Consider the following 72,089-nt stretch of genomic DNA (forward strand, 5'->3'; position numbering starts at 1 on the left):
TTTCTTCTTGATTTTTCTTTTTTCTCTTCTTTTTTCCTTTTCTTTCTTTTCTTTCCTTCTTTCATGAATATAGAAGAGGCTTACATAAACCAGAAATAATATTGTAAAAGAAAAATCAGGGAGGACCTACACTATCAAAAATTAAAACCCAATACAAAGCTATGGTAATTAAACAGGGTGTTATTGACAGAATGATGCACAAAAGGCAGCACCAATAAACAGAGTATGGAAAGAGACACACATATTAAATACTCGACATGATAAAATGCTGCTATAGATCACTAGGGAAATGAATTTCTTTTCAGTACATTGTGATGAATAAATATCTGTATAGAAAATACTAACCTTCATACTTACATCACTGGCTCAAAAATTAACTTGTGAGAGAAAACATTTCTAGAATAGAAATCATAAATATCTTACTGAGTTTGAGATAAACATTTATTTGATAAATAGGAAAAAATTTCCTATAAGCGATTGATTAACTGGACTTCATTACAATGTAGAACTTCTGCTCAATAAAGTGTATCATTCATAAAATAAAAAGTCAAACCAGATACTCTGATTAAATATTTGCTCATATAAATCTCCTAAAGGCCTTACAGATAGAAGAAATAAAGAACAGATTCAGATCAATAACTTCACACTATAGTATATCCAAATATTAAAATGTGCTTAACATCATTAGCATAAAATAAGTTCAAATTAAACCCACAAGGAGATTCTACCACATCAGCCCCCACCCTAAGGACTGATCAAGAACAACAACAACTAAATACACAAGTTAGGGAGATTATAGAGCAACTAGTAATCTGATAGATAATTGCCCAGAGTATAATTCCTGCATTCACTTCAGAGAACTATCCAACAATATCTAAATATCTAATGCTAATATAGAGTGACTGTAGTTTTAGATTTATAGTCAAGAGAACAGAATGCATATTTGCACAAAAGATACATAAAAGTATACATGGCAATTTTATTCATAAAAGTCAAATTCTATATACGACCCAAATATTCATCTAGTGAAAAACCAATAAATAAATTGTGGTATAGTCATAAAATGGGACCCAGCATGGTAATCAAAGTATATCAGTGGTACACACAACATGAATGATTTTTTAAAAATTTTATTTTGAGCAGAAGATTCTAGACACACATTAGGGTATGTTTTTACTTTCAAGAAGTGCAAGAAAAAACAAAACTAATCTATAAAGGTCAGAATAGTGGTTACTGACAAAGGGCACAAGGGACCCTTCTGGGAATGATGACAATGCTCAGTGTGTTGGTCTCTAAGGTGGTTATATGCATGTATGCCTGAGTAAAACACATAGCTATACATATTGAATTTTGTGATCTTACTGGATGTAAATATTATATCAATAAATGAAGAAATACAATTTACTCTTGTAAAATGCAGGGGTTTAAGGGCAATCACCCCCAAAACAGTTGAAAATAATGTATTAACTTTTGACTCCTCCCAAATTTAACTACTAATAGCCCATTGCTGGCCAGGACCCTTACTACTAACATAGTCAATTAACACATTTTATATGTTATATGTATTGGAGACTGCATTTGTACAATAAACTAGAGAAAAGAAAGTGTTATTAGAAAGTCATAAGAGAAAACACATTTACAGTACTCTACTGTATTAAAAAAAATTGTGTATAAGGGACCAGTATAGTTCAAACTCCTGTTGTTTAAGGATCAACTGTACTCCAAAATATATAGATTATAAATGCTTTTATGAAAATAAATTTACAAATTAAATTGACTCATATTAGAAAATATAATACTTTGAAAGAAACACCTAAAGCAATGGGAAATTTAATTAGTTCTATAAGTGTTAAGTAATTGAAATATTATTTTAAAATCTCCCCCCATGGGTACCTGGGTGGCTCATTCAGTTAAGCGTTCAACTCTTGATTTCAGCTCAAGTCATGATCTCAGGCTGGTGAGATCAAGCCCCATGTGAGGCTCTGTGCTCAGTGGGGATTCTGCTTGAGATTCTCTCTTTCCTTCTCCCTCTGCCCCTCAACCCTGCATGTGTATGTGTGTGTTCTGTCTCCCTCTAAAAATACATAAATAAATCTTTAAAAAAAAAAAAAGTCTCCTCCCCAGTGAAACTTTGAGAATTATGTAGTTCACCAGTGAATTATGCAATTTTAAAGAAGTTCATAGAAGCAAAGGGAACATAATCTGAATCATTTTATGAGACCCATCTTATCTTTATATAATAGACATTAAAGGGTGATCACAGCATGGGCTATTATATGACACACACTTAATCAAAACAGAGATTTCTTAGGCAACAAATCAGAACAAAAATATTTGAAATATGCAATATGAAGATTTGGGGGGTGGGGAGCAGACAAACAATCAGATGCTACTTAGCTGTGCCACACAGCTATTCTCTGCCAAGTCTGGACACCAGTCCCCAGCCTTTACACAGCAAGGGGGTAAGGGTAGTTATGTAAAGTAGCGCCATCTGTGTCCTAGAGGATCTCTACTAAGATCTCTATTAGTTATCTAAAGTGGAGCCTTCCGTGTGCCACTTTAGGTAAGATCTGAACATTCTTCCTACATTCTAATCAGGGCATGCCTTACCCTCCTCAGGGTCTAGAAAATGTAGACCCAAGGGAGGTCATTGCACAGGCTTGAACAAGATGGAAGGCCAAAGACAGAGTCAGTGCTGTAAGCACTCCTACGAAGTTCTAGCTTAATAAATTTAAAAATGACTTGGAAGTTGAATATTGACTTATGAATTGTTGCTGAGCACAAAAGGGAGGGAGGTAGAGAGACTTTGGGTTTGTCCTTTTCTTCACTCAGTGGTTTAACCATGAAAATATCCAGTTCATGTCTATATTTTAACTACACACACAGACACACACACACACTGCACATACAATATTGTTTACTAGGTATTTTTCAATTTTTATCAATTTCTACAAATATAATAATGAGTTATGATATTTGAGTTTTTCACCCAATATTAAATTCCCTAGATACTAATGAGGATACATATAGATCTGTTTAAACAGGGTTATAACTGCTAAACATAAATATGGAAATATACCAAAATGTATTTGCTCATTCTTCTAATTATGAGCACCTCACTTATATCCAGTATTTCTTCATTACAAATAATTCTGCTTTGAACATTTGTGCACATGACTGCTTATATGTTCTCTGATACATATAGCTAAATATGGAGTTTCTTGGCTATAGCATAGATCCATTGAAAACTTGATTTGATATTGCAAAAATGGTCTCCAGAAGGATTTTACCAATTGTCTCTATAACTGACAATGATTGAAAGTTCCTATTCTCTTATATGTGAACAAGAGGTATTTTTAAAATTAACATATAATGTATTATTAGCTCCAGGGGTACAAGTCTGTGAATCTTCAGGCTTACACACTTCACAGCACTCACCATAGCACATACCCTCCCCAACATCCATAATCCAACCACCCTCTCCCTACCCACCTCACCCCTGGCAGCCCTCAGTTTGTTTTGTGAGATTAAGAGTAACAAGAGATATTTTAATAGAGTAGAGGGCCAGAATGCAGATCTAAATTTGAAAAAGTGGGAGATGAAATCTAGAAATATTGGACACAAGCATTTACTTTGTGACATGCCATAGAAAAGAAGAGAGAGTTATTTTATATTATCAATTATTCCCTAAGTATTGAGATAATAGCAGTGTTTCTGCCTTTGGGGGACTTACTTTGTTGTCAGGGTCACAGAACATAATCAAATATCTCTTTCTTTCTTATTAATGTCATGAATAAATGTTATAAAGAGGAATAATATATATAGGACAGAGATAATAGATAAGAGTTGATTTACAGAAGAGACACAGTATGTCTCTTACTGTTACTGGTCCAGTGAGACATAAATAGGGAGGTGATAGGTGAAGGAATATACCTAAATGGTGAGAGTATACCAGGCTATAACCAGGTGACTATACAGAGGATATTCTAGGGAAAAGTAATGGTATATGCAAAGGCTTTAAGGCAGAAACATGTTTGATGTATTCAAGGCATGACAAAAAGAGCAGTGTGATTGGATTGGTGAGCAGGGGAGAGGACCTTAGGAAATGAAGTTAAAGACTTTGACAAAGGTCTGCTCACATAGGGTGTTTTGGCTATGCTACAAACTTCAAATGTTATTCCAAGTGTGACCTAACATTCTGAGAGTTGAAAGCAACTCATGATCTCTTTTCTTTTAAGTACCTTACATTCAAGGTGATAGAGAATACATTATAGGAAGACAGAACAGAGTAGAAATGAGAGTCTAGGGTAGTTTCCATTACTATAGTTGAGGGAAAAAAAATCATTGTGGCTTATAAAACAAATCAGAAATGGAAGAACTAAACTTGATAGAATTAACAGTACAGTTTTGTAATATTTGCTGAAGGATTGGTTGAAAGGTAGCACATAAAAAGTGGAATAGCTTTTTGCCATGAGCATCTGGGATAAAGGCAATGACATACCTTTGGTGGGAAGGCCTGGTGCAGGGAATAGGAGGCAAAGGAAGAGGTTAAGAGTTGTAATTTACATATTAAATGTGAGATGTTTCTTAAGCATCAAAGGGTGGATGCCAAGTAGAAGTTTAGATGTTAGTTTGGAACTCAAAGAGGAGCTCAGGGATGGAGATGATAATCTGGAAGACCATCAGCTTATTTGAATCCATTGGAAAGTATGAGAGCATCAAGGAAGGAGTGGGTGTAGATGAAAAAAAGCTCACGATGGATCCCTGGACTCTCCAAATTGCTGGAAGACAAGAAGCAATAGCACAAGCTCTGAGAAACTGTTACCAGGGAATTAGCAATAAAACCAAGAGGGCATGGCACCCTGTGGGCTAGGTAAAAATATGGTGTTTGTATTATTCTTGGATATCTCCTGTTTCTTATTTGTCTTTGTTTCTATGTAGACAATAGCCTATGAGCTTTTTAAAGGAGCTTTGGTTCCTAGAACGTGGCGTCAGTGACTTGCACCCAGTGTCTACTCAATTTATGTTGAATAAATGAAAAAATCAGACATCAAGTTATAAATAATTCTGGAATTATTTATAACTTAATTTTGAGTAAAGAATTTGAGCACATAATTTTGAGTAAAGAATGAAAATAGTATGCAAAGTGCCTTAAAAACTTAGCCTAGGAAACATGATAGAGCTGAATGAAGATGTGCTACTCTGGGAGAAGAGTATAAAAGAGGAAGGCTGAAAATTGTACAGGCAAATTTCAAACACCTCACGGCTTTGCCTTTGGCTAAACCTGGGGCTGAGACTGTTAGATTTAGCAAAGAATGGTAGCAAGTATTGGAAATTTGGAATATAAATTACTAGGAGCCTAGATAGTTATAGATTATTGTAGTTTTTTTATGTATAGTTTATCTGTCATGTTGGTTATGTGCCAATTTCATAAAGAGATAATAAAAGCCTTCATTTTCCACTTTGACACTTCGAAAATGTATCATAGATTCATGAAGGTTAGTAGGTGATGCCTTCCAATAATATATGCATAGTAGATAACCCCAAATCTTATAAGTAAGATTTTTTTCAGGCAAAAATATGATTAAACTAGATTCAGCCTAAAGCAAAATTTCATTTATGATTTATTGATATTTTTGGTTGGTTAAATCACTGCAGGGGAATTATGTTAGAAAAGCAGTTTGTGTCATCCTAGTAAAACCTAACCCTGTATCCAATAAATGACGAGCAGCACTTATATTTCACTTTGCTGGGATCTATAAACTGTCCTGAATATAAATGCTTCTTTTACCTTGGAGCAATACTAAAGAACATAAAGGCATTAATATACCAGATATAATAAATTGAAGGTTCTACTTTAATTAGTTATCTGGCATCACTTAATATTTCCTTATGTAAGGAATAACTGCATATTATAGGATAAATAATCAAAATTATTCTTTTGGAATGTCTCTAGAAGGGCTAAAATAATAAACAAGGCAATTTTGTTCTTTAGTGTTCTTCATAATAAAATTGAATGAATCATTATCAGTGAAATATAAAGCATATATAGTATTTTTCAGGACTCACTAATAAAAAATTTTTTAATGTTAAATTAATCAGTATATTTTAGTTTTAGATAATATCTCGAAGTGCAGATGTGCATGCATAAAATGAGGGACATGGTGAATAATTACAACATTTAGATAAAGGTGGGTAGCCATATATAAACATTTAAAAGCATAAAAAGTATGTAAGGGAAGCATATAAGATATAAAATAAGACAGATCAACATTTAATTGTAGTATCAGCAACTATAAGGCCTTGAGGAATTATCTGAGTTTCAGTTTCTTCATCACTATTTAATGAGGGGAAAAGTACTAGTATCATTCAGTTAAATAAAGATGAAGAGATTATGATGTAAAATTGACTAGAATTGACTAAATTATATAATTAACTAAGAAAGTATGTCTTGTAAAGTGCCAAATTTCATTTGGTATTGCAAGGCATTAAATGATCTTTGAATTGAAAATGATTTTATATAATATTTTCTTAAAGGGAACTGTGCAGATAAAATCTTGGTCTGTAGGATTTCACAAACTTTCTTATGTGTCTTGAAATCAATAAATGGAAGTCAGTGTGTGTTATTAAAGAACAATCTTGAATAATTATTGAGTTTCTAAAATCTATCCAGTTACTTATCAACTCTATATTAGAACACATACTGTGTATAGGATTGCCAGGTAATAAACATAATGATCAAATATATTTGGATCTCAGAATATAATACATGTTTTTCAGTATAATTTTGTCCCATGAAATAGTACACAATTATACTAAAAACTTATTTCTCATTTATCTGAAATTCAGATTTAACTGGGTCTCATATATGTATATTAGCTAAATGTGGCAGCCCTAACTATAAAGTTTCCAAATTTTAGAAACAATGCAGGATAGTATTAGAAGAGCCATAATATTGCCAAGAGTAAATGAATCCTCCTTCTATTAGTGGAGCGATCTAAATTATATGGGTCATGTTCACCTTGTTTACTGAAAAAAGTATAGTAATTCAAAAAATTGTTTGTAAATGAGTATTTTTTAAAGATTTTATTTATTTATTTGACAGAGAGAGAGATCACAAGTAGGCAGAGAGACAGGCAGAGAGAGAGGGGGAAGCAGGCTCCTCGCTGAGCAGAGAGCCCGATGGGGGGCTCGATCCCAGGACCCTGAGATCATGACCTGAGCCAAAAGCAGAGACTTAACCCGCTGAGCCACCAGATGAGTATGTCTTGATTGAGTGTGGGGATTTAAAATTCTACAAAATATAATTAAAATACTCATTTAAAATATCAGGCATATAATTTCCTGCCATATAGTCCTCTTTTTAAATGCACTATAAAGTTAATCTTAAATATTAGTTATAATAGCTTTCTAAGTAGTAATATATCAGTTTGGAGGTTTTCTCATCAAGAGTTCTGAACCAAGAACACTGAACTATGAAAAAAATTTGAATTTTTATATATTTCTGTTGTTAATAAAGAGAAATGATTTAAAAATGGTCTTCCTAATTAGATTCTTAAAATTACATAATATTCCAAAAGGTAATATCCCATGAGGAAGATCACTAGTATGATGCCAAAGCCTTTAAACAAAATTTTACATTAAAGAAGTCAATATAGAAAAGTATTTGAATTTCTACAATTTTTACCATTGTGAAAAAAAATTACAGAAGACCTAAAAATGGAAAGATCTATTTTTTTTTTTCATGGACTGGAAAACTTGATATTATGAAGATGGCAATACTCCCCAAATTAATCTATAGAGTCAACACTATCTCTATCCAAATCCCAGCTATATATATATTTTTTACAGAAATTTTCTAGTCTTTATATAAAAATTCAAGGAACTCCAAATAGTGAAAATGATTTTGAAAAGGAAGAATGAAGTTGAGTACTCACCCTGCGGGATTTCAAACTCTCTGTCAGGTACATGACTAAGGGTAGACAATACAGAGTAATAAAAATGGGTGGAAATTTCAGAAATAAATCTTTATATTTATGCACAGTTGATTTTAGACAGGGAGACAAGACAATGTAATAAGGGAAAGTAAAGTATTATTTTCAACAAATAGTGCTGGGACAACTGAATATCCACATGCGAAAGAATGAAACCAAATTCCCAGCACATGTATGCAAAATATCACTCAAAATTAATCATGGACCATATTTAATATATAAAACTATAAACATCTTAAAAGAAACCATAGGAATAAATCTTTGAAACATTAGATTAGGCAGTGGTTTCTTAGATATGATACCAAAAACAAAAGCAACAGAAGCAAAAAAAAAAAAAATTAATTAAAACTTCATCAAAGTTAAAAATCTTTGTGCTTTAAAAGATACTACCAATAAACTGAAAAGACAGTCCACTGATTCAGAGGCAATATTTTCAAGTCATATATATGATGAGTAACTTGTTTCTGGAATATATAAAAAAGTCTACAGTTGAACATTAAAAATTGGGCAAAGATTTGAACAGATATTTCTCCAAAGAAGATATACAAATTGTCAATGAGTGCATGAACAGATGCTCAACATCATTAGCCATTCATTAGGGTCATGCAAAACAAAACCATAATGAGATATAATTCAAACCCACTAGGATTGTTATAATAATAAAAAACTGGACAATAACAAGTGTTAGCAAGATTAAGGAAACATTTTTACTTTCATAAATAATTGGTGAGAATGTAAAGTGATGCAGCCACTTTGGAAATCAGTTTGGTAGTTTCTCAGAAAGTTACCATAAAATCCAATAGTTGCACTCCAAGGATTGTAAACAAGAGATCTAAAGACATGAACATACCAAAACTGGTATACAGGTATTCACAACATCATTATTAATAGTAGTCATAAAGTGTAAAAATCCCAAATTTCCATGAACTGATGAATAGATTAAAAAATGAAGTATATCCATACAATAAAATATTATTCAGCAAAAAGGGAATATACTAGCAAAATTTGCTATAACATAAACGAGCCCTGAAAACATTATGTTAAAAGTGAAAAAAGCCAAATTAAAAAAAAAAAAAAACCCACATTTTGTATGATTCCATTGATATCATAACTAAAGTAGGCAAATCAGTAAAGGCAAAATAGATTGTTAATACACAAAAAAGCAAATAGTCAAGTTCTGGGAGAGGGGATTTGCTATAACATAAACGAGCCCTGAAAACATTATGTTAAAAGTGAAAAAAGCCAAATTAAAAAAAAAAAAACAACAACCCACATTTTGTATGATTCCATTGATATCATAACTAAAGTAGGCAAATCAGTAAAGGCAAAATAGATTGTTAATACACGAAAAAGCAAATAGTCAAGTTCTGCAAATGAGTATGGAGTTCCATTTTGGGGTGCTGAAAATGTTCTAAAAGTAGACAGTGGTAATGGCTATACATCTCTGTGAGTATACTATAAGCCACCGAACTGTATACTTTAAATGGATATATTTTATGGATTAGTATTTTATCTCAAATAAACTGTTATAAAAATAGAAAAGAGTGATTTTGAAATGAAAGTTTCAGTTCATTGACGAACTTAAATCTTTAAGAGATGCTGATTTACTTTATAGTTAGCATAGGTGTATAGAAGTCTACCTGAGAAGTTGGAAATCAGTACATCTGTGAAATTCTTGTGCAACAGGAGACTGGGTAAAACTAAATTATGCTGCATAAACAGGCTTTTGGGATGGAGTTGTCTCCGGATCATCTTCTCACTGTTGACTACCCTTGTGTTTTGTTTGTTTTTCTCGTAGTACTTTGCATTTGTACTTTAACTATTGATCTCCTACGAGCACTTTAGAAGAGCATCATATAATAAAAAACAGAAAGATAAAGTTGGACAATCTATTTGTATATGTTTAATTAAAATTGAAAAATTAAGCTTAACTTATATTTAATATGTAGGTGGTATGGACTGATTAGTGTCATTGATACGTTGAAGATCTAACCCCCAATGCAATAGTATTTGGAAATGGAACCTTTGGGAGCTAATTAGGTCATGGGATTGGAGTCCTCATAAGTGGGATTATTGCCCTTTAAAGAAAACACAAGAGAGAGAGGATCTCTTTTCCCACCATCTAAGGCAAGGAGTTGATCTCCACTAGAAAGAGGACCAATGCTGGGAACTAAGTTGGCCAGTACCTTGATCTTGGGACTTACCAGTCTCTAAAACTAAGAACAAGTATCTGTTGTCTAAGCTACCCAATCTGTGGTATCTTATTATAGCAAACTGAACTAGGACAGGGGGCAACAACCACACCCTTCTTCTCCTATCTATGAGAAACCCTCTGATTCCTAAATACCTAAAGTTCTGCAATCATACAATCATGCAATATACATGTAAGATATGAAATATATGTATATTATATACTCTATGTAGAGTCATGAATTATATTATGTAGTTTTTAACTTAACATTACCAAAAAGAAAAGTAACATAAAAATATTTCTGCATAAAAACATTGATTAGAGAAAATATGAACAGTGCAATCAAAAGGAAACAGTGACAGAAAGTAAGCTGAACACTACTATCCCTAGAAAGAGCTCTTGGTTAGCAAAGATTATAAAGTATAAACAGTGAGAGTGCAACATAATATTTAAAAAATATGAAACTTAAAACTGCTCTGCAGTTTAAGTGTGATAACAAAAGAGATTATAAGTCTGTTTTCAAAGAATAACCCTTATATATCAGAGAGGGCATTTTAGGAACATTTTTATATGTTAGTATGCCCCAAGGAAATATAAGGATACCACCATTTTATGAAATCTACAATTGAACATTTGAAAGACACAGAAAATATTTTTTGATCTTCTAAAAAATCTTCTAACCAAGGAATTCTACCAGTTTTGTGTATTTTTTTTTTTTTTTTTTTTTTTTTTTGCAAACGACATATCAGTTTTGTGTATTTTTAAGCATAAAACTCCAATACTCTACAATCAGTTTTTAAAAACCACTGATTTGCATTGATACTCACTAGTTGATATTCACTAGTCAAGTTGCAATAACAAAAACTGGGAATTGGTTGGCATGACTGAATAAGTGTATATCCTAAGTACTCACAGATTACAATGTCTTTACCATTTAGCACATCTTTGAGAAAGCATTGTTTTCATTTGTGATGAACTCAATTCTAAAACAATGAATTTAGACTCAGACCTTTTAATCACTTTTGAATGAAGTTAAGAAAGGAGACAAAAATCAGTGATTTACTGTCATTGTAAGTGTTCATAGGATGAATATTATCTTCTTTTGCAGAGGGAAAGCTAAACTTCAGATACTTTGAATAACTGCCAAATTAACACAGTAATTGATCAAGGGTTCAAATCCATGCTGCCTGACTCCCAGCCAGCCTTGCTGAGCTTCAGGAATTATTGTTCCTTTGAATAGAAAAGATTCCACTCTGTTATGTACAAGTTAGGTAAAAGTTAGGTAGAAGTGTGTTTTCCCTACCTATAATTCATCTTATAGGTTTGTGAGTTCCTGTTTCATTGACTTTAGGCTTGGTCAGATGACATGCTTTGGCCAACAAGATGGTCGGTCATAGAACAGCATTGCCCCATCAGAGTGGATGCTGTAAGTATGATTGTGTGATTCCCCTCTGGCTCTCTTGTGCTCCTCCTCTTTACCACGAGGCTAGTAAGCCTGGGGAGTAGTCACTGTTTTAGTCTAGGTCTAGGTGCGGAGACCCATGGATCTTGGTAGAGTCCCGTGGAAATACAGTCAATACAATGAGACCTATTATACTTAATCAATGAGACTCTATTACACTTAATCAGAACCGATCTTGCCTTTACAAGTGAAGAATATTATCTTGCAATTCTACTATTTGTAACAGAGGAATTTAGAAAATAGATGAGTAAATGTTTAATGGAATATTTGTGCTTTAGATCACTGGAGAGAATTTTTTGTTTCTCTCCAAAGTTTCTGTTATCTCTTTTAGGGTGTGTAGCAAGATTTGTTGCCAGGAATATTTATTCTTCCCTGCAAACCCGAGGAATAGAGTGAACAAGTATGCAAACAAAACTTTTATATGCACCAGTTGTACTTGATATGACAAAAACAATAGCTATATTCAAACAATATTTAGAGAAAGTAATTTCCATAAAGCATTCTATAGTTGAAATTTAGTTACTCATTGGTTGCAGTCAGATCAGCAAAATCCGGTTATTCAGATCTCACTGGCCTACTAACAGAACTGTTTACCCAAAATGTAATTCTACATGATATTGCCAATTGATATTAAGTGCCATTATAAGAAAAAAACACAGTCTCATGAAACTCATTCTACCTGTGCCTCTGTTAAGAATAATTTGAAGATGTTGTTTATTACACAGCAGAGAAATTTGTCTGCAATTTTACAAAGAATAATATACTTCTCATTAGTAAATGGCTTGTCTTGATCTTATCTTTGTAGTGAATTCATCTAACTAACCAGGTTCCTTTGTTTCTTTGAAACTAAAACTCTTATACCTAAATATGGCATCTGTTTTTCTTAGCTATATATTTTTTGTATGTCCAGGCATTACATTCTTTTTTCTTGTTTCTTTTATTTTAATTTTATATATGATGTTATAGTTTGTGTATCATTGTAAATTCTTTAAAACCTTTCGGGACAAATTATAGCATCATTATAGAAATATGTTTTTTTACAATTCTGACATGAATCCATATACATTGGTATCTGTAAGTAAGCATTATGCTATCTCAAAATACCAATGACAGTACCAGTAAGTGAAAAAATAATATATCTTTAGTTTTCTCATGTAAAAATAGGATTACTGATTATCTGATATCTATGGTCTTTTTTAAACCCAAATAATATGACTCTATGAGCTCTTCTTCTTAAGCAAAAGCAACAATTACCCAGTCCTTTCCATCCCCACCTAGTAGCAGTAAGAGCTAATACAGGAATGAACCACTCTTGTATGATATCTCCTCCATCACCTTGTTCTCAGTAAATCATGCCTCTCTCACTTTCATGTGTGTGTTAGTTACCTTAGGATCTTCAGTTTCTGATTCTGTAATTATGGAGGGGTCTGAGATTCTGCATTTCTTAGGGTGACACTGCTTGTCAGCAAACCAGACGTGAAAGGGAATAGACGCAACTAAATGTTGTGGGAAATAATTCGATGTTAGCAACTCAAGCAGGAAAAATTTTACAGGTGCTCTCAAAATTGAAAAATATATCAGGGACGTGTCACCACACCATAGGTCTGATACTCAAAAAAGGGTAAAAATGCCACATTTAACTAGCTGTTGACCTGAAATTACCTTATTTTCAATAAAGTGGATATTTGCATCATGTAATTTATAAAGCCAAAACAATATGCAGCACAACAACCTAAAGAAAATGAGTAAGCATTCTTTACCTTGAGAAAAAAGGAATATAAAAGGAAGTTGCTAGGAACAGAATCAGAATTTTAATTACTAAATTTCAGTATATTATAGAAATAAGTTCTAGAATTTAGGTTGTATATAGTTAGCTTAAAGAAGACATGATTGTTTATGCATTTTGTTTTGGTTCAAACAAATCTGTTGGCATTCTGCAAAGAGAAACAGAGACAAATGGTTTAAACAGAGCTTCACTCTGTGTTTCAGCACACTGCCATAAAACAAGTTAGATGAAATTAAGCATGCAGTAAGATGGAAAAATTTTGCTGGCGTTATCACAAGTGCTTACCATAAATATATTATAGTGCATGCAAAAAGACTGCAGGGAAAGCTAGTGCTATCAAACTGTGAATTGATTTCATCCGTACTTTTCATACTGGCTGCTTTTGTTTATTTTGCTTTGCTTTGTTTTGTGTGATTATCATTCACAACTGAAATATGCAGAAAAACACACCATTAATTCTCTCCATTATTTGTGAAGCATTAATGAGGAATTATGTAAACATTGATATTTTTAATGAAGACAGCTTTCCTTTTAGTGAATTTATTGGGGCTAGGGGGATAAGAGTGTTTCATGTTATTAAAAATAAATCTGCAGAAAAAATATGCCTGCCTTGACATTAGACTGTGATCTTCTTAGGGGATTTTCATTTTATTCATCTTTGGACCCTCAGAGCCTAGCATAACTGTTGGTAAGTAATTATTTGCTACATCATTGCTTCTTCATGCTGTATCATATGATAATAAGAAAAATCTTATTAGGTCAAATTAATGCTGTATTAAACTCAGTTTTCTGTTATTTAGAGTATCATCTAAGCCAAATTACAGAAGACTATCACAGCGATGAAGGAAGTTAGGAAAGAAACACATTGCCATATGATTTATTATTATTATTATTATTATAGAAAGATTTCTGTGGTCAATGGAGAAGTCATATCCTTTACTCTCTTTTTAATTTCATGAACTATATAAGACCACTCTTGGCTTATAACAAATATATTATGATATTATTTTCATCATGCATAGGGTTCCTATTCTGTTCTTTATTATAACCACCATAAGGCTTACAGGTCAGGGGATTGAAGACCTTCCCTATAGTCATACACTCAAAAATTTTGTTTTTCAATTTTATTAATAATTTTTTTCCTCTCTTGATTATTAATGTTGGTCATGTAGATTAACATCTGCATATATTGTACAACTGATTTTTAAAAATTTATTGAATACCTATTTGTGCCAATTACTGTACCAATGATTAAGACCCAAGTCTGCCTTAATAGTAAATATCATCGTTTTCTGAACTTGCGGCGCACCATCTTGCTAAAAGCAAGTCTAATTTTGTGATTCACTTTTTTCTTTATTAAAATTTTATACTTCTTCATATTAGCACTTATAACAATCCCACTAATTTTACACTTTTAACTCACCTTAGACTTTAATATTTGCTACATACCTCAACATTAAGCACAAATTCAGCAAAAAAACTCTGTTGACTGGTGAGTATGTTTCTACCTGAACTATAAAATTAGATTCACAGAGAGCATTTAAAAATGTTTTTGCATGATAGACTTAACAAGTGTATCTAAAATATATATATAGAAAAACTATAAAGCACTCCGAAATGACATAAAACTGGAATTGAAAAGTGAAAAAAACCTATGCTGTGCTTGAATAATGATAGACATAACAGATATTAAAATATTTTATAAAGTCTCCTTAATGATAATTAATTTATTAGCATATAAAATGAGTAGCAATAGAATATTCAAAAGTAGATTGGAGTAAACACTTAACATATGAAAGGGCAGCAAATAAATCAGTGGGAAATAGGGACACCTGGCTCACTCAGTTGGTTAAGCATCGAACACTTGATTTTGGCTCAGGTCATGGTTGCAGGGTCATGAGATCAAGTTCTGTGTTGGGCTTTACGCTCAGCAGGATGTCTGCTTGGGATTCTCTACCTCTCCCTCTGTGCCTTTCACTTCTCACACATGTATGGTCTCTCTCTGAAATAAATAAATAGATCTTTAAAAATATTGGAGGGAAATGAAAGATGTTTTAAGAGATCTTATATAATTAGGTATTCATATGAAAAAATTAAAATGTGATCTGGTTCAGATACCACATATAAGAAAGTAGATAATTTACAAATGGATTAGAAATATGCAGATAAAAGTAACCATTTATGATTACTGGAAAAGTCTGGGCAATTTTTTAAAAAGATGGTTGTGGGGAAATGTGCTCAAATAAGGCTCCAATTCAGGAGTAATACTAGAAAGAATAACATACATGACTAAATAGATATGAACAAAAATTACATGTAAGAATACACCAAGATAAAATTTAAAAAAACAAATGGAATCCTGAGGGAAGACTGAAGTGATATCACAGAGTTCATATGATGAATATATTCAAAAAGTTCTAAAAATGATATAAAAAGACCATCACTTATAGAAAACGGGTAAGATATTGTCACAGAAACTGTTCTCATTTTTAATTAGGAGAAATGTACATTAAAATTACATGAAATACTACATTTCACCCATTAAGACATTTGTGATTTAATAACATCCTTGATGAGCTTATAGGGAACAAATATGATACACTATTGGTGGTAATACAAAATGTTACAATCTCCTGTGGCGGTGAATTTGGCTATCCCTAACAAAATTACAGCTGCATTCACCTTTTAACCCAATAATCCTATGTCTAGGAATTCATTCCAAAGAAACACTGCAAAAATTCAAACTGACTATAGGCTAAAGGCTATAATTACAGTGCTATTTAAAATAGAAAAAGATAAAAAAAAACCCAAATGATCATCCATAATGGAATGTATATGAGGTTATTATACATAGATACCATGGTACCACCTTTAAAAGGAACAATTGGTAGGTAATGCTTTGGATTGATCTTTAGGATATGCTGTTCCAAAAAATGTAAATAGTATAATATCTTTTAATAAGAAATTGATGGAATGAAAAAAAATAATTGTATTTGTTTATAAATCCAAGTAACTCAGTTGAAAGATGAACATCAATCACTTATCAATTTATCAATTTATCCAATTTATCAATTTATCAAAAGTAGTTAATTAAGGGAGTGGAGGGAATCAGTTGAAGGGGATATTTTGGAAGCTAGATCTTAATGTATCTTGTGTAATACTTACCTTAAGATCATGTAAAAGTTTTACATATTAAAAAATACTGAAACAAAATTAAAAAAATCCTGTGTTTTTAGATAGGAGTTTAACTACACAGAGAGTTATATTCTGTTTATTTAAAATATAAAATTTGATTGAATATACCTGGTGAGTTAAATCCTAGGGAAAATTAACAACTGCAAATAATCTTAGCCTGTATTCAGAATTCATTTTTTAATAATAATATTGATATTTATAATCTTCATTAATGTATGTGTGTGCATAACAGTAGATATCTACTGCACATGTATTATATATATAATTATAGATTAGTTTATTATATGTGGTTAATTTTATGTGTCAACTTGACTGGGTAAGGAATTAAAATAGCTTTCAAAACATTATTTCTGGATGTGTCTGTAATGGTGTTTCTGAAAAAAGTTAGGATTTGAATCAGTGAACTGAGTAAAGCTGTTGGTCTTCCCTAATGTAGTAGGCATCATCCAGTCTGTTCAGTGCCCCTGAATAGAACAAAAAGGCAAAGGATGGGCAATTTTACTATCTGTGCATGCGTTCAGACATGCAGTTTTTGCCATCTGATGTCAGTACTTCTGGTTTCTTGGGCTTTTGTACTCAAACTTAAATGATTGGGCCCATAAATCTCAGGCTTTTGGACTAGTACTGAATTATACTACTGGTTTTCCTGGTTCTACAGCTTACAGAGGGCAGATCATGAGATTTCTCAATCTTCATTACCATGTGAGTAAATTCCTGTCATCCTCTGAGATCTATCTATCTATCTATCATCATCATCTATCTTGTGTTGGTTTTGTTTCTCTGGAGAACCCTCATAAGATATATACAAGAAACACACACACACAAACACACACTGCTTGTACATAAAATGAATGATTATGCTGACATTGTCAAAACAAAGATTTTTAAGCATAAAATAAAAATTTGATACATTTTTAATCAGATTAAGTATAATACCATAACTTTGATTTGGATATATTAGTGTGCATTCATGCAATATTTTTCTCTTTCAAAAAATTTGTAATTCTTATCTCTGCCTCCTTTAAAAGTGTAGATGCAGTGACTAACCTTTTAGCAATAAACACCTTTAGTGCTTATCTTATGATCTCTAACTACTATTGCTTTATCCAAAAAAAAAGAAACAAGTCTTTTTAGAGAAATAATAAGGACATGTACAATACGAAACTAGAAATTTTTGTGAAACTAAAAACCAAGGAAGCTATTAAAATTCCAGTGTTGTGCCGTAAGGGGACAGATGCCCCTGTGAAGAGGCTTCCACTAGCTATATGATGCAATATGAAGACCATAAAAACATCTAGAGAGTATTTTTGCCAAAAAATAAAATATGATCTAGTTTCTAGATAAGTCAATTTACAGAAACCTGGTAGAAAAAAAATGTTAAGTGATACCGCAGGTATACAATCAGGAACATGCGAATATGGGTTATTCTATAAGACAAATGAGAAGAACAAAAAGGAAGCAAATCTCTTATGAAAGTTTTAAAACGCATACAGTGTTTGAAACATGTTTGATCTATGATTTGAAAAAAACTTACAAATTACATTTCTAAGAAAATCAAGGCTCTGTGAACTTAACACAATATTTGATGCTATTAAAAACATTATTGTTAAAAAATCTAGATGTGATACTGTTATAGTACTATTTCTAAAAGTGTCTTTGTTTAGCAATATGTAACGAGTTATTTGTGTATGATATCATTTCCAAGATTTGCTTTAAAACTATCCAGCAAGTGTGTATGTGTGCGGGTGGAGAGGAAGAAAGATATAAAAATGAAGTAAATACGGCCATATATTAATGTTGTTGGACAAGGGTCCTGAGGTTTATTGTAATATCCTTTCTACTCATGGGTGCATGTTTGAAAATTTTCATAATGAAAACTTGGAAAATAAATAAGCAAACTATTGAATGTTGCTAAACAAAATAAAACAACAGAACAACCAACTGAATCAGTATTCTTAGTAAAAGGGCCTAACAGACACATGAAAACATAATCGGTATCATCAGTCATCAGAGAAATGTAAATCAAAACCACAATGAGATATTACCTTCCACCTATCAGAATGGCTAGTATCAGAAAGATAAGAAATAACATACGTAGGCAAGGATATGGTGAAAAAAGAACCCTCGTGCTTTGTTGATGGAAATGTAAATTCCAAACAACCACTGTGGAAAATAGTGTGGACGTTCCTTAAAATACTTAAAAATAGAGACACTATATGATATAGTAATTCCACTACTGGGTATTTACCCAAAGAAAACAAAACAAAACAAAACAGATATATACACCCTTATGTTTATTACAGCATTCTTTACAATAGCCAAGATATAGAAGCAACCTAACTGTCCGTTGGTAGATGAATGGATAAAGAAAATATGACGGGGCGCCTGTGTGGCTCAGTGGGTTAAAGTCTCTGGCTGATCCCAGGACCCTGGGATCCAGCCTCTGCAGGATTTCTGCTTGGCAGGGAGCCTGCTTTCCCCTCTCTCTCTCTGCCTGCCTCTCTGCCTACTTGTAATCTCTGTCAAATAAATAAATAAAATCTTAAAAAATATATGACATATATATACACATTGGAATATTCAGCCATAAGAAAGAATGAGATCTTGCCATTTGTGACAACATGGATGGGCCTAAAAGAAATTATGCTAAATGAAATAGGTCAGACAGAGAACGTCAAGTCCCATATGATTTTGCTTATAAATGGAAAAACAAAAACAAACACAAAATGAGCAGAAACGGAATCACACATACAGAAAACAGACTGATGGTTGTTGGGGGTGGAGGGTAGGTGGGCAACAAAACGGATGAAGAAGAGTGAGAGGTTCAAGTTTTCAGTTATGGAATGAGTAAGTCACAAGGATGAAAGGTTCAGCATAGGGATGATAGACAATGGTATTATAATAATAGCATTCTATAGTGACAGATGGGAGCTACACTTGTCTGTGATACACCTAAAACTAACATAACATTAGCTATACTTTAATTTAAAAAAAGATAAGAAAATTTAAAAATAAAAAAAACAAAGTCAGGCTTGAATGTTAACATGTCTTAAGAGTTCCCAGATAATTTAATGTGCAAGGAGAGTTAAAGACCACCACTAAGATACAGGGCAGCCAAGGTTGAAGTGACCACGACCAACACTAACATATCTGTTGATGTGAGCTGGTTGGACACGTTATAGCTTTATTTGTGATACAAATATTAAGTAAGACATTTCCTGTCATGCGAGATTTTTCAAAGGCACTAAAAACTGATAACAAAGCAATAGCTTTCAAATAAAGTTCTTTTTTGGCATCTGTGAAATAACTAAGCCGAAATCAATTTTACAAACCTTAACTGAACTTTCTCCCCAGGGCTTTTTAAGCCAATTGAGAATTCTGTGGAGTGAGGAAAAATTAAAGAGTAAGAGCTTTGGAGTGAGCTAGCGGTATGTGTGGTGTTTTCCTTAGAAGTTGGGAGAAAAGAGGTATACTCTCCCTTATCAAATTAAGCAAAGTTATCTTCAAGGCAAAATTAGGAGATATTGGCCAGTGCTAGTTGAAGCTGATGGGACATATGAATTGTCTCCTGGCCCTGCAGGGACAAGTCTTAAACACAAAGGACTGTGTCTCTAATGTCTTGAGATGGCCAAAAAAGAAAAACGAAAGAAAGGCACTGCTAAAAGTCAACACTTCCCTTACTTAGACCTGCCCATTTGCAAAGGACTGGATGTGGATATTCCAGGAGACTTTAAAAGAATTGGTGAGTTCTGTGAAGTGTGTAAACCTGGTGATTCACAGACCTGTACCCCTGGGGATAAAAATATATGTTTATAAAAAATAAAAAATTAAAAAAAAAACAAAAAACAAACAAAAAAAAAAACTTATTTTAAAAGAAAAAAAAAAAAAAAAAAAGAATTCTATCCAGGAGGATGCCTGGAAGAGAAGGAGATATCAGTGAAATGGTGAACTACGAAAGCTCCAGGACTAAGAGTATTGTAAAGCAGTTAGCTAGAGCAAGTATGAAATTACTATAGTTGGAGGTCTTGGAGCTTCATCAAAAATCTACACACACACAAAATGCCAGAGAAAAAGAATCAGCAACTAAATATCTGGCACCTACAGGACACGAGCACCCAGACTGGAAGACCTTTCCCGCTCCTTTTGAAGTCGATCCAAGAGGGGCCGGGATACTTGGGTGGCGTGGAGTTTTGGAGTTAGGGCATAATAACCAGTATATAAAGCTCCTCTCTCCACTTTAGGCTTTGAGCCCAGGTTAGACATGAGCAGCAGAAGGGGAAAAGTTTGGAGTTTTCATGTGTTTTGAGCATTCATATGACATAAGACAGTACTTCTAATTTATTGAACTGAGGCAATTTTTGTGACTGAACAGTGATGTGGTTTGGAGTGGTGGTGTTGTGGTCTGGAGCCTACATGCAAAAAGAATTCTCGAGATATCTTTGGTGCAAAAACATAGTTATACTAAAGCACAGGAACAGGACCCATGGGCAGAAAGAGGTACTGCACCGGGGTTGTGTGGGGTGACTGATTATATACTTGGGGGTAGGAGGGAGGTAGGGTAAAAGGGTTGTTTCCAAAAGGACTTTCATATGCTTAAAGAAGACTCACAGGATCCTGGAGGCCTGGCTATAGTCAAGCTGAAGTGGTTTTCTTTTCCCCCTCTAAAAAGGCATTAACATTAAGATAGTTGCACATTTCCTGAAGGAATGATATGCTCTGGCTATTTCAAGTATTTGTCAATGGCCACCAGGCTATAAAGAAATTTGATTTTATGTACAGTCCCTTCTGCCTTTGTTTCCCGCATCTCTGTGGAGGGGGAAGGGTAATGTTAGAGCTCCAGAAAATTGAGTCTATGTGTCTCTAGAAGTTAGGCTATTGATAAGAATGCTTTTTTCATGTAAATTACTAAGACGTTTGTGAACTGAAGGGGACTCCTGTCCTGCAGGACTATGATCGTTATGAGTTAACCATTTGATTTTTGTTTTTTGTTTTTGTTTTAGATTTTTCCTTCTCTTAGCTTTAGGGCAGCCAGGAGTGCCTGAGGAATGTCACACAGATCTCACTTGGGGGGAGAGGGAGCTGCAGGGTGTTAGCTTGTGCTTTGCCCTCAGTTTACCTTCTGCTCCCTCGTCAAATAGTATCTAAAAAGCAGTAAGTCCTCCTCAAGATTTTATCCAAGTTTGGGAGACATGGAGATTAGAAATCAGATTTGTGGGCAAAAAAAAGGGAAAAATAAATAAAATGTATTGGACAATTTTTATAACAAGCTATAAATATGTAAGTAAAGGATACCATACTTGCTTATTTGCCTACTATTTGTGTGACAGATGAAAGAACTAGGGAGAATGAAAAATATTCAGTTTCAAAACTATTTTGGGGAATTAACATAAAAATGTAAATATCCATTAAATGTCTAAGAATTATTTTTTAATGTCAAAGAATTCTTAACAAAAGAATATTACGTACACCCCCTAGTCTGTGAGGCTGCGCGTGTGAGAGAGAGGGAGGGGAAAGAGAGAGAGCGAGAGAAACTGAGACTTCATTCAGACACTGAAGGAGAAAAATGTGGGAGAATATAAAGCACACCTGGATCCTAATGTCACAGAGTCACACAAATGTGCTTTGGGCTTCTCATCAAAAAAATTCACAAAGCGTTGATGGTGAGTCTGATCTCATATATATGAATCTCTGAACTACTGTTCCACAAAGACACAGAAAGGGATCAACCAAAGAACAGCAGAGGAGCCATGCTGGCATTCAATGAATGCACTAACCGCTTTTTTACAGTGTTCTTCAGTGTGTTACTTCTATCATGCTGGGACCTGCATAAAAATGAAATGTCATACTTCACTACCCTTCCAGCCAGTGGTATAGTTTATTTTCTTGTCCTCTGATAGAGTTCACAAATTTAATAACTGCCTTTTATCCTGGTCTCTATACTCCTTTCAGCTTCCTATTCAGTCTTCTCTCTCTGCAGGCTTGCAGGAAATGCCTCATTTTAGGTTTTCTATAAAGGACATAATAGACAAGAAAAGCAAAAAAGGAGAGGATATTATCTATCATTTAGAAATGGACAAGGGGCAATGAGACCATTTTAATAGAGACGGGGGGTGGGACTCTTTGCTTTGTAGTATATTCTTTTGGATAAGACAATTTGGACTGGAATAAATTGAGCAGTTTGTGTTGAAAAGTATATTATGATACTTCTGATCAGTGTCCATTTTGGGAAAAAAAGTAATTGATCCTTAATCAAAAAAATAATAGGGTTATTTTCGGGGAAATCTGACAAAATGGGACTGATTTTTCAGCTAATTAAGAAATACAGTGATGGATTTGAATGTTTCTGCTTTGATGCATGTGGTTATAATTAATAATGACTTTGCAGGTCTCCACATGTTTCCTAAATGACAATGACAATATCATTAATGAGGTGCATTATTGTACAGATTCTTTTTAGAAGTTGGGAAATAATAGAGTAAGGTTCAGACAGTATTTCTAAAGAAATATCATCTGCTGGTGAAACCAATAATCCTTCATTCACATTCTCATTAAGGTCTGACTAGGCAGCACACCACATTTGAGTTCCTTGTAAACATGCAGGCAAGCACATTACTATCAAATTGCAAGAGTGAGTTTGTAAGTAGACATCTTTGTTCCTGTCCCATGTTCTATACCTTTCACCTCTTTGATTAAAAACGCAGCATGTAGGAATGAATCATTGTTAATCTCAGAGAAAATGGTTTCTAACATTGAATTATTTAAATGCTAATTGCAGTGCACTGCCTACAAATAATCAACCAGAACTTTTAACTAGATGATGTTTAATTCTCTTTTGAAATACCAAGTGGCTCTCAATACTTCCAAAGTTCTTCTTGCATCCCAATAAGTAAACATCAAAGTGTGTACTTTAGACGAAGCATGAGATTAACAATTGCTGGAATTAATTTTCTATCATATCCTATCCTTATTCTATGGCATTAGAACTCAGGAACATAATGTCCTATGCACTCATAAAAATTCCAGTACTACATACATTTGATACGATTGTAGTCTTATTATAGTCTGCAAAATTTCATCAGAATGCATTTCATGCCATTTTATTTTTTCTCTTGCAATGCTAAAGACATACAGGCTTTGTATGAAAATTGTAAGGTAGCTCCTTGTTAAATCATTGTCAGAGAGAAATTTTCGGGGTTGATGAAAGGTGATATTTTAAAGTTAGAATATTAAGAAGCTCTTCTTAAATTTTGGTGTGCATTAGGCTTATTTGTGGTATCCATTAAAATTACATATTCCTGGGCCGTATCTCTAGAGATTTGGAATAAATACTTTGGCAGGAATCCCCAGACTTTGCATTTTAATTGTCAACTCTCTACGTGATTGTTACATTTACAAAAACACATTTTAATAATTTTTTTCATTACAGTAGCAACACTTTTAAATATATTTATCTTTAATACCATCATCACATTTCCAGTTCTTCTAAATTTGCTAGTTTACTTCATTTTATTCTTCCTTTCCCTAGTCGTCTTCTCTTCTTAAAATAACTTTTGTTTAATTTACTATCTGTTTTTTGTGCTTATATATATAGCACCTACCTGGTTGACTGTCCTATCCTATGCCATTTTTCTCTATGCCAGTACATGATAAATATTGTTATTCAAACAATTCTTAAATTTATTTAGTATCTGTTGAGCCACATTATTGTCAAAGCAATTAAGCATAGACTCTTTTTTTTAAGATTTTATTTATTTATTTGATAGAGAGAGAGATCACAAATAGGCAGAGAGGCAGGCAGAGAGAGAGGAGGAAGCAGGCTCCCTGCCGAGCAAAGAGCCCAACATGGGGCTCTATCCCGGGACCCTGAGATCATGACCTGAGCCGAAGGCAGAGGCTTAACCCACTGAGCCACCCAGGCACCCCAGTTATATGAAATTCTTAAAACCTAAATACAGGTGAAATTGTATACTTCAGTTCTTCTAAGCTGTTTTATTTCATCCTTTGTTTTTTTAAATATCGATAAAATTTACCTAAATTGACCCACAAATAGCTTTTGATTTCCATTTTGCCTATTGGCCATAGACATTAGTAACCACCTCCAAGAGTCACTTTCTATGTGGAGATCTTATTTTTCATTGCTACTTTTTGTTCAGAAAATCATTGCAGGGAAATGTAAATTTATTTGATGGTGAAACAGAAGGCTTGATTTTGTCCTGGTTTTCTGAGTATTGGAACTCTGCAAGTGTATTTTAGTTTATATTCCCTGAGACTATATTCTGTAAATATTATAGTATGTTATCCATAAATAATCAGATTTATATTCTTGAAGGGATTATGTTTTTATTATTCACCAGTAGCCTCATTCCTTTAGTTATTTGCTATTCTCAGCACTTTAATTTACCCAAAGCAAGTACTTACACCTATTTTTACTAATAAACCCTTCTCCCCAGGAAATCGGTATTGTAGACATATTATAATCTGTATTTCATAGAATGTCAGGGTTTTGGGGCACCTGAGTAGCCAGCTATTACTTGATTCATGAGTTTCCTCAACAATGTCTCAAACAGATACTGATTATAGTTGAAACACTTCCAGAGACAGAGGAAACAATGATCAGACAGAAAAATGGAAGTTACCTCATGTGAGGAACAAAGGCAAAAGAAAATTACATTTTCTAATAATCAGCAGCCCATTGACAAACACTGAGGTTGGCAGACTATAACCTTCCTCCTGGACACTCCCAGTTATCTTAATGTTAATTCTTTGCTAGAGGGAAGACAACCTTAGCTTGACAATAGCTAGGCCTCCAGGATCCTGAGAGCATTTTATTTTTCTTCTTAAAGATTTTATTTATTTATTTGACAGACAGAGATCACAAGTAGGCAGAGAGGCAGGCAGAGAGAGAGGAGGAAGCAGGCTCCCTGTTGAGCAGAGAGCCTGATGCTGGGCTCGATCCCAGGACCCTGAGATCATGACCTGAGCTGAAGGCAGCGGCTTAACCCACTGAGCTACCCAGGCGCCCCTCTGGGAACATTCTTTAACATATGAAAATCCTTTTGGAAATTTACCTTGGCTTTACCTCCCCCATCTTCAAGGTATACAATTAGTTGCTCCTAACACTCCCAACTCAACCCTTTCTGCCCATAGGTCCTGTCCCTTTGTTTTAATAAAACCACCTTTTTGCACCAGAAACATCTCAAAAATTCTTTCTTGACCATAAGCTCTGAACCCCAGCATTTTCACATCATTACCTAAAAGAGACTAGAAAGACAAAATAGAGTAAAACTTGTCTGAGAAAACATCAATTGCACACTTAAAAGTAGGGATTTAGGGGCACCTGGGTGACACAGTTGGTTATGCATTCAACCCTTGGTTTTGGCTCAGGACATCATCTCAGGATTGTGAGATGGAGCCCTGCATCAGGCTTCATGCTTAGCATGGAGTCTGCTTGAGTTCCCCTCTTCCTCTCTCTCTGCCTGCTGCCCATCCCCCCCCAATAAATAAATCTAAATAAATAAATAAATAAATGTAGGGGTTTTAAAAATAGAAATAACAGATTTGGGAAAATTACATATAAATTGATAAAAGTTAAGTAGATTCAGTGTCAAGAGTCTCTTTTTTCTGTCTTGTACCATTGTAGATCCTTGGATCTATCACTCAATAGCTGGCATTTTTCAACTGTCCACCAACTTTAGATTTTCATGTTTATAAATGAATCCCTGAAGTAAATTCCAATAATGAATACACTGACCTACTCCTAATTAAAATAGTATCTTTTGTATAATGATTAGTGTGTTTTAGCAGATTAATTAAAATGGCAATGGACTTTTCATCTCCAGTTCTTTAAATTTAATAGCTTTGGTTTGCCTCACTCCCCACCACCCACCCCTGGGTTTGATCTTCAGTGCTTTTAAATTTGTCTCAGGGGCTTGTGACTAGTTTCTTGTAGTTGGTTCTTCAGGTTCCCTGTTTTTCCATCCTCCACCAGAAATATCTGATTTGATTTTTTTTTTAAACAATTTTCAAGATGTGGGCTAGATGTCAACATTCTGTAATTGTTCCTGTTAATTCAACTAAGAAACTTTTCATCTGATGGAGATATTCAGCCTATTTGCAGTATAATTATATTCATGGAAATGAATTAGAGTGCATGATAATCCAGACATTTTCACTGGTAGGAATTATAATTCTTTCCATGTTAATTATTTTAAGTAATAGATTGTTGACATTTACTTCAGTGAACAAAACAAACAATTAAAAGGGCAAAAAATAAAAAGGCAACATTAGAGATACAGAGTGAACTAATATAAAATCATTTAAAAGCATCACATCATAATATTTACCAATAAATTATTCATTTACCTTCACTTTTGTTTCCTCAATTAAATCAAAACTGAAAATTCTTATTTAAAAAGTTGCTAAGAAAAAAATGACTTCTTAGGAAATTGTCTAATGAATTAATTATCCTTATATTTCAATGATACTATAATTTACTGTATTCCTGGGCAGCAAAACATTTTTGAAAGGTGAAGCCTGAGTGAGTAGTTTCCAAATCAGATATGTAAATTCCTTATGGGTTTATATATTGACTTGATATAAAATACATTAGGCAAAGTATTAACAAAGATTACAAATAATCTAACAGTGGATATTAATGATGTATATGTAGAATTTAACATATTAATATATGTATTAACAACTAAGTCTTACTGCTAAATACATTTCTAATGGATAACAAAAATTACTTGTAATATCAAGCCTTCAAGTCATCTTTTTCAGCATACAACACACATAAACACACATACATTTGCAATTTATGCATTCAAAGTTTTAGAAATTTTCATTATTAAAGTTTCAGAAGACAGTAATATTATGAATTTGTCATATTAATACATATGCATATATGATTGATGAATTATATCTTCTTAACTTTCAATTTTAATTTTTTTCTTTTAATGTGGTGGGTGAATCTTAAGCTCAAAAACATTTTGAACATAAATACAAATTCATTCTAAACCACCATGTGTTCAGCAGTCATTCTCATGACATCTCATACAGTTAAAAACGTTTCCAGTGAAGAGTAAACAAGTGGACTAACAAACCACTATGAAATAATTCTAAATTGAATTTTTAGCTACTCAGCTGTTGTACTCATGGATTTTGATTATTTAAGTTGGAAAGTCTATTTCTTACATATATGATTGTGGTTAAAGAAAAATAACCATTTTGGAGTTCTAGTAGGCTTTTTCAAAGTAATCATTTTTTTCTTTCATACAAATAAAGCAAATAACTTAGTTTAGACATGACAGTTTAATTTGTGTGGACTTGTCATATATTTATTATCCCAATTTTCCAATCAAAATGGGTTGCAACCAGCAATGGCATCCCAAGGGAAGGGCAATGTAAGTGTCTGATACCATGCAGAGAAGCAGTGTTCTATCAATGACATTCTTTAAAACTGTCAAGATAGTCTTTTAATTAGTTTTAATATTGTTTTAACATTTTCAACATAAAACATGCTTCTTATTACACGTACCTTGGTACTTCCTTTATCTGTGTTACATAGATGTTAAAATTAAATACAACTTTTGTGGACCTGGTATTCTGATATTGTTGTAGTCATTTTTTTTGTCTTTAAAATACTAAGAAAACCTAGACATAAGTGTAGTTTGAATATTTGGAATAGCATTTCTTTTGTAATCATACTATATGTTTTTAAAGTAAAAACCCAGGATTGTCTCCTTTTGTTCAATTTGAACTGTAAGATTGGCCATGATTCAAAATACGTTCAGAAGCTACCTGAAAACAAAATAAGAAAATAGTTTTTTTCCTAAACTTTCCAGATAGTTAGCTCTTAACTAGTACATGTGTTAGAGTTAAGCCATAATTTGAGAGGAATAATCCATTCTTATTTCAAATATTTGAAAGAGTTCAAGTATATAATCACAAAATTTAAAAATATATAAATTATAACAAAATATTTAATGAAATAGAAACAAAATTATTAATTTATTTTAGATATTGTTATTCTTACTGGCTTTTTAGGTTTATATCATACTTTAAAAATAAACAGATTATGTAAGTAGTGTATAAATAATACATACATTTAAAATAAGCATATCTTTGTCTACTGATGACTGGTGATAGTTTATACCGTTGGCAATCTAGATCTCTTTTGCTAAGTGCCTACTGAAGCCTTTTGTCCATTTCAAAAATTAGGTTGTTGATGTTTTTATTGATTGTGATGAGTTTATATATATGATGTTATATGGTTGGATATGAGTCTTTTTTCTTACATACATATGGGAGATATCTTCTCCCATTTGTTGTTTTGCATTCTCACTTTCTTAATAATGTCTTTGAGAAACAGAAATTTCCTTTTAACAAAGTATAGTTTATTGGCCAGACCCTTTATGATTAATGTCTTTAATGTTTTTATAGCCTATTCATAAAATTTTTACCTAGCCCAATGTTAGGAAAATATTCCATCTATCTTCTAGAAACATAATTGGCTTACTCCAAATTAATTTTATAATCCATATAAAGTCATTTTTTTTGTCTATGGCATTAGATAAAGTTAATTTGTATGGAGAAACAATTACTGTAGTAAGCTTGTTAAAAAAATCATCCTTTTTTTCTTATGCTATAGGAATATCTTTATCATAATTTTGGTGATCAGATATGCATGGGCCTGTTTCTGAACTCTCTGTTCTGTTGTATTGGTCTATTTGCCTCTCCTTGCACCAATTCCTCACTGTAATTTTCTTTGAAATAAGTCTTGAGGGGCACCTGGGTAGCTCAGTTAGTGAAGCCTCTGACTCTTGATTTCAACTCAGGTCATGATTTCAGGGTTGTGAGATGGAGCCCTGGGTAAGGCTGTGCTCAGCAGGGAGGGGGGTCTGGGCTCTGTGTTCAGCAGGGGTGCTGCTTGAGATTCTTTCCCTCTGCCCTTCCCTTGCTCCTGTGCATATGCTCTCTCAAGTGAATAAATTAAAAAAAAATAATTATAAAATTAAATAAAATAAGTCTTGATATTTGGTGGCATATGTTCTTCAGTTTTGTTCTTCATCAGACATGTCTTTGATTATTTTTTTCATTCTGTTGCTGTATATACTTTAGCATCAGCTGGTCAGTTAAAAAGCTGCTGGGATTTTGATTGGAACTGATTAAGTCTATAGATCAATTTGGGGGAAGTTTTCATCTTAACAATATCAAGACTTCTAACTGATGAACATACTGTGTTTTCCGTTGGATTTATGTCTTCAATTGATAGCATTTTTTAAAGAAACATTTAAATGGTTCCTCAGAATCTACACCTTGCATTAGGGCCTAACTTAAGTTATAACTGTTACCAATGCTAGACATGGAAAAAACCTTAAAACAGTTTAAAGTTTTCTCTTATGTACTATTACTGTCATAAAATATATTTCTACATATATTCAAAATCGAAGAAACAGTATTGTCAAACCAAATGTATTTATTGAATTCCTAACTTAGCCATGGTCAAAAGATCTAATCAACATATAAATATCCAATTTCATCACTTGGAAGGTCTTCCTTTTACAAAAGACTTGTTTATAAACACAATTCAGCCAAGTTCTTTGCCACTTTATGACAAAGGGGGCCTTTTCTCCATTTTCCAATAACCTGTTCCTCATTCAATCTAAAACTTCAACAAAATGACTTTTACTGTGCATATTCCTAACCACACCTGAAAACGTTATGTATTCTCTGAGAAGATGGAAGCTTTCTCAGCGGCTTTCCTTTCGCTTCTGATCTCTTACTAGAATCACCTTAAAATGCCCTGTCACAACAGTCTCCACTTCTAGCATAAATTCCAGTATCTACTCAATACTCAATTCCAAAGTCACTTCAACATTTTTAGTTTTTTTATAGCAGCAGCCAACTTCTCAGTACCAATTTCTTAGTTAGTTTGGCAACTATAACAAAGTACCATATACTGAGTGGCTTAAACAACAAACATTTATCTCTCAGAGTTCTGGAGATCATAGATTTAAGATCAAGACTCCAGTATACTTGGGTTCTTAGTGAGTGCCTCTTTCTAGCTGAGAGAGAACTGTATTCTTGCTGTATCCTCACATAATGAAAAGAGATCTAGTTAACTTTTCTTGTAAAATTCCGTACCATTTGTGACACTTGTATCTTGGGTTGCTTCCATGTTTTAACTATTGCAAATAATGCTACTATGAACACGAGTATACAAACATATCTTCGTGACTCTGCTTTCAATTATTTGGGGTATATACCCAGAATTAGAATTGTTATACCACATGGTAATTCAATTTATAATTTTTTTGAGAAACCATCATATTATTTTCCACAGCAGCTGTACTATTTTCATTTCTACCAACAGGCAACAAGCATCCCAATTTCTCCATATCCTCATCAACACATTATTTTCTGTTTTGTTTGTTTGCTTTTGACAGTAACCATTCCAATGAGTATGAAGTGGAATGTCATTCTAGTTTCTAACTGCATTTACCTATGATTAGTGATGTTGAACATATTTTATGTCTTTATTTGTCTTTGTACAACTTCTTTGGATCAATATCTATTTAAGTCCTTTGGCTATTCTTGAATCAAGTTGTTTGTATTTTTGTTGTTGAGTTTTAGGAGTTCTCTATAGATCCTGGTTACTAATCCCTTATCAGGTATACAATTTGCAAATATTTTCTCCCATTCTGTGGGTTACCCTTTTACTCTGTTGCTACTGTCTTTTGATGCCCAATTTAAAAAATTTTTCACAGAGTTCACTTTGTTGAATTTTTCATTTTCTTGTATCTTATATCTGTTTTCTCTGTCTTTAGTGTCATATCTAAGAAATCATTGCCAAATCCAATGTCATAAAGGTTTTATTCCGTGTTTTCTCCTAAGAGTTTTATAGTTTCAGGTCTCACATTTACATCTTTCATCCATTTGAGTTAATTTTTATATATGGTGTTAGGTAAGTGTCCAACCTCATTTTTGTACCTATGGCTAGATATCTAGTTTTCCCAGTACCATTTCTGGACAAAACTGTCCTTTTCCCATTGGATGATGTTGACCTTTGTAAAAAATAATTTGGGTGTTAGGTTTTAAAATAAAACAATGTAGTTTATATGTGGAAACATAGTACATGTGGTAGTTACTAGAGCTGATCGTAAATTCTAGTTCTCTGTCTTATGAGAACCTGGTAAATTTGCATGTTTCTGCTATCTTGTATGTGTTTTGTCAGGAAATCAGAATCTAAGTATTATTTTTCTTTTAAATATACTCTTCTTTTTAAAAATTTTATTTAATTTTTAACATTTTAAAAAGCGTATTTTTGAAGTATCATTGACATGTATTATTTTGTTTTGTATGACATTTGTTTCAGGTATACAACATAGTGATTTGACATTTCTATACCTTACAAAATAATCACCATGATAAGTCTAATTGCCATCTGTCATCAAAGTTTTTATAATATTATTGCCTATATTTTCAATGCTGTACATTACATACATATTTTAATATACTTCCCTTTCCTTTAGCAGCCATCAGTTATCTCTAAGTCTGTTTCAGTTTTGTTTGTTCATTTTGCTTTTTGGACTCCTCATATAAGTAAAATCCTTTGGTATTTATCTTTATTTGACCTACTTCACTTAGCATAATACCTCTATGTCTATCCATGTTGTCACAAATGGCAACATTTCATTCTTTTTATATGGATGAGCTGTATGTAAGTGTATATATATAAGTATATATAAGATATATGTTATATATAATATAATACATATCTATACATAATTCTTCTTACAGTCTTCTTCACATCTTCTTTATCCATTCATCTACAAATGCACACTTACTTCCATGACTTCCATCTACATATGCACACTTATTTCTTCCATTATCTTGACTGTGATAATGTCATGATAGACAATGCTATGAATAATACTAGGGTGCATTTTTTGAATTAGTGCTTTTTTTTTTTGGAAAAAAAAATCAGAAGTGGTATTGCTGAATCATATGGTAGTTCTATTTTTAATTTTTTTAGGAAACTCCATACTGTTTTCCACAGTGGCTGTACCAATTTACATTCCTACCAATAGTGCACAAGGGAGGTGAGATCAGGAACCTTCTATGCTACCATCTGGAACACTTTCTACCTTCTCAGTATTCTCAATATAAAGTAATACAGAAATTGAGGTTTATTTTAAATGTGGAAGTAATAAGGAAGCCAAACACAGGAAAGTTTTTATGAAAAGGCAGAGAAGTTGTCACCATAAGGTTAGGGAAGCAGAGCTGAACCCCTGGCATGACATATTCAAGAAGGTATTTGTCAAAAACTAAGCGGAATTTTAACCTTTTTAAAGGAATTTGTAGGAAATCTCCCACCACTATGTCAGTTGGCAGCAGTGTAGTGGTTGGTCTCAGTTCTCACCAAAAAGCAGCTGTGAATCTCACATCTGCTCACTTGTGTGCTTGTAATCAATTCCAGGGAATAATGACCTCTGCTTCTCTCCTGCTTTCTAAAGCAGTATTCTAGGAAAATCATTCAAAGCTCCACTACTGTTGTATAGAGGAGGTTTTAAAAGAATTTGGTGATTACACTGAATTTCTAACAGATAATTAAAATATCCCATCAATTTGAAATTAGATGTAGCTGTACAATTTCCTTTGGCCAATGAAATACATAAAGTATTTGTATCATTTCTGGACCACATATTATTGCTAGGAGCCCAAGAATAGAGGAGGTTTCCCTCATACTTTTCCCACCAGGAGAAGATAGAAGAATGAGATAACCACCATCAGCCTGGGGCTCTGAACAAAGCTGCCTTGAAAACCCTCATTGGACATGTTGGCTACATTTTATGGGACAAAGAAAATCCCAAGAATGCACTTAACTTCCAGAATGCAGGGAGAGTAATCCTATCATAAGCCTGGAAGAAAAGTGAACTATAGTATTTATTAATATTCCTAATTATTGTCGCAGTGGCACGAAATTCAAAGAGATAATACATTACAATTAGAGGTTTTTGAAAGGATTTTCACAAGCTAGAAAGATAAATTGGTTACAGGATATAAAATTCAAGAGGGATATAAATAAAGTTTCATACTCAGTTCCCCAGAAATAAACTCTTCAAGTTCTCAACAGACTGCACAAGTAATCAACTAACAAACTAAATACACAGAGCAGTTTTAATTAAAAATAAACAAATTTAAACCCAGAATACTGGTACTACTTTTAAGAAAAAGTTTTAATTCCTACTAGTACATTATCTTTAAAGAACAAAAGTTGTTCCTTATTCTCACACATTTCTGAGATAGTCCTGCCATTTCTAACCAATATATTGGAAGGGGTATAACAGTATCCCAAACTGCTATTGAACAAAAGGTATTCTAACATAGTTTGGGAGGACCGAGGGAATGAATTGTTGAAAAAAACTATGAATGATTATTCTCTAGAATAAATATTTCTCAATTTAATAACAGCTATTTGGAGATACTTGGAAGAGAGCTATACTTGCTCTTTATTTAAAGAAAAGAAAGGGGGCATCTAAGTGGCTCAGTCGTTAAGCATCTGCCTTCAGCTCAGGTCATGGTCCCAGCGTCCTGGGACCTGGCCCTGCATCAGGCTCTCTGCTCCATGGGAGGTCTGCTTCTCCCTCTCCCATTCCCTCTGCTTATGTTCCTTCTTGCTGTCTCTCTCTGTCAAATAAATAAATAACATCTTTAAAAAAAAAAAAGAAAGAAAGAAATTATAGAAGTAACGAGAGTGATTTTAATCTAGTATAAGGAAGAATTTTAAGAAAACTTTCAAAACAAAAAACAAACAACAGCAATAACAATAACAATAAAAGAGAAAACAGATCCTGGTAGAAAATACCTTCTATAAGTAATTTAAAATGTAAGTGCTCAGTATCAACCACATTCATATTGATGTTATTAAAATATTCCTATTGTATGAGAGATTTCTTATGTCTGAGATGGTTAGATATTGTGTCATGTGAGGCATTCAAAAAAGCAAATTATAGGTCAAACAGAATAAATAGCAAGAGAAAATGGAGATAATTTTGAACTTCAGAATTTTAGGTTTCTTAATTGTCATACAAAGTAGTTTCATATGCAATTAATTTTTTTTTTAAGATTTTCTTTATTTATTTGACAGACAGAGATCACAAGTAGGCAGAGAGGCAAGCAGAGAGAGAGGAGGAAGCAGGCTCCCTGCTGAGCAGAGAGCCCGATGTGGGGCTCGATCCCAGGACCCTGAGATCATGACCTGAGCTGAAGGCAGAGGCTTTAACCCACTGAGCCACCCAGGCGCCCCTGCAATTAATTTTTTAAAGATTTTATTTATTCACTTGATAGATATCACAAGTAGGCAGAGAGGCAGGCAGAGAGAGAGAGTGAGAGAGAGAGAAAGGAGGAAGCAGGCTCCCCACTGAGCAGAGAGCCTGATGTGGGGCTTGATCCCAGGACCCTGAGATCATGACCTGAGCCAAAGGCAGAGGCTTAACCCACTGAGCCACCCAAGCACCCCTTATATGCAATTATTATGTCATCTGGGCAAAGAAGTGTAATTCTCATATTTTAAAATCTCAAGAATCAGACTAAAACAAAATAAATTATATTTTAGGCAAGAAAAAGTATTGGCAAAGATTAATATTCATTTTAGTATGACTGTACATGTGAAAATTAGAGGCCAATATTTTGAAATTTATAAATGTATTCTAAAATCAACATAGCAAAACATCTGTTCTTAAATATGTCTTAATATATTTATTCTTTCTTAAACTATGAAATATCTATGAAACAATCATGTGTTTTGCATAAAATACTCTTTAAGTGATGAAAAGTGATCTAAATATTAGACACTATTGCCTTAGGAAAAATATTCATCTTTATAAAAATAAGAACATGAATTTTAGTAGATTCACATTTTTACTTATGTGTCCTCATAATCACATAATATAGTTAACTTTATGCTTATTTTCCTTATAAGGGTGAATGACAGCTTCTTAGAGATACATCATTGAGGAGTTCCATAAAAAGGAATTGCACCTTTGCTATATAAAAATCTTTACACTATAGGTCAAGGTTAAGATAATACATTCTTTTACAGAATCATAAACTGGTCATGTAGTCAGTCTTAAAAAGCCTTATACTCATGCAGATAAATAGTTGTATGTATTTAGCTTAGAGTTGACAAAAGTTCATTTCTATTCAACATTATTATAAGGATATAATACAAAGCAGTTGTTGAGGCTCATATAATGGATTTGAAGAATGTATTGATGGTATGAGAGCTGTGGTTTGTGTTTGGGTTGCTATAACAAAATACCATGGACAGGGTAGTTTATAAACAGCAGAAATGTATTGCTTATGGTTCTGAAAGCTAGAAGGTCCAAGATCTGGCATGGATGTTGTCACCTTCTGGTGAGGGTCCCCTTTTTGGTGCAGAGTTGGAAACTTTTCCCTATGTCCTCATATGGTAGAAGACACAAGAGATACGTTTGGAACTCCTTTTATAAGAGCATAATCCTGTTTGTGAGGTTTTAACCTCATAGCTGAAGTACCCCCCACCGAAGTCCCCACTTCCTACACCCAGTGGGTTAGGATTTCAACATATGAATTTCAGAGGGACACATTCAGACCATAGCATGTATTTTTTTTCAAGTTAAAAGCCAAAAATTCCAACACATTTTTGTTCCTAAATACATTTGTATTTTCTACCACGGAGATAATGAAAACTTAAGTTTTTTACTAGTTAGGAAATAGACCACATAAAACCATATAACAAGTGACTGATATGATAAAATATCTAGTATCAATATAAATTCTAAGTGTAAAATTTGAAGGTGGAAAATATTTGAATATATATTAATTATGTTAACTTAAAACTTACAATGAAATGTCAAGGAAATGGGTTGTTTATTATTTTAAAATAAATGAAATTGAAGAAGCTAATACTGACACAGGTAAAACATATATATACATTACAACAATACAATTTTTCTAATTTCAAGAAATCACAGATGACATGACACTGAAATTTAAATTGGGCCTATGCTAACTGGGATAATTATATTCCATAACCTGAAAGCTGAATGTCTTTAATAAAGCACTTGTGGGCCCTCTGTATCATGCTTGCTGTATATTGTTCACTAATTAATGTGTGGAAACATTTTTAAAAAAGGAAAAAAAAAGAGTTGTATATCATATCCAGTGAAGAACTGAAAGCAATAATTGTAATCACCTGACAATTCTTCAGTTCATAATAATTTTTCCTAATTTTCTACATTTGTAGCTTCTGCTCTGTTGCTACCATAGACTGAAATCATTAGATGAAATCATTAGATGCTATTACAAAATCAGCATACAATATATATTTTAAAGTGAAAACCCTTCATTTTTCCATTGTAATAGAGAACTAAAAATCTCTAATTTGAGTAATTAATCATAAACTCAGTGCTCTTACAATTATTGGTGGAGTGAAAATGTGACATTTGGTTTTACCCCAAAAGGATTATACAATTTTATTGGGAAATCGGGACTTATGGCAAAAAACCAACTGCTATTTTACCAAAAAAATGTTAAAGTTGCAAGAGTCCTTAAATGTTGTATAGCTTGGCTCTCTTATTTTTCACAATGAACAGAAGAAAACGAAAATGAAAGGAACTTTCTCAAAGTTAGTCATTTGGTCAGAAGTTAATGACCAAAACAAGAGTAAGATGCATGTGGGAACCAGAATGTGGTAGACAGTGTTATTGGTTTCATAGTGAGAAGATTTCTGAAATGGCCACTTCATTTCATAAGAATATGGTTCACCCTTAAACTCACTGAGTCTCAGTTGCCTCCTATATAACTCTCCTGTTACTATCTGAATTGTCCCCTCCAAAATTCATGTCTTAAAATCCTAACCCCTAGTACCTCAGAATGTGACTGTATTTGGAGATAGGGCTTTTCAAGAGGTAATTAAGGTAAAATTAAGATTTTTGAAAATAGGGCTTTAAAGAGGTAATTTAGGTAAAATTAGTTTATATGAGTTAGGCCATAATCCAATATGACTCATGCCCTTTCAAGAAGAGGTTAAGACACAGACAGACACAGAAGACCAAGTGAAGAAATAGAAAGAAGATAGCCATATACGAAGCTTAGAGAGAGGCCCTTAGAAGACACCAACCCTGCCAGCACCTTGATCTTGGACTTCTAGTCTCCAGAACTGTGAGGAAATAAAGGTCCGTTGCTTAAGCCACCTAGTCTGTAGTACTATGTTATGGTAGCCCTTGCAAACTAATAAACCTTTAAAAGCATAGAGTTGACAATGATGATAAAATAGGATTATATGTAAACTACATAGCATAAAAAGTGATTAATCTGTTTTTAGTTTTCCCTCTCTAATACTCCCATCTTCTTCTCTCTCTCATCCCCTCTTGCCCTCCTCCTTCTCTACTTCCTCTTCTTCTCCTCCTACTTCAAAACAAACAAACTTGAGATGAAGAATTCCCAGAATATCCTAAAAACTCAATAGGCAAAAAGTTTACAGGTGAAGATGTTCAGTTGGTCAAACCTGAAGAGAAGGAAAGTAAGAAGAGAACCAAAGAGATATTATATTTATCATTTCAGAACCAATTGGTCACCTTTCTAAAAGGAGCTGAAATTATACTTCTGAACTTATCAGGACATTACAGAGGTGAATTTGGTGGTCTTTCTAAACATAGATTCATGTAGGCATGGAAGAGCTGAATAAGGGTCAGTGGAGCTCCTTCCTGTTATCTTCTTGAAATGAGTTATTAGGAAATATTTTATCACTTATCAGAACATCATATTTGAAAACATTGGTAAGCATACCAAAAGGTTATGAGTTGAAAACAAGTAGAAAGTAATCTAATGTTAACATTTTTAGGCTTCCAAAAAGATCAAGACATGATTTTTTCCTTTGTCCAATCAATCTTCTCATTGACTAATTATTATTGACTAGAGATAATTACTTTTTAAAAATCCTTTATTTCATTTATGCTTATCCTAGGGCCCTCCAGGGAGTCTTGTGTATTAACTAAGCAAACAACTTGGGACACTGCCTCAAGGTAGACGTATTTAAAATAAACAGATACCATTAATCTGGCCAGGCAGGTGTTTCTGCTTAAGTGTGCAATTGTGTACTGCTGAGCCATCATACTGGGAAGCAGAATAGAACTGGGACATTTGAATTTAGTAAAGTGTATCCCCTCAGGTCTCCAAGAGATGAGAAGGTAAAATTGACATATGGAACACTGTCTTTATGGACCATCAACACCTTCAGCAACACAGTGCTATGTCCAGGAGACTATGACATATGCCCTGTGAAATATCTTTTATATATGACATGACTTTTCTTAAAAAAAGGCAAAAGAAAGTATAGTAAGCTATAATGATTTTCTAAATACATTGCCTTCTTTTTTTTTAAATAAGTAGTAATTCTTTAGTATATATTGTATAGACTGGTTAAATTGACTGTGCTTTTCTCTGAATTGGAAAGATCAAAGACAAACCAAATCCAAAACATAAAATAAGATCAAACACATTATGATGTGTTGCTAATTTAAAGTTAGATCAATCTCTGTTCTCTGATTATCGTACTATTAGATGCGCTCCTTAGGAAGGATAAAACATTTGAGAGCCTTGCAGTCTGAACCAATGAACACCAGTTGGTCTTTCTAAGGATTATCTAGATCTAGGTCTCTGGGACAGGAGCCAACAACAACGATCCATTACAGCTTCAGGCAATGTATTTTTTCTTTAAAGAGTTTATTTGTTTATTGGATAGACAGGGAGAGAGAGAGTGGAGTGGCAGAGGGAGAGGGAGAAGCAGGCTCTGTGCTGAGCAGGGAGCCCCAGGTGAGGCTTGATCCCCGCCCCGGGCAGACAGTTAACCGACTGAACCACCCGGGTGCCCCCAGGCAATGTATTTTTAACTTTAGGGATACATCACTATTTAGAGAGATTAACCTCTTTTAGTTCTTGTTAGTGCAATTAGAAAGAAGAGTTTAGAGACACCCAAGAAATATGACTTAATCTAAGAAGGAATTAGGGTGTCTATTTCTCAAATCACATATGGATTTTGAATATAAAAGAAAAATGTAACACTCCCTTCCCCAATATATTGGTGTGCTCGTCATATATTGCCCCTTTTGTATATGTTAAATCATTTTTTTTAGAAGTTGAGATCTCTTAATAAGATTTAAAATGAAATTCTGATACAATTATAACAGAGAATCAGGAGCAAAAGAAGTAAGTATAATAAGTTATCTGACAACTCACTGGATGACATGTCTAACAGAATACTTTTTTAAAAAAGATTTTGTGGGGCACCTGGATGGCTCAGTGGGTTAAGCTGCTGCCTTCAGCTCAGGTCATGATCTCAGGGTCCTGGGATCGAGTCCCACATCGGGCTCTCTGCTCAGCAGGGAGCCTGCTTCCTCCTCTCTCTCTGCCTGCCTCTCTGCCTACTTGTAATCTCTCTCTGTCAAATAAATAAATAAAATCTTTAAAAAAAATACTCTTAAAAAAAGATTTTGTTTCTTTATTTGAGAGAGAGAGAGAGAGAAAGAGGAGAGAGAGGGAGAGAACATGAGCCAGGTGGAGAGGCCGAGGGAAAGGGAGAAGCAGACTAGCTGCTGAGCAGGGAGCCTGACGCTGAAACTCTTGTGATCATGACCTGAGCTGAAAGCAAGCAGTTAACCCAGGCATCCCATAGAATACTTTTTATTATGATTTTGTGGACCTACACAAAATAACCACATATGCATAATAAGATAGGGATAACTAATTAATGAAAACACCATTTCTTGAGATTTGTCATGTGCAAAAGCCTGTACCTAATACCATAGAAGTAGATAATTATATATATAATATATATATTTTATATATATATACAGAAAATATATATAATAAGGAATTATCTCATGCAATAATGGAGGCTAACAAGCCTCAAGATCTACAGTCCATAAGTTAGAGAACCAGAAGAGCTCATGGTGTAGTTCAAGGCCAGCAAGCTTGGGATCCAGGAAGAGCTAATGTTTCAGTGTAAGTGTAAATGCAGGAAGGAAATATAAGGCTTGTTGGAAGGGAGTCATGCAGGAAAAATTCTCTTTACTCACTGGGGGATCAGACTTCAATTGGTTGTATGAAGCCCATCCATTAGGAATGGCAGTCTGCTTTTCTCAGTTATTAAGTCAATTTGCTTATTTAAATATTGAACTCATTCAAAAACACCCTTACAGAAACACCCAAAATAATATTTAACTAAATATTATTCAGACAAGTTGACACATAAAATTGAGCCTTGCAGATGGATGTATGGATAGACAGATACAGAAGGAAGGAAGGAAGGAGAAAAGAAGGAAGAAAGAAAAGAAGGAAAGAAAGAAGATATCCAAACCCAAAGTTGGCTTCAACATACAGAGAAAATATAGATATAGTGAATACAAACTGTAGTAAGATTAACAGTGCTCATTCCCTAGAAATATCAGAACTTTCGACCATGCATAAATGAAGGTAATATAAATTAAAATCTGCGTTTATTTTTAAGTCTCAAATTTTCAGTCTGATTTTAATATTTTTATTCTATTTAATGTAAGATTATCTGGCTTTGCAAATATTTTGCATTAATCAAAGAATTTTTGTGTTGTTAAGTAGATATCATTAGGGCCAATTCTATTGGAAAGATAAAAGGTCTCATGAGTTGAAATTTCATTCTCTTGACATTAGAGCCATTGATTTTTCTTAAAAGATGTTTATACACATCAATTTTACAGCTTTTTAGAGGAGAGAATATAATTAAGTATTGACATTCTGAAATGCATATATTAAAATAGAAGATTTATAATTAAAAAAATTTTAATGGTCAAAAATAAAAAGATTTGGGATATTTCTTGCTACTCATGATGATGTTCATTCTGCTTCAAAGCAGATCATGATTAATTCATTGCAAAAATCCATAGAGGATTTTTTGCAATTATAATTAAACATTTTTGTCTTTATCAGATTCTTAGAAAAAAGGATGATTGATTTTGAACCTAGGGAATTGCCTTATGTGTCAAACATCAAGACACATTTCTTTATTGAGAAAGACACTATCCAATATATATTGGAATAAAAGATCATGGATACCTATTACATTTTTATAAATTTTCCTCCCTCCTGGTCTTTCTCCATGAATTTTAGTCTTACAATTTTATATATGTAAAACTTAATTATTTGATATAAGATAGAGTGAGAAGAGCCAATTTACCTGCTAGTGAAAAAGCTTTAATTACTTCCATCTTTGTCTTGTTCCTCCATCTCCCAGCATACAGAATCTGATGTAAGCATTTATCATTTAATCCCATTGAATCAAAAATTAATTAATATTTCCCTGTCCCCCATCTCTCCACATATTTCCCCAGGAACTTCAACTGTGAAATGGGCTCTTTTGATATTAATCCCAGGAGAAATAGGAAGAAAATGTGCACCATTAATAGAAATTTATTTCTTGGTAACATAATTTATCATATTATTTGAGAACCTAGTAAAATGTATATAAATACTGTATACTGTAGTGGAGCAGTCATTAGAAGTAAATTGCCAGGTTTGAATTCTGTTTCTGTTAGTTGCTAGTTGTGTGATCCTTCTGTGTCCCCATTTTCTAATTTTTAAAATATAGATAAAAATATTAAGTTTGGTATTAATTATAGTATTACAATATTAATGAAATACTGAAATGAATTAACTAGAGATAGGCACTTGGTAGACTACCTGCTGAATAAAGTACTCTTTCCATGTTTGCTATTACATTATTAATTATTTGAATAATGTATTTACTATTATATGTCTATTTCTGTATAGGAACAATACATCTCTGTTAAGAACAGCTTTTGATAAGATATTTGTACTTGAAGCACCCCAGAAAGACATTTTCATGCATCATCCCATTTAAAAAATTAAGAAGGAGTTGCCAACCCTAAGCAATAAAATTCTTGGATCACAAAATTTGATTTAGCCCATTATTTGACTCTGATCACATAGATAAAAGTGAAAGTAATTTCCTCTGATTATACGTTTTGTTATAAGGGGATAAGTAATAATTTTATTGATTTTGGTGGGAGGCAAAAACTTACTACAGCTGGGCTGCATTTAGTATAAAGTGCATCTCTATACTCTGTATTTTTTTTTAATTAATTAGGTCTTATGTTTAAATGCATGTGTGTGACAAAAGGATGAATAGACTTCGGGTGGATAATTAATACAAAAATTAGCAAATTTTAATTTGATCATGTCAGCAAATTTTTATGTAGTCCTAAAATGTTAAGACATTTTGCAAAAGCCATATCAGCATAATATTTTCATATATAATTATTGGTGGGTGGAGAAATATGCCTTTTTGTATCTCATTATATGTATTTAGTTTATATTTTAAATTATTGATGAATACTTCTAATTCAAAGCCATTCAAATGTGGCTTTTCTCTTATGCATAAATTGGTTCAGTTGCTCATGAATCATGAAGAGTTTAGAGTAAATGAATTGAACTAGTTTTTTTCTTCTTCATGGAAACTAAGAACAAATTTACATAAATAAGCTGTAGAAGTTTCTAGTTTTTATTTAAACCTCTGACCATTTAGGCAAAATTTTGAACTTATCCTTGGTCCATAGACATTTTATTATAACTAGTGACACATAAACTAGTTTTACCAAAAAAAAGTTTTAATTTTGATTTCTGAAACTCACTATCTTTACATCTCTGTTGCATTTTTTTGAAGCACAAATGATCACTAAGAATAATAGACCATGAACAAATAAATCTGTTATTGGTATGTGTAAGGAAAATGCTAAAAATCTACCATCAAATATTAAAAAGTAATGTTGAATTTCAGATCACATACAATAGAAATTACATATAATGGAAATCACATACAATAAAAATTAAGTTATGCTTGGACCAGTGTAAATAGTTCAGATAACCTGTACTCTGACCATCAAATATTAAAAAGTAGTGTTAAATTTCAGATCACATACAATAGAAATTAATCTTATGTTGTGCTTGGACCAGTGTAAATAGGTTCAGATAACCTGTACCCTAACCTAGGGAAATTCACACTTATCTAGGTATTGAATGGAGTTTCTTGTTAACAGAGTAAGTAGAAATACTTTGATGGCACCTCAAAACTAAGCATGAAGCTCAAAGGCTACACTTTAAGATTTTCTTCTGTTTTTACCATGAATTGCAGCATTACTATATTAGCCCCTGAATAAATAAATGAATGCCGAATTGTCCCAGGATAGGCTAAATTTAAGGTCAAGAGCTTTACGTTTAATGGAGGATTAGTGGGGTAAGAATGCTATATCCATTTTGTAACACTGTGTGCTTTGTTAGGTAGAAATGAACTTTAAAAATAGGGGAATGGATTTATACATGTACTTCTGGCCTACTTTCTAGTCAGTTTCTTATGTTACTTATGGACTTTTCTTTAACATAGAAGAAGGAAAAATACTTCACGGTGATATTTTAATTCACTTAAAAATATAATCCATAAAAAGTCACAATATTTTAAAAATTATTACTGTAACACTTTATTTATTTATATTTTATTTTTAAAATATATTCGACAGAGAGAAAGAACACCAATGGGGGTGGAAGGAGAGGCAGAGGCAGAGAGAGAAGCAGGCTCCCCACTGAGCAGAAAGCCCAACACAGGGTGATCCCAGGACCCTGGGATCATGACCAGAGTCAAAGACAGACACTTATTGACTGAACCACCAGATGTCCCCATAGAAGAATTATTTTTAGATATCTCTTTAGTTGTTTGAAGGGAAAGGTAGAATGATATCTGTGAGGGGGTTGGTAAATCCCCTTTCCAAAACCCAAGTATAACTACTGAACAGTATTTCTAAAAGCAAACATTTAAGGTCTCTAGAGATTGACCAAACACAAATAAATGCATTCTTGAAAAACTGTTGGACTTTGAGTAAGAACAATGTGGCATACTTGACTCAGGCCATTTCTCTACATCCAGTGTAGTAGGGCTATAGTTCTGCTGGGTTAGAGAAAGACACAAAACCCCTCAGCTTCAGTACTAGAGATGACTCACTTAATTTAGAGTGGAAGGCAGAAAAAACACCATGCTCAGATAGTTGGTAAAAGTAGCAATCCCAGTGGCAAGTGAATGGAGACACAAGCAGCTCTGATGGCCTGTAGTTGCAGTTCCAGTTAGAGCAAGCAGAGCATAAGCAAACTAGCAAAAATTTTAACAGGGAAATCCTGAAAAGAAATAGCCTTCTATAAGGTCTCTCTCCACACATCCCAGGCCACCTTTGCCTGTGTAAGACCTAGAGGGTGTCCAAGATAAACACATCCTTGGATAACCAGCAGACTGCTTACCTGTGTGGGGGATGCAAAAAGGCACAGAGAGAAGTCTGCAGGTCTGAAAACTGCCAGGTTTTTGAAGGCACTCTGACTAGCTTGAGCACAGATTCTGACAAATCATTGTTCTGACCACCAAGCAATGCAGACTAAAGAGTGACCCCTAAAATGCCAGGTTCAGAGAAACATAAAAAGAATTAATATATGAAATTGAGCAGAGATATTAATAGTCACACACTGCTGTGGAGACAGAGTTTATAGGTTATTATTGGAAAAACATTAAATAATAAAAATAGCTATAGCAAATCTCAAAGGGGAGGTTAAAAGGCAAAGTTGCTTTTATACACACACACACATATATAAATATTTATATGTAAAGACTTATTTATTTATTTAGAAAACATGGGAAGGGGCAGAAAGAGAGGGAGAGAGAAACTTAAGCAGACTCTGCATTGAGCATGGGCCTAAAGCTAGGATCAATCTCACAACTCTGAGATAGATAATGACCTGAGCTGAAACCAAGTTAGCTGCTTAACTAGCTGCACCACCCAGGAGCCCTTAAAGTTGCTGAAATATATCAACTAAGTATACTTTTTTTTTCTTATTACGAGGTAGAGTTATAATTTTTGATTCCTTTAGGAGCAAAATATTTACATAGCTCTCTACAGATGTGAATTTTTTTTTATATTTTTTATTTTTTATAAACATATATTTTTATCCCCAGGGGTACAGGTCCGTGAATCACCAGGTTTACACACTTCACAGCACTCACCAAAGCACATACCCTCCCCAATGTCCATAATCCCACCCCATTCTCCCAAACCCCCTCCCCCCAGCAACCCTCAGTTTGTTTTGTGAGATTAAGAGTCACTTATGTTTTGGGAGGGAGACAAAACATAAGTGACTCTTAATCTCAACTAAGTATACTTTTAAGTGTTCAGGTTTCAAGAAAAAAATCGTAAGATATGCAAAGAAACAAGAAAGTTAGCATATACTTAGCGAAAATCAATTAAAACTGTTTTTTAGTGGGCCCACTTAGGAATTAGCAGACAATGACTAAATTTATATATATATATATACATATATATGTATATATATATACACACACATATATATATATATACACATTCATTCATATACATATTCATATATATGTGTATATATATATGTAGCTAAAAATTTTTAAATGTTTAAAAAGTTTAAAACGTTACAGAAAAGTGTAATGGTAAGGCCTCCACAAAGGCAGAATTTTAATAGAAAGTTAGAAACATAAAATAATGGAAATTTTGCAATTAAAAAATATAATTCTGAAATACACATCTTGCTAGACATAAATTTTCTCATCTCAAGGCTTTTTATGCAGATACATAAATGAGCAGAATGTTATTAGGCACACAGATAAATGGAACAAAATAAAGCCTAAAAATATATCCGCACATGATCAGTTAGTTTTCACCAAAAGCACTATTCAATCAGTAATTTGCCAGGGAATTTTCAACAAATGCTGCTGAAAAAACTAGATGAACTTAAGGAGGGAAAAAACAAAAAGAATTTTGATCTTTCCACCATCTACAGCAAAGTAATATAAAATGTGTCACAGAACTGAGTAAAAGCTACAACTATTATTTCTTGGAAGATTGTAAGATAATATTTTGGACACTTTGTGTGGACAAAAATGTTTCAAACAGATCATACACACACTAGACATACCAAAAAATGTAAAAATAAACCTATTCACCATAAATATTCACACTGAAATATATACAAATTTATATATTAAAATGTTATTTATGATAGCCAAAATGAGATACAACCTAAATGTCTATAAATAGGTAATAAGATTTTAAAAATTGCAGTGTATTAATACAATGGAGTATTACTTAACAGAGAATAGGAATAAATTCTTGATATGCAACAACAGGAATAAAAATATTATGTGAATGAAACAAAACAGGAATAAAAAAGAGCATATGCTGTATGAATTAATTTTTATGGGCCATCTAACACACAACTATAGTAGTAAAAATCAGGTCAGTGGTTGTCTCAGGTGAGGCATGGGAGTTTGGGAAGGGGCATGAGGAAAAAAATCTGGATGATGGCAGTTTTTCATATCTTAATTTGGCTATTTGCAGCAGTACGTACATTTTTTTTACAACTGACCGAAATCTATCCTTGAAGTATGTGCACTTCAGGAAAATCATGCCTCAATAACCAGCTTTAAATAAAAAAGCATGAGCAGTCTCATCCATGGCTGTGCTTTCAAATATGTATAAATCATTTATCAAACTATGGCTCAAATCTTAATTTTTTTTGGATACTGGATCATGTATCTTTCTCTTTGCCTTACCAATTTCAGTATCTCACAGTATTCTCTTTTTTTTTTTTTAAGATGTTATTTATTTATTTTAGAGAGGGAGAAAGCAAGAGAGGGAACACAAGCAGGGGGAGTGAGAGAGAGAGAAGCAGGCTTCCTGCCAAGCAGGGAGCCCAATGCAGGGCTTGAATCCAGGATCCTGGGATCATGACCTGAGCCAAAGGTGCTTAACCAACTAAGCCACCCAGGTGGCCCTCTAATAGTATTCTAAAGTTTATCTCAAAAATAACCAAATAAACATAAATTTGTTTGTCTTGCCTGCAACTTTCACCATCTCTAGTAATGGTACTTGTATCCATCTACTGTATCTTTTTTATCTATCATCTACCTATCCTCAAGTCAGAAACCTGCCAGCTACTCTCGATATTTTTTCACCATTTATTTATTTTTTATTTTTATTTTTTTAAAGATTTTATTTATTTATTTGACAGAGAGAGATCACAAGTAGGCAGAGAGGCAGGCAGAGAGAGAGGAAGGGAAGCAGGCTCCCTGCTGAACAGAGAGCCCAATGCGGGACTCGATCCCAGCACCCTGAGATCATGACCTGAGCCGAAGGCAGCGGCTTAACCCACTGAGCCACCCAGGCGCCCCTCACCATTTATTTTTTTATATTTGTGTTTAAAGAATTAATGGAAAGTATGATGACAATGACTCAACAGAGAATTTCAGATTGTTATTTTTCACATCCATTCTTGTTACTATACGTCTATGGTATCCACTGTAGTCCTAGTCACTATCTCTCCTTCCAGAATTATGGTCCTCTTCTTAAACTTTGTTTCTTTTCGCTAACTGTTTAAAACCATTCTCTATATATCAACAGCATAGATATTTGGAAAGTATAAATGAGATAATAAAAACTACCGTTCATATTCATTTCATAGATATGCAAACTCCTTAAATTTCAAATAAAATGCAAACCCCTTATCCGTTTGAGGTGTACCTCTCCAATATGAAAAAACAACTTTCCTATTATTCACTACATTGCATAGATTTATCTTCAGAGAGATTTATCTTCAGAGAGATTCCATTATAAAGAATAATATTCATCATATTGTAGACACCTGATAAATATCTATTGAATTAATAAATGAAATTTACTACATTCATTTTCTGAATGAGCACAGTGCTTTCCTATATCAGGGTTTCTATAACTGATATCCTTATTACCTAGAATAACATAACCCTAGTTCTTTGCCTCTCTAATCAATTCATTTTCTACTTTTTATTTTAAATGTCACTTTATCTGGCAGGGCTTCCATGATTCTCCACAATTTGAATTAAGTTCCATTCTTTTAATCTATTTCAAAATACCCCAAGCCCTCCTTTTATGGTATTTATCACATATAGTAAATATTTATATTTAAATTTAGAATTAAACACTTAAAATGCACAGAAATGTCTAGGAAATAATATATTACATATCTATATGCCAAATTAACGAGATAAGAGACAGGCAAACATTTTGCCATATTTGCTACATTTTACTCTTTATCTTTCTTTCTCCCTCTCTTTTACCCTCTCCCTCCACTCTCTTTTCTTTTTTTTTTTTTTTTGAGATTTAAATCTTTATTTTTTATTTCATTTATTTTAATTTTTTATTGTATTTAAAATATCATGCTTAGCGAAATAAGTCAAGCAGAGAAAGACAACTATCATATGATCTCCCTGATATGAGGAAGTAGTGATGCAACATGGGGGCTTAAGTGGGTAGGAGAAGAATCAATGAAGCAAGATGGGATTGGGAGGGAGACAAACCATAAGTGACTCTTAATCTCACAAAACAAACTGAGGGTTGCTGGGGGGAGGGGGTTTGGGAGAAGGGGGTGGGATTATGGACATTGGGGAGGGTATGTGCTTTGGTGAGTGCTGTGAAGTGTGTAAACCTGGTGATTCACAGACCTGTACCCCGGGGGATAAAAATATATGTTTATAAAAAATTAAAAATTAATTAAAAATTAAAAAAATACAATGGTACAGATAAAAGTAAAGTCTGTTGCCTACTCTGCAATTCTTGCGGCTGTTCACCAAATATCTGACCCCTCTGAACTTGTGGTAAGATTGCACTTACTGGCATCCTTCTTGTTGGATGGAGCTAAACCCATGGTTCTGGCCAAAGAATTATGAGTTTAAGTGATGCCTGTCACCTCCGGACCTGAGATTTTAATAACCCATGCAATCTCTTATCCTTTGACACACTGAACAGTGATATTTGAGATGCTGCTACTCAACTGAGCTTGAGTCACTGAGTGAGTATGAGCAAAACAATTCCCTTTCCACTCCTGATTGACAAAAGGTAGTAGCATGTATGAAAAAGATTCTGTTTTTTAAAAACACCAAAAGTAGGAAGTTGTCTTGTTCTGCAGAATAGTCTCTCCTCAGTGGTAAAGTCTATGTCTTCTTATCCTTTCTTGATCCATAAGTGAAAACTCTATTATGAGTCCAATCTTTATCCATTAAAATACACTATTAATTTAAGCATATGATATATATCATATGTAAGCATGTGTGTGTGTGTGTGTGTATTTAAAAACTATCAACACTTATAGTAGACTAATTTGAACTATTGTGTGTGTGTGTGTGTGTGTGTATATATATATATATATATATATATATATATATATATATATTTGTGTGTGTGTGTGTCAAATAACATTTCTTTATCCATTCACCTCCTGAAGCCTGGTTGTTTTCCTTTTTTATTAGTGAAGCTTAGGAGTAAAAAGCTGTGCAAATAACTCCTTTTGTATTTGTGCAAGGATTTCTCTAGACTGAAAGCTAAATATATAATTGATCAAGTTTTGGATCACTTCTTCAACTTCGCCAATTTTTCTGTGAGGTTATTGTACCAATTTAGGTTCTCATTAGTAATATATGGCAGTTCCCATTTCCTATATCCTATAGGTTTATTAAACATTTTTCATCCCTGGTAGGTATAAAATGAAATTTCATGGTTGTTTTAATCTGCATTTCCCTGATTCCTAATAAGTTTGGTCATCCATTCTGGTTTCTTTTAAGTGAATTACCTTTTCAAATATTTTGCCCATGATTTTTCCAATCTAAGCATTTGGTATTTCACAATATTTTATGGAGTTTTAAAAAAAGTATTTATTTTTTATTTATTTTAGAGAGCAGGGGGAGGGGCAGAGGGAGCAGGAAAGAGAGAATCTGAAGCAGACTTCTCATTGACCACAGACCCTGACATAGGGCTTGATCTGATGACCATGAGATCATGAACTAAACTGAAGTAAAGAGTCAAAACCACAATGCGATATCACCTCACACCAGTCAGAATGGCTAAAATCAACAAGTCAGGAAATGACAGATGCTGGCGAGGATGCGGAGAAAGGGGAACCCTCCTACACTGTTGGTGGGAATGCAAGCTGGTGCAACCTCTCTGGAAAACAGCATGGAGGTTCCTCAAAATGTTGAAAATAGAACTGCCCTATGACCCAGCAATTGCACTATTGGGTATTTACCCTAAAGATACAAACGTAGTGATCCAAAGGGGCACGTGCACCCGAATGTTTATAGCAGCAATGTCCACAATAGCCAAACTATGGAAAGAACCTAGATGTCCATCAACAGATGAATGGATCAAGAAGATGTCGTATATATACACAATGGAATACTATGCAGTCATCAAAAGAAATGAAATCTTGCCATTTGCGACAACATGGATGGAACTAGAGCGTATCATGCTTAGCGAAATAAGTCAAGTGGAGAAAGACAACTATCATATGATCTCCCTGATATGAGGAAGTGGTGATGCAACATGGGGGCTTAAGTGGGCAGGAGAAGAATCAATGAAACAAGATGGGATTGGGAGGGAGTCAAACCATAAGTGACTCTTAATCTCACAAAACAAACTGAGGGTTGCTGGGGGGAGGGGTTTGGGGAGAAGGGGGTGGGATTATGGACATTGGGGAGGGTATGTGCTTTGGTGAGTGCTGTGAAGTGTGTAAACCTGGTGATTCACAGACCTGTACCCCTGGGGATAAAAATATATGTTTATAAAAAATAAAAAATTATTAAAAAAAAAAAAGAGTCAAATCCTCAACTGACTGAACCACCCAGGTGCCTAGAAGAATGTTTTTAATATAGCCTGGATAGCAAATCTTCGTCAGTTGTATGTGTCTCAAATGTCTGTTACTTTTTAAAAATCTCACTTTAATTGTGGTTGCTTTTAGGATATCAATTTTTAAAAAATTTAATAGAGTTAAATTTATTCTTCTTCATTAGTGGTGATCAAGGAAGGAAAACAAAATTCTGATACTTATACTAAATATTGTATTTTTACTTCCCCTTCATAATCTTTTTTTTTTTTTTTTTTTTTTTTTTTTTTTTTGTTTTTGAGGACATATGCTTTTATTTATCTTGAATACAAGCCTTATTTTTTTTTTTTTCCTTCATTTTTTTTTTTTTTATTTTTTATAAACATATATTTTTATCCCCAGGGGTACAGGTCTGTGAATCACCAGGTTTACACACTTCACAGCACTCACCAAATCACATACCCTCCCCAATGTCCATAATCCCACCCCCTTCTCCCATCAAAAGAAATGGCTGGTGCTTTTATTGTGGCTTTCATGGGAGGGAATGGGGGACGCAAAGTAATACATACAGTTAAGTAGATTTAGGATTGGATAATGTTAATAATTTTGGTGAGTTATGAGATGTACGAGTGGTCCCTAAGTAGCTGGTACCTGGCCCTGGAGGAGTTAGGGCAAGGACAATAGTGTCCCAGGGTGTGAGAGCCCTATACAGGAGGTGGCTGACGGTGAGGGCTCCGGTTTGGTTGGTTTACATATTAAAGGCATGCTCCTTAGCATCCCTTTTACTACCTCTAGCAGTTAGTTAATCTTGTCCCTCCTGAGTCAGCAAGGCCTCGCAAGTCAGCAAGACGTTAGTGCATCAAGAATAGAAAAAAATATGAAAATATAGTTAATACAGATAATTTTTTCTTATGATTGTTGTTCTTAAATTTATTAACATTTATTCCTTTGTTTTCTATCTCTATCACACACTGAATCTCCTTGAAGGCAGGGATCATACCTGGTTTTTATATGTATCACCTCACAAAATGCTTAATGCACAGCAACACCAAGCTAACATTTATTAAATAAATGAGGAAATGAATAGTATTTTCTTTTATATTCTATAATATTTTATATTATTTTGCTTTTAGTCTGCTGTTTAATTTAATTAACTATTTTTCTAATAAAAATCGTGCTTTCTTTCCAATTTTTTGGAGAATAAACAAGCTTGATTTAAGAATGTAACTTACACTTTTTTAACTAGAAGAGACTTTGACTTTCATCTTTTGGCACTGACACTGGACAGGTTTACAGAGCCAACCCTGCCTATAAAACTCATATTTGATGATAGAGATGGGAAGAAAAAAGAAAATATTAAACCTACCTCTAAAATATCTCTTTCCTTTGGGGGAACTAGTATGGAAAGGAAAAAAAAAAGCTGTGGGGGGAAAAAAGATATAAGATATTCTTTGGTTTACACATAGCCCAAAGGATAGATCTCAAGCTATTTGGCCTGTTAGATAACTCTATCCCTGACACACAAAGTTTATAGTTTTAAAGAGATGTGCAAAGCAGCTTTAATTGGAAAACAAATGCTTGGTTATGATTCTTGTGAAACCCTTCTTTTTTAGAAGAAAAAAGACAACATAAGAAATTATAGAAACATCAGTATTGTGAAATATCATGGTTTATTATATACTATGGAAGTACAGAGATTTTCAATAAAGCTAAAGCTTTATATCACATTTGCACTGCCAATTAAGAGTAATAATAAAGTATTCTTACGAAGTCATGTCAAGAGCAAAAATCCTTACAGGGTCAAAGATATCTAATATTGTACAATGCCAAGAAGCAGCTAGTAAACTATAGAATTGTGATGGCAAATAAAGGTGATTTTTTTCCCTTGACCTGCAAAATTATAAATAATACTCATTTTTTAAGAAGAAAAGTAACAACTCTCCTGCATATGAAAAATGTGAAACTCAGTATGCCTGAATAAAGAATAGCTCTCCATGTCACATGAACCTTATTGCCCATAACTTTATTGATGAGATTTTTTATTAGTTCCCAATTCAATTCTATTTATAAAAGGAAAAAATAATTTATTTCATCGTTTCAGCTCTTAACATATTACAACCTTCATCTTTCACTACAAATACATTTCTCGTGGCTTGCAAAGCTATAAGCCCCATGTTAAAAGGGACAATACATTCTTCTTTAAAATGGAGAACAGACTGAGATCTTTCTTAGAAATATTGCCTTTTTATGCTATAATCTGTCCCTCATACAACATATGTGATGTTGGTAAGTAGTGATGTTAGAGTAATAATCGTCAGCAAACATACTTCTTTTTTTTGGTGAGTTTCCCAGCAATGACACTGAACCTAAGGCATCTCAGAATGTTTGCAGTTTAGCAAGTTAACACATATGTTAAGTCTGCATCCATCTTTTAGAGTAAATTCCTTAACACACTCTGCTATCATATTTAATTATTTTCTCCTATGTATGTGTACCAGAGTAAATGCCTTTTTGGAGGCATAGAAAAAGCAAGGGGTTAGCCAGATTTATGTCATGACTTGAGGGCCACGTAGTTTAAGTATTTCTAACATGTGCAGTGAGTTTTTCAACGTGGAACCTTAGGATCAAAGGGATAAGGAACCAAAACATAACTTTGGAGAACTTCAGGTCTAATTTTTTTTTAAAGATTTTATTTATTTATTTGACAGAGAGAAATCACAAGTAGGCAGAGAAGCAGGCAGAGAGAGAAAGAGGGGAAGCAGGCTCCCTGCTGAGGAGAGAGCCGGATGCGGGACTCTATCCCAGAACCCTGCGACCATGACCTGAGCTGAAGGCAGAGGCTTCACCCGCTGAGCCACCCAGGCACCCCTCTAATTACTTTAAACATACAAACATGCCTAATCCTGTTTTGCTGCCAAACTTTCATAGTAAGAATTGGTGAAAATGTGTAGCCAGTGGAGGTTAGGGACAGATCTATTTTCTTCATAGGCATCTTCTTTTAATTTAAATTTGAACACCAAGATGAATACACAAGATGGCCAATTTCTTTGACTATGTCTCTGAAAATTTACAAAAAGTACAGAGATTCTTGAACTTTTCCTATACTTGCATATATCACTGTCTTGACTATGTAATGTTGTCTTCCAGACCTCTTATGTCCATTTTTTCATCACTAGCCCTACTGCCACTGTCTCAGTTCAGTCACAAATCATTCCTTTTGTGGCTTACCCTAAGAGTTCCCTCTACCCATTCCTACCCATATCTTCTACACACCTTAATAATTTGGTCCTCTCATGAATACATAGTGTCAGATTTACCTTGTTTTTCAAATATGTTAATTCCTCCTTGTCTCAATTTTCTCAAACTGGGGCACTCTATACCCTACATTGGACCAAGAGACACTTGAATTCAAAGGACACACATGGCACACAGCTAATGAGTATCCGGGCTTTTTTTTTTTTTTTAAGATTTTATTTATTTATTTGACAGACAGAGATCACAAGTAGGCAGAGAGGCAGGCAGAGAGAGAGAGGAGGAAGCAGGCACCCTAGTATCAGGCCTTTTTAATTATTGTTTGCTTGCTATTTAGATGTTGTGGAAGAAAGTATTGTTATGATATGAAGATTATACCTACACATGAAATAAAATGTGAAATGGGCACTTATTTAAAGGTCACTATAAATTCAAGATTTACTTTGGGCTAACCATGTGGATGATGGGTTTTACATATTCCTATGATTCATTTAAAAGCTTCATGTGTTGGGATGTCTGGGTGGCTCTGTTGGTTAAGTGTAGGACTTGTGATTTTGGCTCAGGTCATGATCTCATGGGTGGTGAGATTGAGGCTCCCCACCTCCGGCTCGGCTTGGGTTTTTTTCCTCCCTCTGCCTCTGCTCCTTTTGCCATTGCTCTCTCCCTCTTGCTCTCTCTCAAATAAATAAATAAAATCTTTTTAAAAAATAAGGATTTATTTATTTATTTGAGAGAGAGGAAGTGAACACAAGCAGGGGGAGCAGCAGGCAGAGGGAGAGAGAGAAGCAGGCTCCCCGCTGAGTGGAGAGCCCGATGCAGGGCTCGATCCCAAGACCCCGGGATCATGACCTGAGCCGAAGGCAGATGCTTAACCCACTAAGCCATCCAGTCGCCCCAGTAAAATAAAGCTAAAAAAACCAAACAAACAAATCAACAAAAAAACAGTTCATACTACTACTGTTTTGCTCATGTTATAAACAAAGTACTGGGGACCAGCAGTGGCAGGAGCAAGGAGCCGCAGAGTGGGGAGACAGCAGGGAGAGGAGAAGAGCTAAAGCCACAGCACTGAGAGAGAGGAGCTGTAGGAGGAGCAGCTGGGGAGGAGACCGTGTTTTTTGTTTATAATCATTTAATGAATGTTCCAAGTACACTTTTCACTGAACTGCAGGTGAAGTTCATGATGAAGAAAGAAAATACACAAGGATACACTCTCAGCAAACTGTATAGATTCAGGAGCCTAGCTATTAACCAGTGACACATGGTCTCTGAAATTTTGTTTTTGAAGGAGAGATTTGAGAGTTCACCTCCCTTTATCTCCACGTCCCTCAGCCTTCACCTCCCTCTACCTTCACCTTATATAGGTTATATTCTACTCTGTGCTGCCCTTGCAGTATTCTGCAAGGGATATTTTGAAAAGCACTATTTCATTTCATGCCCCACAAAGGCCTTTAGGAGTTGGCCCCTGCACACATGTCCAATGTCATCTTCTCACTCCTTTGTCTACACACTCTAATTCTACTGACACTTCTTGCTTCATTTTCTCATACTTTAGTGTCATTAACAATGCTATTCTTGCTGCGTAAAATCTTTTCTCCCCTCGCCATTTAGTTAATTTTTATTTACTGTCCAACTCTCATCTCAAATGATACCTCGCTGACGAATCCGTCATCCTCGAGAAATGACTCTATTTCAGCATTAATTCCATGGAAATCTTGTACTTATAAAAGGACTCCAGCACTAGACAGAATAAAAATAAAGATAAAAACAAAAAAAGTGTGGGATGTGGGAGAATGGAAAAAGCAATCTGAGAAAAGAACTAGAGTGGCTCAAAATAGCAAAAATTAACTATCATGCACTTCCTGATGATATGAGGAATACCATTCATAAGCCTGCCCACATAATTAAACCTGAGCATGAGCAAAGCTCTGGATTGAGGTGATTATTTGCAGGTGATAGAGAGAGCAGAAAAACATGCCAGACTGCACTGTGAGAATGAAATTTGCAAAACTAAGACTGGAAAACTCTACAAGTCAAATGGCCCAGTTTTTCAACATATAAATTCTAAGGAAAAGGAATGAAGGGAGAACCTATGGATTAAAAACCATAATGAGTTTAAGGTTGGGCAAGGCTAAACTGTAATGCAAAGAATGCACATCTGTGTAGTCATATCAAGAAATCTAAGGAAGTAATTACTAAACTAGCCAAGAGAGTGGATACTTTTGGAGAGAATAAAGAGACTGTGAATGAGCATAGGCATATAAGGATGTTCATATATAATAATTTATTTATTTATTTATTTATTTGACAGAGAGAGATCACAAGTAGGCAGAGAGGCAGGCAGAGAGAGAGATAGGAGGAAACAGGCCCCCCGCTGAGCAGAGAGCCCTATGCGGGACTCGATCCCAGGACCCTGAGATCATGACCTGAGCTGAAGGCAGCGGCTTAACCCACTGAGCCACCCAGGCGCCCCTAATAATTCATTTTTTAAAAGATTTTATTTACTCATCTGAGAAAGAGAGAGAGAGAGAGCACAAGCAGGAAGAGAGAGAGGGAGAAATAGATGCCCCACCAAGCTGGGAACCTGATGTGGGGGGTCGATCCCAGGATCCAAAGATCATGACCTGAGCTGAAGGTAGAGGCTCAACCATCTGAGCCACCCAGACATTCCAATATAACATATTTTTGTATTGTGGCTTTTTCTGGCTAGAGGCTGGTCAGTTCCCCTTTTTGTGCAGCTGATTAATTTCACACCCTGACTCCTTCCTTTATCTGTGTCTGGAGCCACTATGCATCTACACCAATTACCCAAGGACTAGGTACCAGATGGCTAGCCACATTCCTATTCCCCAGAGCCTGGGAAATTGTTCATATTAGCGATCTACAAGGAGCCTGTAAATTTTTGTTAACCCCATCTTGCTTGTCATATATAAACTGAATCCCTATAGCTCCAGCTTGTGGTATTCTGTTACCAGGTTACCAGATGCTACCCTTTGGGTGAGGTCCTGCATGGCAGCCTTCTCTTGGGGTTATAAGAGTTTTGTCTTCCCTCTTCTTTGGTGTCATTATGCATTAGCTTACCAAAAGAATCTTTAAATCTATAAAAATAATATGTAATCTCATCAACTGTACTTGAGTGCATTCTACTGTAGAAATTGAGTAGAGGGTATGTTTTATTTGACATATCAAGAAGAAATTGAGTAGAGGATAGGTATTACTCACACAATAAGTAAGAACCAGATAGAAAGACAGAAGGTCCTGAAAAAGTGAGGTTTAACCCGTGACTGATGAAGAGAAATGTAAGGTGACATCTATAAAATAAAACTAAAAAGCCACTTGTCAGGATAGGAGAAGGACTGTGAGCTCTGGGAGAGTACTTCTTGGGACTAGAGAGGATGGGATAATGATGTGATAGAGTATTTGGAAAATATATTGCTAGTTTATTTACAGGTCTGTTGGGGCAGAGACAAAAAGAGCTTGGAAAAATGAATACAATTTTTAAAAATAATTAAGAAAAAATTATAAGAAAGAAAAAAAATTAACTTACAATATTGATTCTGTTGCAGCAATATTTACATATAAAAATTTATGTAGGGGTGCCTGGGTGGCTCACTGGGTTGAGCCTCTGCCTTCGGCTCAGGTCATGATCTCAGGGTCGGGTCCTGGGATCGAGCCCCGCCTTGGCCTCCCTGCTCGGTGGGGAGCCTGCTTCCCCCTCTCTCTCTCTGCCTACTTGTGATCTCTGTCAAATAAATAAATAAAATCTTCTAAAAAATTTTAAAAAATGATTTATGTAACATTGATCATTTAACCATTGAACAATAGATATAACTACACGAGGAAGATGGAGGGAGGGGAATAAAGGTATAGAATAGAAACTTCAAACGCAATAAAAGGAATTCAGAAAATTTGATACACCAAGAAAAAGCACTCTATAGCCATTATATAGGAATAGATAAATATCAGAATAAACAACTAAAAGAATTGAGAACATTTGGCTTCAAGAGTAGGACTATAAACTCAAAATCACAAATATTTCTACTTTCAATAAAACAACAAAAGAATTATTAGCTAAATCATTATCTAAAGTGATCAGAATATTTTCCAATATTCTCTTAAACTTCCTAAGCAGTAAGTGGTTTAGTGTTTTGTTTTGTTTTTTTCATATTTGGTTTTGTTTTACCATTTTTTGTTTATAGATACTATAGTCATGCTTGGACTTCCCCATACTGAAATCATTATAAGTTTATATTTGACCTACTAAGTTTATATGTGATCTAACTGGAATATCTAAAGGTGGTATACAATTTTAAATTAATATCAGTGTTTCATATTTCTTTTTTCTGAATAAGAAGAAAATATACTTTCTTGTTCTGAAGCAAGATAAATCCCAAATGGTGTTTTCCCATATTAGTTTGAATACTAGAAGTAGATTTGGTCCATGGTGCAAAACCATCTGCATTTAAGTTTAAGAATCACAACAAATGTGGGGCGCCTGGGTGGCTCAGTGGGTTAAAGCCTCTACCTTCGGCTCAGGTCATGATCCCCAAACCCTGGGATCTAGCCAGAGAAATAAAAGTTTTCTGGGTAGTTAAAATAGTGAATTTTGTTTTGCATATTGTCCATGAACTCAGGGACCCGGAGATGAGTATATTTTCAGAAAGTCAAATGAAATAAGTAGAAGTAGGTTATTTCATAAATGGAAATATCACACTGCCCTTTGCAAAAAAATTATAGACAAGGAGAGTAGAAAGGAAAGAGGTAAAAACATGGACTGTAATCATTCTTAGTATATTATTCATTTTATTTTTAGTCAATAACCGAAAACAGATCAAAGCTTAGATGAATTTTTCATGGTATGTACCTAACACAAAAACTAATTAGGGTATATATATATACACACACATATATATGTATACACACACATATATATATATATATATATACATATATTCATATATTTGAATAAGCTCAAAGTTTAAGTATCTTAAGACTGTGGTATTTGGAGTACAACTGAACCATTTAATTTCAAATGTTTTATGCAGCAATATCTGAAGTCACAGGCAGTATTTCAATTACTAAATCCTCTAGGAGACTCGTGTGGGTGTGTCTGTGTGTGTTTGTGTGTGTGTGTGTATGAGAATCTGACTTGGACATAGAAAAAGTTGGAAAAATACCATATCCTAATGGTTGTCCAATAATAGTTGCAAGTAAGCAGGAAAACAGAACACAGAAGTTTCAGCAGTGTTGGGAAAAAGATTCTCTGACCAATTTTTATGAGGTCTTAGGATCCACATAGGATATTGGAGGGGCCTGGAACCCATTTATAGTTAAGATAGGACTGCAAGTAGAAGGTGAAAAAAGTCATCTGTAAAGTTGTTGAAATAGGCCAGATAGAAAGATACACAGGTTTGGGAGGCAAAGCCTTGCACCGTGGCTCTCAAACTTCGATGTGCATGAGAATCACCTGGATGGTTTGTTAGACATCAGCTGCTTCAGTACAATTTCAGAGTTTTTGATTCAGTAGGTCTAGGGTAGAATCTGAAAATACTGAACATTAGGTGAATTCTGTGCTCCCAGACAACAGTAATGGGTAAGAGACACTCCCAAACTTTTGATCCCTGAATTCCCCTCTCCCTTTTGGATTCTGAGAAATGGTTTCTTGGAAAGAACCGCTGGTTTCCATATGACTTAGAAAAGACTTTCTGTCCAGACTTTCTCAGAACTCACTTTGACTTGCAGATGACTCTTTTTTCCTTGCGTCAAGGCCAAACACAGGTTGTCCAACTTTGTGTTGTTTGTCCCCTTAAAAACTAGCTACATGCAGAGACAAGCTCCTGCTCAGCTGACTGAGACATCCCCTGATTGCAAAACTATTACAAATGTAAATCACCCCTTCCACAGCTTGTGCCTCTCTCATTACACAAGTCTAAGGAAAAACCACCCTGCTGTGACATGGTAGATCTTCCATCTTCAGCATTTGCACTATGGCAGTCGTCTGAATAAAATTCATCTCCTCACTTATGTTTTCATCTTTAATAAGCCCCCAGTTTTACCTTTATAATAAAGCCCTGGGTGATGTGCATGCTGCAGCCTTGGGGACCACAGTTTGGAAACTGCCCCTCGAATGCAATTAGAGGCAATTAGAAGAATATTCGATCCACACTATTCAGTCAAAAGGATGCTAAGTATGTGAAGCTGGTGAGTAATTAAGCTAAGTAACAATGCTTCTCAGGTGAGGATTAGGACCTGATATAAAAATGGAGGAAACCCACCTCCCAGAGCTTCCTGGTGAAGGGTGGGGTTACCTTGGGACCTTTCTCTCTGTCGTGAGGGGTCATTCCCCTAAGGAGTGTGATTTCCTGCCCACAAAGGAGGCTGGGGACTGGGAAGCCTGGAGAAACTGAAGAAGGAAAGAAGTCGTTCAAAATTTGGCAAGAAGTGCTAGACCTAGAGAATTCAACTTTACGCCTCCCTTATTATTGCCACAAAAGTAGTGAAGTAACTGATACTTTTTTCGTTCATGAAGGCGTTTTTATCTCCAGTTTGAAGTACATTTCCACATCCTTTCGGATAAACACCAAAACAAAACAAAGCAAAAAGAGCCCCAAACTATTTTAACTTGAGAAAACAGCTGAAAATGCCTAACAGAATTCCTGCTTAACTAAACACTCAGCAATGTTTTAACCATTGCCTCTGTGCTCATCTTTCATGTCAGCGGAGTTAACAATTTGGGTGCTGTAGCTGAGAACAGTGGTGCAGGCGTTCTCTTGCGTTAGAGACCTCCTGGCATGACATTTCTATCTTTGGCCCAGTGTTAATGATGTTCCATGCTGACCCTCTTGTGTGAAAGCAGAGCTGGAGAGCACAGCTTTGATAGCAGTGTTTACATGAATGTTTGATAAGCATCTGTCAGCTCCTAGCATTCTACAAGCCTGCGAACACAAAAGAAGCCGGGGAACCCTGGAGCTTTTGCCACCTGAAAGCATAATCTGGTGCGTTCGCTGAATTTCAAATCAGCACTGAGCTTGTTCCCTTTGTAGCTCGGATTGTAATTTATGTATTATTTACTCAAAAAATAGAACAAACGATGAAAGACAATTACTTTTTTCTCAAAAAGGGTTTTAAATATGGAGGCCAGAATTCTTTTAATGTATATTTATTTTGCTAATGGTTTGGTCCCACTGGACACAAAGTATCAGAAATATTGGAGTATATTTGACAAACTAAACAGTTTTAAGAACATTAACTGGGGTCCTCTTTACCCCACCCCTACCTCCAAACCATAATGTATTTCTCCCTTAAAAGATGGTGCTTAGGAAAGACTTTGTATATACACAAAGCATCTGTATTTTAGGTATCTTAATGTGGGCAATAAAAAAAAAAAATTACACATATTATTTGGCTTTGAATTTGCTGAGACCACATGCATTTATTTTGGCCATGCTTTTTATTCAGTAATTCATGACTCTTGATCTAGGACTGGAGACAACGTTTTGTTTTTGACAGTTCAGGGATATAGAAAGTTAAAAATTTTGTGGTGCTGGAAATGCCAGCTTTATTCTCTTAAAATAATATCTCTGCAAATTTCGTGGCATTTCAGCCAAAGAATGTATAAAATATCTTACTGGTGTCTGGCATTCTGTAAGAAGAGATAAAAATATTGTAAAAATCCTACAACTAATTTCATAACGGTCTGTACATTTTGTTCTGACAAAGTTGTATATATACATATGCTCTCATTAATGGGGAGTTTCTCAAAAATAAAAGGCAAATAGTAAAAAGAATGAACAAGGCATGAAATCTAATGATCTGAAGATAGCTCTCAACTTTCTTGCTGACTAGTTGTGAGTTAAATGGAGTAGTGTGACCTTCTCAGCTTGATAAAGTTATTTGTTTGAGTCAAGATGTTCGCGAAGCTAGATTTTCTAGATTACTTTTCTAGATTACTTTAACCAATGAAATTCTTTGAAATTCTTTGAAATACAACAACACTTAAACTATAATTTTATTAGATAATGAATTTCATTTTTTTTGAAAACTTTTACTGATGCATTTCCTCTTCCTATTATGATTTGGATTTCCTTATAGATATGGGTTAGGATTGGCCATTTTACTCTTTACAAATATTTTCAGTGTTGAATATCTTTGAAAATTATTTAACTGTCATTCTTTTTCTGTTTGACATTCTGTATGGAGATATGCTGGCTATGAAATCACCTACACCTACATTGTGGTATGTAAGAGCTATTCTAGAAAGATAATTCTAATTCATAAATTGGAATTCTGTTGACATAAACTACTCCTATGAGCTAGGTTTATATAAAACCTAATTTAGTTTATATAGAAACATTGAAAGACAACTTCCTACTAGTTTAATACTAGTTAATCTCCTAGATCTAGGTTTATATAAAACCTAATTTAGGTTTATATAGAAACATTGAAAGACCACTTCCTACTAGTTTAATATGACAATATCAGGTTTCAGATCAATGTTTTAAGGCCCAACCCTGTAAAATGGCAGGTTCACTCACCGTATAATGACTACCTTCCTACCTCCCAGCCTTACTGTGGCTCCTGTTTGGCTAGATTACCAGCCTTAATTCAGGAAAGTAAGCATGCTGTAGCTATCTGAGCATGATTTTTAATAAGCTATTTCTTTTACATCTTTATAGCATAGGTGTAGGCAAGTAGGAACAATGTGTTTTTTTCTAAAGTTTTTTAGAGATTATGTGAAAAAAAGGTCAAAAGAATAAATAGCTTGAGAAATGCTAAGTTCTATTCTATGAAACGTTTTTTCATTTTTTTAAAAATATACCTAGGGTATGAAGGAGGGCACTTGTGGTGAGCATCAAGTGTTGTATGTAACTGATGAATCACTAAATTCTACACCTGAAACTAATATTACACTGTATGTTAACTAACTGGAATTTAAATAAAAATTTGGCAACAAAAAATTACATCTAAAAATGGCTAAGACTTTTTGAATATCTCAGACCTAATTTGACCACAGCACTTTTTTTTTTTTAATGGAATGTCTTGAAGTGTACTTGTGAAAGATTAAACAAGAGGGTTGCATGAAAAATCATAGTGGTCATGAGGACCAAATAGTTTGCAGCCAACTCATTCATTGCCTTGAATTGAGGCCAAATACTTCACATTTTATTTCTTTGTAAAGTAAGTAGTTATTAAAAGCTTTAGAATTGGGTAAGACACTTCCAGATTCACACCCGAGGAGGACTATTCTGAGAAGCCTTACAGAATTAAATATATATCAGTTACCTGTCCCTTAAAAGTCACATTTTTTTTTTTCTTGAGGAGAGAGGAGCATAGACAATAATTTTGTTTAGTCTATTTTTCCATACTTTTCAAGTTGTATGTAATAAGCAGTTTTACTATTTAAGCTTAAAAAGCTAAAACTCTTCATTTAAGTAAAAACCATCAAAAACCTCAGTGTTAGAATAGTGATTTAAATACTGAGGAAAGATGGGAGAATGGGTGCAAAATAATAGGAAAATGTCGGGGACCGCCTCCGGCCGGGAAAGTCCCCACCATTACAAGATGGCGCTTGGCTCACTGCCAGCAAAATAGCTGCAAGTAAACAACGAACTTTCTGGTAAAGCCCGCCTAAAGGAGGACATAGTCATTGGCTGTATCAAATTTAATCAGCATAGTAACAGGACTCTCATTGGCTCTCCCCATTGCTTGGCCCCTTACTGGTCACCCTGCTGCATATAAGCTAAGGAAGTTGACGAAATAAACGGGAATGAAGCATTAACACCATACCAGGCTGATTGTTGTTCTTACGGGCCGAGGGCGACAGGAAAAATTTATAATGACCTAGATATTAAAGAAAATGAATAATTGTAAAACCTCTTAAATATATTTTAACTGATAGTTAGATTTGGCAGAGGATGGGATGACTAGGCTTCTTGGACTGTGTAGATATGAAGATAAGTCACTGCTATCAAAGAACTTCCTTGGAGAAAGCAAACTAATAGATACATGAATCCACTTAAAATATGTAAATGCTACATTGTGTAGAATTGACTAGAAGAGGAAGTAGAGTTCTAGAAGTGGGATCAATGTTTAAAGAAAAAAAAACCCTAAAGAGAAAGAAATAAGAGGTAACCCTGTTTAAAAGGATTTAGAACAGTGAAGGTGCAATGCAGGGGAGGCAGTGAATGGCTGACAAGACAGTCTGGAGTTTGAATAAGGATGGCAGACAGAGGAAAGACGATGCAATGCCAGAGCTCACTGATGTTGCTGCTCTTAAGATCTAATGTATGTCATAAGGGAGCAAACCGGCAAAAAACACCTTTTTCTTGGGGAGTTGGGGGAATACCTGATTCATCTATTTAGGTTGAAAGTTTGACTAGTTAGGGAACTCTTCCTTAAATGTTACATCAGAGTCTTCAGTGGGTTCTTTTGAAGAATGAAGGGCTGATCCACCAGTATCCATTCTAAGAAAAGAGCCTGGAAGTGTTTAGTGACCTAGCAGTAATGTAACTAAGAACACCGAGAAAGAGGGAGGAGTTGTGAACCTGAGAAAGATTGGGAGAGAAAATCAAGGGTGACCTCAAGTAGGCTCTAGGGATGATCTAATTTGAAGTCCTACTTTAAATGCAATTGGAAGGCATTGGAGAATATTTAGAATATTAGAAGTCATTGAAAAGTATTAAGGAAGCAATAGTCTTATTTACATTCAATAAAGGTTCATCTATATACTGAATAACAAATTGTACAAAGAATAAAAAGGAAGAAATGGGGTCAGCTTGAAGGCCAGGACTAACCTCTGAAAAATGATGCCAGTTGGTCGAGAGCCCTGGCAACATATAATCAAGACAATGGAAAGACTTGTGATAGATGTTTTAGGTAAATCATCAGAGCTCAGTGAAGTGGGTGGAAGGTGAAGGAGAAGAAATCAAGAATAACTTCAGGTCTTTCAGTTCAGTAACTGGGTGACTATTGGTGGTTAACATTTACTGCAAAGAAGGAGATTGAGTATGGTAAATACTTCTGAACAATTCTAGACCTTTCAAGAAATGTTAAAGTACATTCACAAACATGAAGAGGTTACTGAACTTGGTATACAAGGTATTGAAAGAAGGGAGTACAATTTAAAAACACTTACAGGAGGGCACCTGGGTCACTCAGTGGGTTACAGCCTCTTCCTTCAGCTTAGGTCATGATCTCAGGGTCCTGGGATCAAGTCCCTCATCGGGCTCTCTGCTCAGCAGGGGAGCCTGCCTCTCTTTCTACTTGTGATCTCTCTCTCTCTCTGTCAAATAAATAAAATCTTTAGATATTTCTGCAGGGGTGTGAGGGGTGGAGAATGGCTCTGAAGAGGAACATCGTAAGTTCCAGGAAAAGTTAGCTTATCATTTACTCAGAGGATTAATGATTTATCTATAGTCATTTGGCAAGTTTAAGTTTTGGAAATCCTTCCCCTTTAGCTAACTGTCTGTTTCCTTAATCTTAAGAAGAGAAAGAAGATACACCTCATCAAGCACTAGATAGATTTAGATTCTGAACCAAATGATAAATTTGGTATTTCCTTGTATGTTAGTGGAAGGAAATCACACACCTTGAACAAGTTTGTAAAAAGATTCAGGATTAACAGCTGAGATTTACTCTCTGATATTAGGTTGGGAATTTGTAGAGATGATTTGTGAAGGCAATTAATACAATATATATCAATAAATAGGCAAACAACACTTCAGTGAGCCTTGAGAATTTTTTCCTAAAATACACAATTGTTGCTAGAAGTGTGTACTTTACACACTTTTTAATACATATTAAACATATAATACTATAAATTTCTATAAACTTCTCTAAAGTGACTTAACTCAGAAGACAAAGCTGAATTAAAAGCCTACCAAAAAAACTTTTCATGGTGGAGTTATTTACTTTAGTGTGCATATAACTTTTTAAAACAATAAATTTGCTACATATGGTATACCCAAATATGTTTAATGAGTTGAAAAGGACAATTTTAAGTTTGTATATATAGCATTATTGGCAATTTTTTTTCTTTTTTGGCATTTTGGCTTTTTGGTATTAAGAAATATCTTTATTAGAGGATTGAAGGAAGACACATGACACTTTAAGAATTTTGTCACACAAGGTAGCAAAAGTCTTCAGCAGGTGTATCTAAAGGAAAAGCCTGGGAAAGCCTCAGAATCTCTAGCAGGGCTGGCAGGACATTTCTCTCAGCTGGTTAGTAAAGACCACGGGGGGGGGGGGGGAGGTGACTCATTCCTCAATTGTGAAGTCATCAAGGCAAGACTTCAAGGAACATGCAAGAAATCAACAAAATTGACAGCACCAGAAGAACACAATTTTTAGGAATCAACCCCCCAAAATGAAGATCAATAATTTACTTGATAAAGTATTCAAAATAGCTGTTTTAAGGAATCTGAGGGTTTTGAAGGGGTGGGGGGAGGGGTGGGAGGTTGGGGAGCCAGGTGGTGGGTGTTAAGGAAGGCACATATTGCATGGAGCATTGGGTGTGGTTCAAAAACAATGAATACTGTTACGCTGAAAAGAAATTAAAAAAAAAAAAAAAAAACAGAAGAAATGCTTGCCTAGTATTCAGTAATAAGACAAAAAAAAAATCATGATCACACCACACATGAATGAGCTACGTTTAAAACTCCAAGAAGAGGGAAACCTCATATATGAAGCTGAACAAGTATAAGAATTTATACTGATGATTTTGCACATTTTTCTACCATAAATCGATATGCAGGTTTTAATTACTGGTTATGTAAAGAAGGTACAAAAACTAAGAGAAATTCTTAGAGCTCATTGGTAAATGTTTGTGAGTGCATTTAAAGTTTTTCCAAGTTCATGAGGAAAAACTTTTCATATAAAAAAATTCACCCCAAAGAAGTACATAAAAAATAATTTTACTATAAAATAGGTAAATATTATTTTCCCAGCATTCTCTGAATTAAAACTAATTTCAAGTCCCTGAAATTTGTGTTTGCCGACTATTCTATGAATGATCATTTAATATTTTAGTGAATGTGCCTAATTGAAAAAGCAGGTTTTTCTTAGAGAAGGCTTTCTATTCAGATATATTAGAGCTTAAAACGTAAATCAGTTTTAAAATTGGCATTAAAATAAAGTATTAGAATGAATGGGTCAACCAGGAAATTAAAGAAGAATTGAAAAAAATCATGGAAACAAATGATAATGAAAATACAACGGTTCAAAATCTGTGGGACACAACAAAGGCAGTCCTGAGAGGAAAATATATAGCGGTACAAGCCTTTCTCAAGAAACAAGAAAGGTCTCAGGTACACAACCTAACCCTACACCTAAAGGAGCTGGAGAAAGAACAAGAAAGAAACCCTAAGCCCAGCAGGAGAAGAGAAATCATAAAGATCAGAGCAGAAATCAATGAAATAGAAACCAAAAAAACAATAGAACAAATCAACGAAACTAGGAGCTGGTTCTTTGAAAGAATTAATAAAATTGATAAACCCCTGGCCCGACTTATCAAAAAGAAAAGAGAAAGGACCCAAATAAATAAAATCATGAATGAAAGAGGAGAGATCACAACTAACACCAAAGAAATACAAACTATTATAAGAACATACTATGAGCAACTCTACGGCAATAAATTTGACAATCTGGAAGAAATGGATGCATTCCTAGAAACATATAAACTACCACAACTGAACCAGGAAGAAATAGAAAGCCTGAACAGACCCATAACCAGTAAGGAGATTGAAACAGTCATTAAAAATCTCCAAACAAACAAAAGCCCAGGGCCAGATGGCTTCCCGGGGAAATTCTACCAAACATTTAAAGAAGAACTAATTCCTATTCTCCTGAAACTGTTCCAAAAAACAGAAATGGAAGGAAAACTTCCAAACACATTTTATGAGGCCAGCATCACCTTGATCCCAAAACCAGACAAGGATCCCACCAAAAAAGAGAGCTATAGACCAATATCCTTGATGAACACAGATGCGAAAATACTCAACAAAATACTAGCCAATAGGATTCAATAGTACATTAAAAGGATTATTCACCACGACCAAGTGGGATTTATTCCAGGACTGCAGGGTTGGTTCAACATCCGCAAATCAGTCAATGTGATACAACACATCAATAAAAGAAAGAACAAGAACCATATGATACTCTCAATAGATGCTGAAAAAGCATTTGACAAAGTACAGCATCCCTTCCTGATCAAAACTCTTCAAAGTGTAGGGATAGAGGGCACGTACCTCAATATCATCAAAGCCATCTATGAAAAACCCACCGCAAATATCATTCTCAATGGAGAAAAACTGAAAGCTTTTCCGCTAAGGTCAGGAACACGGCAGGGATGTCCATTATCACCACTGCTATTCAACATAGTACTAGAAGTCCTAGCCTCAGCAATCAGACAACAAAAGGAAATTAAAGGCATCCAAATCGGGAAAGAAGAAGTCAAATTATCACTCTTCGCAGATGATATGATACTATATGTGGAAAACCCAAAAGACTCCACTCCAAAACTGCTAGAACTTATACAGGAATTCAGTAAAGTGTCAGGATATAAAATCAATGCACAGAAATAAGTTGCATTTCTCTACACCAACAGCAAGACAGAAGAAAGAGAAATTAAGGAATCAATCCCATTTACAATTGCACCCCAAACCATAAGATACCTAGGAATAAACCTAACCAAAGAGGCACAGTATCTATACTCAGAAAACTATAAAGTACTCATGAAAGAAATTGAGGAAGACACAAAGAAATGGAAAAATGTTCCATGCTCCTGGATTGGAAGAATAAATATTGTGAAAATGTCTATGCTACCTAAAGCAATCTACACATTTAATGCAATTCCTATCAAAGTACCATCCATCTTTTTCAAAGAAATGGAACAAATAATTCTAAAATTTATATGGAACCAGAAAAGACCTCGAATAGCCAAAGAGATATTGAAAAAGAAAGCCAAAGTTGGTGGCATCACAATTCCGGACTTCAAGCTCTATTACAAAGCTGTCATCATCAAGACAGCATGGTACTGGCACAAAAATAGACCCATAGATCAATGGAACAGAATAGAGAGCCCAGAAATAGACCCTCAACTCTATGGTCAACTAATTTTCGACAAAGCAGGAAAGAATGTCCAATGGAAAAAAGACAGCCTCTTCAATAAATGGTGTTGGGAAAATTGGACAGCCACATGCAGAAAAATGAAATTGGACCATTTCCTTATACCACACACAAAAATAGACTCAAAATGGATGAAGGACCTCAATGTGCAAAAGGAATCCATCAAAATCCTTGAGGAGAACACAGGCAGCAACCTCTTTGACCTCAGCCGCAGCAACATCTTCCTAGGAACAACGCCAAAGGCAAGGGAAGCAAGGGAAAAAATGAACTATTGGGATTTCATCAAGATCAAAAGCTTTTGCACAGCAAAGGAAACAGTTAACAAAATCAAAAGACAACTGACAGAATGGGAGAAGATATTTGCAAACAACATATCAGATAAAGGACTAGTGTCCAGAATCTATAAAGAACTTAGCAAACTCAACACCCAAAGAACAAATAATCCAATCAAGAAATGGGCAGAGAACATGAACAGACATTTCTGCAAAGAAGACATCCAGATGGCCAACAGACACATGAAAAAGTGCTCCATATCACTCGGCATCAGGGAAATACAAATCAAAACCACAATGAGATATCACCTCACACCAGTCAGAATGGCTAAAATCAACAAGTCAGGAAATGACAGATGCTGGCGAGGATGCGGAGAAAGGGGAACCCTCCTACACTGTTGGTGGGAATGCAAGCTGGTGCAGCCACTCTGGAAAACAGCATGGAGGTTCCTCAAAATGTTGTAAATAGAACTGCCCTATGACCCAGCAATCACACTACTGGGTATTTACCCTAAAGATACAAACATAGTGATCCAAAGGGGCACGTGCACCTGAATGTTTATAGCAGCAATGTCCACAATAGCCAAACTATGGAAAGAACCTAGATGTCCATCAACAGATGAATGGATCAAGAAGATGTGGTATATATACTCAATGGAATACTATGCAGCCATCAAAAGAAATGAAATCTTGCCATTTGCGACAACATGGATGGAACTAGAGCGTATCATGCTTAGCGAAATAAGTCAAGCAGAGAAAGACAACTATCATATGATCTCCCTGATATGAAGAAGTGGTGATGCAACATGGGGGCTTAAGTGGGCAGGAGAAGAAGAAATGAAACAAGATGGGATTGGGAGGGAGACAAACCATAAGTGACTCTTAATCTCACAAAACAAACTGAGGGTTGCTGGGGGGAGGGAGGTTGGGAGAAGGGGGTGGGATTATGGACATTGGGGAGGGTATGTGCTTTGGTGAGTGCTGTGAAGTGTGTAAACCTGGTGATTCACAGACCTGTACCCCTGGGATAAAAACATATGTTTATAAAAAATAAAAAAATAAAGAAAATAAATAAAATAAAATAAAGTATTAACTTAAAACCAGAAACTCTGTAGACCTTTTGTTTCTTTAATACTTTTTGGTCAGCTAAAAATATCTTTACTTTCACCACCTTGGTTGTAACTTATATAATATGTGTGTATTTTTCTAATATCAGTTAATTTTTTTTGTGCCAGCTCATTAGAATTTATACAGACAAACCCAGGAGGAAGTTTAAATAGTCTGTATTATTTTTCCTGGAAGAATAAACAGTAAATTGCTAATTGATATTTGCTCTGTTCTGCAAACTGAAATAAATTGTGCATTATATACTATACAACTAGCTTAGAGTAACAAAATCCAGGAGGGGGGTAAACTCTAAGAGTTTTATATAGATGGAATTTTTCTATATAGATGTGTATGTAATGTATGTAGGCATATTTGCAGCATATATATTTTACTATTCATAAAAGTCTTAGAAAATGTCTTTCTCTAAGTATCTGTTGTTTCTATTAGAAACTTTATGAGAACTCAGGCCATTTTGAAGTATTATTTACAGCAGTACTTTAAAGTGCTAAAAACCAAAAGTAGTGCAGAAATGCATTAACTAAAACCCAGAAAGATGAACTTCAAAAGATTTCATTCTTTATATGTAAAAGTGCAAATCTCCAGAAACTCCTTCTGTTGTTTCTGAAACCTCTGCTTGCTTCGAAAAAGAAAAAAAAAAAAAAAAAACAACCCAAAACCACCACCACCAACAACAAAAACTAGAAGCCTAAAAATATCCAAGAATTCTGGTAGAGAGCCCATGTGACTTGAACGCCTTTCATATACTATACCACTTCTTGGAACATACTCAGACATTGCTCCTCTTATCTATAGGAAGCCCAGCCTCCTTTACAAGTAAGGCTCTGAGCAAAGTGGTCTCTTAACACCACCTATGTCCGTTCCGCATCACTGTATCATCCCAAACCACAGGAATACCAGCCAT

Source organism: Mustela putorius, unplaced genomic scaffold, assembly GCF_011764305.1.
Source record: "Mustela putorius furo isolate JIRA1106 unplaced genomic scaffold, ASM1176430v1.1 tig00003898_pilon_pilon_pilon, whole genome shotgun sequence".
NCBI lineage: Eukaryota > Metazoa > Chordata > Mammalia > Carnivora > Mustelidae > Mustela > Mustela putorius.